General features: G+C 33.7%; 4 protein-coding genes across 7 annotated transcripts; 2 read left to right on the top strand and 2 right to left on the bottom strand.

The window, feature by feature from the left end:
• Nucleotides 1–368: 368 nt before the first annotated feature.
• On the bottom strand, nucleotides 369–27,259 carry spas (spastin). 2 transcript variants are annotated; one of them, XM_088261257.1, is made up of 10 exons: nucleotides 26,662–27,259; nucleotides 22,014–22,184; nucleotides 14,345–14,524; nucleotides 11,678–11,865; nucleotides 6,726–6,914; nucleotides 5,883–5,997; nucleotides 4,959–5,101; nucleotides 4,174–4,364; nucleotides 3,106–3,299; nucleotides 369–2,179 (listed from the first exon to the last, which is right to left on the bottom strand). In XM_088261257.1, exons 1-10 carry the CDS (start codon nucleotides 27,149–27,151, stop codon nucleotides 2,016–2,018), a joined length of 2,025 nt encoding a protein of 674 aa, XP_088117383.1. In that variant the 5' UTR covers nucleotides 27,152–27,259; the 3' UTR covers nucleotides 369–2,015. The 2 variants fall into 2 exon arrangements, with proteins under 2 accessions (XP_088117383.1, XP_088117385.1); XM_088261259.1 differs by lacking the exon at nucleotides 14,345–14,524.
• Nucleotides 27,260–27,914: 655 nt separating this feature from the next.
• On the top strand, nucleotides 27,915–38,200 carry TrpRS (Tryptophanyl-tRNA synthetase). The gene is made up of 8 exons (XM_088261202.1): nucleotides 27,915–28,267; nucleotides 28,547–28,615; nucleotides 29,066–29,225; nucleotides 30,710–30,892; nucleotides 32,738–32,915; nucleotides 34,658–34,864; nucleotides 35,881–36,012; nucleotides 36,454–38,200. Exons 1-8 carry the CDS (start codon nucleotides 28,129–28,131, stop codon nucleotides 36,622–36,624), a joined length of 1,239 nt encoding a protein of 412 aa, XP_088117328.1. The 5' UTR covers nucleotides 27,915–28,128; the 3' UTR covers nucleotides 36,625–38,200.
• Nucleotides 38,201–40,676: 2,476 nt separating this feature from the next.
• Nucleotides 40,677–44,121, top strand: sage (salivary gland-expressed bHLH). 2 transcript variants are annotated; one of them, XM_088261206.1, is made up of 3 exons: nucleotides 40,677–41,904; nucleotides 42,540–42,672; nucleotides 43,710–44,121. In XM_088261206.1, exons 1-3 carry the CDS (start codon nucleotides 41,490–41,492, stop codon nucleotides 43,885–43,887), a joined length of 726 nt encoding a protein of 241 aa, XP_088117332.1. In that variant the 5' UTR covers nucleotides 40,677–41,489; the 3' UTR covers nucleotides 43,888–44,121. The 2 variants fall into 2 exon arrangements, with proteins under 2 accessions (XP_088117332.1, XP_088117331.1); XM_088261205.1 differs by having other exon boundaries at nucleotides 40,677–41,937.
• Nucleotides 44,122–45,021: 900 nt separating this feature from the next.
• Nucleotides 45,022–55,073, bottom strand: LOC148308699 (uncharacterized). Of its 2 annotated transcripts, XM_088261203.1 has the most exons (6): nucleotides 54,841–55,073; nucleotides 52,375–52,573; nucleotides 51,356–51,791; nucleotides 49,836–49,982; nucleotides 48,126–48,201; nucleotides 45,022–45,847 (listed from the first exon to the last, which is right to left on the bottom strand). In XM_088261203.1, exons 1-6 carry the CDS (start codon nucleotides 54,944–54,946, stop codon nucleotides 45,810–45,812), a joined length of 1,002 nt encoding a protein of 333 aa, XP_088117329.1. In that variant the 5' UTR covers nucleotides 54,947–55,073; the 3' UTR covers nucleotides 45,022–45,809. The 2 variants fall into 2 exon arrangements, with proteins under 2 accessions (XP_088117329.1, XP_088117330.1); XM_088261204.1 differs by lacking the exon at nucleotides 54,841–55,073 and having other exon boundaries at nucleotides 49,836–49,978; nucleotides 52,375–52,514.
• Nucleotides 55,074–60,948: the final 5,875 nt, after the last annotated feature.

The following is a 60,948-nucleotide window of genomic DNA, read 5'->3' as shown; positions in this document are numbered from 1 at the left end:
TAATACAAATACCACGTACCACATACATATAAGGTTCCAGGTTTTCTTTGCTTGGATAAAGTTAATTATATTCCTTAGAGAAAATGACAGGAATTGAAGTGAAACAAACATGAACCTTGTTTGTAGCAGTATAATTGAAAGAAGTTATAACATATTGATCCTTTTCTGGTAAAAAATTGTAAATTTTATTTTCGAAATACATATATAGAATTTCGTACATGAAAAATGTACTTATATTATTGTCTTCCTTACAGCATCATTTGAAAAACAAACTTATTGCTCATAATTAGTACAGTTAATCCTTCATCTTATTATTTATTTGGATCCAGAAAGTGTATAGTATAAAAATAAATAAAAACATGAAAAAGTACTTTTGAAATATTTATTTTGTAATGCGGTATATTAGTAAATAAATCTTTATTGATTAGTGCATACTGTGTATCTGGTGTTTTCCACGCACAGGTTTTGCTTATTGGATTTTTGTCTATGTTTGAAATATATTTAAATGACCATTAAATAATGAGATGTAAAGCAAAATTTATAAATAAAAACAAGTCTTTCTATTCTTCCGATTTTTATAATGGTTAAAAATGTTTATCTTTCAATTGACTCTTACAACCTTCTGCCAGAAAGGACTCAATATGACCTTTTTTACTAAGCACAATAGATTCCACAATTTTATACAACACTATTTTGAAAGTTATTTGCCATTAAAAATAACCAAATCAACACATCGGTCATATTAATAAGATATCTATACAATAAAATTATTTAATCATTCTCTGTATTTCTCAAGTCCATTTAAAAGTATTCCCGGTATGATGCAAGTAACACTTGTACCGGGATTATGTACACGGGAGGGAATGTACTAAATAATACAAATTCAGACGTTATTCTCATTTCACAAATTGTTCCCTTCTCGTATATAAACGTGTACGGTAAATACCTCAGCTAACAAACAAACTAGGTAATTCACTGATTTTTGCAACAAATTGGAACATTCAGAAAATCCAACAAAAAGTTGAAAGTTTTGTGAATGTTGTGGCCCGAGTGGTATTTAGCTCCACTTCAGTGTTATTTTAGTATTTGTTATTAAACAAGTAATTAAAACTAAATTAAATCATTAAATAATTGAACTATTCAGCTGAGGTATCACTGTACTTAACCAACCTCATTCCTTTAAAAAAAATTGCAAACATTTCATGTTATTAAAAGATATATGGGCAAATTCATAACCTCCAGTTATATTATATATCGAGGTTGCATGTTATAAAGGTATAAAACATCATTTGTGTGATGAAAAATAGACTAATAAAAACACAAAAAACACCCTTTTGTGAAAATAATAACAACAGTTCAGGCCACACTTACTATTTTACTGTCAAATTATTATACGAGCTAAAAATTAAAGACAGAATTGAAATATTCCCAGTAAAAAGGAACCTTAAAAATATCTCGTGCGCCATGAAAAGTTAATGTGCATAAAATTAATAAAAAAACTTAATATTTGTACGCTATAACCTCGCGGAGCGAGCGCAATATCGCAACTATCAAATCACTCAATAAAAATAACACATTATTATAATGCAAAGTTTTCAATCAAACCGTCCACAGTTTGATTTTGTTATAAATAAAATATAATTTAGGTTTTTTCTTAAAAAATAATGGTAGCTTCATTCGTAAAATGTAAACATCTAAAGGTCATCCACCACCTCTCAAAGAGTTTGGGTAAAAGATTTTTGGACTTGCATCTTCTCTGTCTACCCCTTCAGTGAAAAGACTCGGAAGTATGCTTAGTAAATTTTTCAGTAAATAAGTGTGCGTGAATTTTAAGCGATTATGTTTTTGTCATAGTTCAAATTTTGACAGGAAACTAAAATCATTAAATAAAATCCACGACAATTTTAACATGAAAAAATGTTAAATATGAAGAAATAATAATCAATAATGTTCACGTATAAGTTTAAATTAAAGTGAAAATAAACTCCAATAATCGCACGGAAGCAAATGATCGTTCATACACTGACGTCTCCGTACTCCTGTGACCACTTTTCATACCCCACGAGACTGTGCGGTGAAACTGATCTCCGGATCCTCTTCAGCGATTCGAGGAAATCTTCGAATGTGATGTTCCTGACTGCCGACGGGTCCAAACACTTCACCTGCTCCGCGTTGAGTTCTAGAATTAATCAGGTAAATTATGTCCAATCTGTGTGATGCAATAATTATAATAAATAAACAGTTTGAAACAAGGAGGTAACTGACATTTTAATGTTTTATTGAAACTTCATTCTGCAAGAGATTGGTTTAAAAATTGTAGTTTATTTGCTACATATATAGAAATAATACCTTCAATGGTTTGGAAGACATAATAAAAAATGGTAAAATTTACTATTCAATGGACAACTTGATAATAATTTGCGTGTCCAAAATATTCATTTTTATAATATTTAATAATGAATGCTAGAGTTTTAGCTTATTGAAATCAGATTTTTTACTGTCATATAGCAGTCAACCACAGATAAAATGGTGAATGATCACAGTGTATAAAGTGATCACAGTCAAACTAACCAGTATCGGTCGTAAGCCCTGTAAATACCCAGACTTCCATATTTCCGTCTTAATTGACTTCTTCATCTATATTTAAAATGAATTAAATATGAATATCACACATTATTAAAGTTTGCAATGCTAGTTGGAATGATGGACTTTGAAATTATGAAAATTAAAAAAGGAAAAACTTTGCCAGATCTTAAAATGAGTGTAATTTTTCATTTCTACCCCAGTACTTAGAACTGAAACAGTAATTAGAAACCTCTAGATTTGAGATGATGGAATCGAAGGCGCAATAATACAGCGGTTCCACTTTCCCCCCTTCAGACTCAGCGGATTGAAGACGTTTTTCTTTAATATATCTTATTTTATCATTATCATTTCCATATCATAATGCATTCTGTATAAGCGCCCTTGAGGTAGTATTTTACAAAAATGCTGCTATATAAATCATCCAAAATTATTATTATTATTATTATTAGAGGCATTTGACAAGTCCCCTTGTAGAAAATGAAGGGGTTGTTAAGACCAACAGTTGGTGTTGGACAGTACCTCTGATGGGGCCGAGGGCGGCGTCCTTGGCCAGCGCGGTGAGGTCGCTGCCCGAGTAGCCGTCGGTGAGCAGGGCGAGGCGCAGCAGGTCGGCGGGCGCCAGGGGGGCGCCGTGGCGCTCCAGCAGGCGCCGCAGCAGCGCCGCGCGCGTCTCCGAGTCCGGCAGCGACACGTACACCCGCTTCGGGAAGCGCCTGCGAACACACCAACACTCATATAACACTCGGAAATCTTTACCTACACCAGGGGTCGGCAGTTTGTCAAGTGAGAAGTGCCAAATTGTCATGAAAACAGGATAACAAAGGAACCATAGAGCTGCATATATGTCATATACATATATGTAGAGGTAGATTTTTAACCCTTTACTTGTGCTGTATCACTAATATCACACGACTTGTCAGCTGCAATCAATATTGCGGGAAACTAGATTAATGTCTTCAACTCGCTGCTCCGTTACATTCGAATACATTTTGGAAATTCTGTCTTGCAGTTTTCACAGATAGAGGCAATGGCAGTATGAAGGCTGTCTGAAGATCGGATTTATAGTCAGTGAAGACCAAATGCCGCCTATACAATGCCTGCATTGCTCCTGTTCTCTTATACAGCTGTGAAACATGGCTCCTTACAAGGGCCCAGAGCAGCCGTGTACTGAGCTTTGAGAATGGGTGTCTGTGGAGAATTTTAGGCGTACGGTGGTTTGACTTTGTGAGGAATGAAGAGATAAGGCGCAGGACGCACCAAATCTTGGTCACAACTGTCGTCAAGAAAAGGCGATATAGTAGGCTTGGCCATGTACTTCGCATGCTTCCCCAGAGCCTTAATCAAGCTAGCCTTACAAGGCATCAGGTTCGCGCCGCCCAGGACGACTACTGCTGACAATTCGTCGGCAGTTCTCGCAAGAACTTCGGGTCGCGGATCTGACTCGGGAGGATGCAAAGGATCTGGCAGCCGACAGCAAAGCCTGGAGACAGTTTGTGGACTGCATATACTCCACTTAGGCGGATATGGTTTATTTAAAAATGATTAAATAAAATATGAGAAGTTTAAGTTGGATTGCAAATATTATACCTGAGGGCGGCTTCGTCGAGTTCCTGCGGGCGGTTGGTGGCGGCCATGACGATTACGCGCTCCGAGCCGCCGCTGGGCAGCCCGTCGAACTCCACCAGGAACTCCGTCTTCAGGCGCCGAGAGGCCTCGTGTTCCCCGGCACAGCGCTCGCTCAGCAGGCTGTCCACCTCGTCTATGAAGATTATGGACGGCTGCGAGGGACGGAAAACACATTTAGAATACAACCGTTTAGAAAACAAAAAAAAAAAAACAGAAAAGGGGCAAAGCAATGGTAAAAAAAAATTAATGAATAAAATGGTACAATAAAAGAAATTGTAGAATAAAAATCCTATAATTAATTTTATTCTTCTCTTCTGTTCATGTCATGTCAGGTCCCCCTGACGTCGACCATCACTTGAGAGTAATTGTCGTTATCTTGGGCAGCTAGATGCACGGGATCGCTTGAAAAGGCCTCCCTCAAGAAGCTACTTGCATTCTTCGTCGCAGTCATTTTCATGTCATTGTCTTGAAATTTTGAATGATATTTCATATTGTGAAGATTTAAATAGAAAGAAAACAAATAAATGTTTTGTGAATTGTGTTTTAGTTAAAACTTAAAATAAAAGTCAGTAAAATTACAATTCAATTTTAGAAATAAGTTACCAAGCATTCAAATAAACCTATACTTTTGCTTACTACGACAATGGTTCCCATAATGGTGATCAAAACGTCAAATTTCAAATTTACGAACTTATCTCAAAATTGTGCACATTGATTTGGCCGACTTTGCCAACGCAACTGGTTACCTGTAATTCCCGTGCAATTTGGAACAATGCGCGGACCATCTTCTCGCCGTCCCCCACGTACTTGCTGGTCAGCGAGGCCGCCGAGATGGAGAAGAAGGTGGCGGAACATTCCGCGGCTACGCACCGCGCCAGCAGAGTCTTGCCTGGATAATTCAAACATATTTTTTTTATTAGTTAAAAAAGAGAAATATTTGTGTTTTTTACAAAAATACTTCATATTTCAATACTAAACAAAAATTCATCCTATTTTTGTGACCATTAAAAAATATTAAAAATAGGTATCAAATTGTGGTAAAGTGGGTTCGAACCCAGAAACTTTGAGTCAAGAGTCTACGAAATTAACCTCAGGACCACAACCCGAAACAATTTTTTTTCAATCAGGGGTATATTTGTGGACTTATTGTTTCCAAACTATATCTTTCTTCTCTTCTGTGCGTATGATATTAAATCCCCCTGACGTCGACTATCACTTGAGCATCCTGCGCCTCGACGATCCTGATCCCCTGTCCAACCTCGTATATTTCGGAGCCAGGAGATCTGTCTACTGCCCACACCTTGTCGAACTTCTATTTTGCCTTTTATGAATAGGTGCAATAGCTTGTACTTCTCTCCTATAAGCGCATGCCCCAGATAGGATAAATTCCGGACTTTGATATCAGTCAACAACTATCTACGTACTTTGCTCTTTGGAGCACTTACAGGTTGCTAACTATATCGGTCCATGGAATGCGTAGCATTCTACAATGTAGCCACATTTCAAATGCCTGTAATATATCTTCCAATTAACTGAAATAGTCTAATAAAAATGGTTAAAATTTCTATATTTTGAAATAAAAATTTCTGTTAGAAATAAAAAAAAATTATCGCTTCAAAATCTTCTATGATGGGCAAGGTGTTAATGCGGATAAGTATGTATGGCCTCACCGTTCCCGGGGGGCCCAAACAGGAGCAGTCCTCTGGCGGGGGCGCGCAGTCCAGTGAACAGCTCCGGCCTCAGAGCTGGCAACACCACCATCTCTTGTAGAGCTTGTTTAGCCGCCTGCACACAAAGGTTCAATCAGGAAACACTAGTTCATCTGATTCTGCATTTGGCCATAGAAAGAGAACACCCGCTTGTCGGTTCTGCAGCAGCGGATTCCTTACTCTACAGAACTCTAACTTGAAAGGAAATATGAACTGTAAAGTACTGCCATGGAAAAGGGTTGACAAATCAGTATGAGTGTTACTTTAGATTCATATTTAACTGTACTAATATGATTTTGGTTTGAGGTGATACAAACACAGCAACATTTGCAAACACAGAATTCATTCCGCCAGAGATCACCGGAGAGGTAACATGTCTGTTCATGACCAATTTTTTTGAAGAATGTATATTGGATATATTTTTGTTTTTTAGAATATACATAGAATTTTTATAACTATTTACCTTTCGATAACTCTTTTTTTTAAAAACCATGTAAACATGATTTATCGCAACATTGGCAATTTTTACATAAATCACGTTTTAAACATGTTTTGATATAAATCACGTAATAAATGTTGTGTGTTGGTCGTATATATACGACCATACTCCTGGAAAGGTTAAGTACCTAGAATTGTATAGCTATATAAGGACCCTGAGTCCATTTAATCTTCACGGTAGTTTGAAAATGCTATAACAAGGCAAAACAGTTGTCACAAACTTTATTTTTAAGTTTTTTAATAATAAAATACAATTTAGTAGACTATAAAAATCAGCGTTAATATTAAATATATAAATTAAAATACCTCTTGTCCGGCAATGTCCTCCCAGGCTATCTTGGCCCCCCCGAGGATGATCTCGTCCAGGATGAGCTGCGCCAGCTTGGGCTCCACCCCCCGCAAGGTGCCCGCGGGGCGCGCGCGCGTGGGCGTGCCCCCCCCGCCCGCCCCCTTGCCGCCGGGCCCCTTGCGGACAGGGGACCCGTTGCCGCCAATCTGGAAAGGAATCCACTGTTAAAGCACACCCAATCATCACATACTTATCATACTGCCGAATTTGAACTTAAATATCGTGGGCGTACTGGCATAAAATGTTTACTCGAAAAAATGCAATTTTGACTTAATGATGGAAATTATAATGTTTTCAACGATCTATAAACTGGAAAAATTTAGGAAGTAGTTTGAAATGTCATATTTATGTGGTTTTAAAAGAAAATTAAACTTTAAGTTTAATAGGGGGTATTTTATGCAGACTAAAAGCTTTAAAAAACTTCTTCTTCTTCAAACCCTTATCCGCACCCCGATGGTGCATAGGGCACTGCATCATATAAACGCAGTGTTATCTTCCTTCATGTGTTATAAACACATGAAGGAAGGGTGATCAGCCTTCCGCTTCAGGTACCAGTGCAGGGTAATATTGAATAAATATTACAGTGAAAAAATCACTTATATTTATATGACCCCCCTAGGAATCGAACCCGGGACCTCCAGCACAGTAGCCGAGCGTGCTGACTATTACACTACAGAGGCGGACATAAATAACAGGGATTATTCAAACATCGTTTTTTGCCAATATACCCACGATATGATCGACGATCATGATATGATTGGCATTGAAGTTGAGTTTTTTACCACTGTCTTTATTTTTCTTTTTACCTTTACCGCACCTGATGGTGCATAGGACACTACAATGTATTGACAGTGTTATGGTTACATACATGACAGTAAGGTGATCAACCCAATTTATTTTGTGTTTGAAATTAACTCTAGTTTTGGGAGATCTTCCTCCCATTGTGCAATTATTATTCGCTATCTTACTAATTTTTCTTGACAGAATTCCATTATAACGATATTAACTTGCACACGTTAAGTTAAAAATAATTGGTACATTACACAATTGTTGAAATTTTAAAATTACTCAACATTATGATGTACTGAGATTATGATATAAAATATATGCGCATATTATCATGTATGTAACATTTGAAAATATTTAGACTGAAGAAATAGCATTCTTTGGTAATCTGGACTACGTTTTGGTTTGTTGAAACCATATCTTTATCTCAGTGGTTCTTAACCTGGGTTTGATGGAACCCCAGGGGTTCGGTGAGTCAGTCCCCCGGGTTCGGGGGAGGTCTCAACGTTTTGGTGTAAATAAATGGTAAGGAACCCATTTATTACTAAGAAAGCTCTGGAGATATTCATACCGTTTATTACAACATATCTTTGTTATAAACATATCGCTCACTCCTTTCAACAACGTCATAAATTAAAAAACTTGATTTTTCAGAACATTTTTAAAGTTTAAAAATATAATACAATGTATTAAAAATAAATCAGACAATAAATCAGCAACAGATCTTTTTAGGTAAAACCTGAAGGTTTTTTTTCTCCATTTGAAAAATATTTAGTTTACTTTCAAAAATAATTGAACAATACCTTTTCTTCAAAATGCAAAAACAACACTTTCTGTACTGTAGCGGGTAAATATTAAGTTAAAAATATGCCTCATTTGCTGGGATATAAAGGGTCCGCCAAATAACTTTTTTTTTTCAAAAACAGGGCGCAAAACATCGAGTGTAGCTTCGGCTGTGTGGCACGTAGCGCCGTCCTGTTGAAACCAAATGTTGCCAATATCCTCCTCTTCAATTTTTGTGAACAAAAATCCGTTCAACATGGCCCGATAACGATCGCCATTGACTGTAACGGCCACTCCTTGCTCATTTTCAAAGAAAAATGGCCCAATTATGCCTCTGGACCAAAATCCGCACCAAACAGTGACTCGTTTTGGGTGTACCGGCTTTTCAATGTATGCGTGCGGGTTTTCTGTGCCCCAAATACGACAATTTTGCTTGTTTACATACCCGCCAAGATCAAAATGAGCTTCATCCGAAAAGATGATTTTTTTGGCAAAATCGGCATCTTCTGTAAGTCGATCGCAGGCCCACTCAGCGAAGCGAAAACGCATTGGATGGTCAGTTGGCTTCAACTCCTGAACCAATTGGACTTTGTATGGCGTCATACCAAGGTCTTTATGCAAAATTCGTCTCAATGATGTCTCCGAAATGTTCAATTGTTGAGAACGACGGTGAATTGATGTTGATGGCGCTTCACGCACACTTTCTGCCACAACATCGATATTCTCGGGTGTACGCACTGTTTTTGGCTTTTCACGCTTTGGTTTATCGATGAGGATGCCAGTTTCTTTCACTTTTTTCACAAGATAACGAACATACGGAGCTGACGGTGCTTCTCTTCTTCCAAAAACCGTACGCAATTTTCGCACACATTCTGCAACATTACCATGATTTTCAAAGTAATGTCGCAATATTTCCCAGCGTTGTTCAAGCGTATACACAACCATATTCGCTCAGCGGAAGGATAAAACTAATTATCTGTCAAATCAGACATGAGCTAAGTGTTACCATTCACGAAATAAGCACTAGTTGAAAAAAAAAACTTTAGATGGCGGACCCTATAGTACATTTTCTGGGCATTCCAAAAACATGCACAACTGAAAATTGACGATTTTTGATTTATGACGTTGTTGAAAGGAGTGAGCGATATTTTTTATATACACAAAGAAAAGGAACAGACTTTGTTGAGAGTGGCACTTGCCAAGGTAAAACCGCACATTTCTGAACTGGTCTCTGAAAGGCAACAGCAGAAGTCACGCTGATTTGCACTAAATATTCATTATTTTGTTTTCTTTTTTATGTGAAAATCATGTTATTAATGGTTTTGGTCGTTTTGTGCACCTGTGTATAAATATATACCTTTGTTTTGAATTTGAAAAAAAATCTTATTTTATTTTTTCAATTAAGGATTTGGTGCCTCCAACCACTGCTCTATCGAACAAGAATTGTAGGAAATAATGTACATTTAAAAATAGCATACTGATTCAAACTTGAATTTGCAAGGCTGCAACGGTCGACATAATTATAAATTCAATAATATATAAATAAAAATCAAACTAATTGAACGACTTGTATGTACATATGTCTTCCATATAGTGATACATCTCAGACTTGGCGACCTTCCACAATCCAAACTTGTCATGGTGGCAGGCAAAAAGTTGAAGATGTCCATGTGTGGGATAATCTATTCTTTCCCGGCTAACATTGCTCGACGTTGACCTTGATCGATGTTGATAATGATCAAACTGTTTGTATTACATCTCCATAATATCAGCTGCATCAATAAAAAAACCTTGTGCGAAACTAGGCCTCATCAGGTATTGTGCAAGGTGCAATAGCACTGCAAATGGCACAATGGCAGAAAAATTGTATTGATTCTTAATACGGGTGATCCAGTTGTTGAATTGGCATTAACTTTGAGGAATGCTATGTTGATTATATGTATATATTTTAAAAATATTAAGTGGTATTATATAAGTGTTGTAATTTTTTAAAATCTGCCTCCGTAGTGTAATGGTCAGTACGCTCGGCTACCATTCTGGAGGTCCCGGATTCGATTCCTAGGGGGGGGGTCAAATAACGTGATAATAATAATAAAGTGATTTTTTTACTCTAATATTTATTCAATATTACCCTGGACTGGTACCTGAAGCGGAGGGCTGATCACCTTTCCTTCATGTGTTAACTATCAAGATAACACTGACAAAGTTTATATGATGCAGTGCCCTATGCACCATTGGGGTGCGGATAAGGGTTTGAAGAAGAAGAATTTTTAAAAATAGAGACATTTTTTAATAAAGTGTACAAAACATAATATAAATCAATATATAACTATCTAAGTAACCATCATGCTGCTTCACCGCAGAGGTTGGCAGAGAGAATAGAATGCCACACCAATCTGTACTTGCAAACAATCTTCGCCTCTTCCACATTCTTGTTCATTCATACACTTCCACATTCCACACTCATCTCCTTATACGTACTCGCTGATTGTTCCAACTCCTGACCTGACCACAGCAAGTATTTGAAATACTCGATACCCTTATATCACCATCGAAAATATGTTATTTATTAATTTATTATTACATCAATATTATTGATGCATTAACTTTGGGGAATAATATAATGATTCAAATACGGAAGATCTACCTTTCCGACATTGATTTTTGTTAAAAGATTGCACCACTAAAAAATAGCAATATAAAAAAGTCCCGTTTTCTGTGAGACAAACCTTGTATTTAATTTAATTTTCAAATAAGCAACATCTTATTACATAATATCAGATTTTCATACATTTAGCCTTGTAAGTTAACCTTGCGTACAAAGTAACCGTTTACAAATCTTTTCCTGGTGCCTTTGAATAAATTGGACAAAACAATTAACATCAGGTAATATTTAAGAATATTTTACACATGGAAATTTGTATAAATATATACTTACAACAGTTTGCAAAAAAAAAAATTATTTTGTGCATTTTTCTTCAAAAATGAGAATGATAAAGAAAAGAAGCCAATTGATTTAATTTTTAATTTAAGTTTTACTTGCTAAATACCACTATTTCTAAAAATCTATTGTGACACGTGTTTCGATGCAATAGTCATTATCATCATCATTGGCATCATTTTCAAATACCGTACGAATACGATGTTTAAAAATGATGCGGAATGCATCGAAACACATGTTACGAGAGATTTTAAGAAAAAGTGGTTTTACTGAGTAACACTTAAATTAAAAATGGATAAATTTTACCATTAGCTATTTATAAACCTATTGAAAAACACACAATATTTTAAGTGAAGGACGGGAGCGCAGGAAAAGGGATGAGGTCACTCGTACACTTACGGAGAGCTGTCTCTTGACGGCGGGCGGGGTGCTGGCGGGCTTGGGCTGCGTGCGGCCGGCGCCCCCCACGAGGTAGGGTCCGGTGGGCGGGGTGCGCCCCATGGAGCGCGGCAGCGTGAGCGACTTGGACATGATGCCGCCCGACCCGGGGATGCGCTTCCCGGCCACCGTCAGCTTGCGCCCGGACACTACACAATCACGGCAAATCATTTATTATTATTGCGGAATGGAAATGGCCGAGTTCAAAAGTAGTCAACAAAATTTCACAATCATACTGTTATATCAATCGAACAATATATATTGGAAATTTTGGTTGATATATAATGACAGTTAGCATCAAGAGAGATAAAGCATATGTTTTTTATGTCATGTGAAAATAAAAGTAATTAAATAAATTATTTTATATTTAGCTCCACAGTACGGCTGTCCAAATTTAAAACACAGTAAGGGACATTTTTTTTGTAGTAGGTTTTTTTTGCATTTATGGACTAAGTAGACTCTACTTAGTCCAAAAATGCAAAAAAAACCTGCTACAAAAAAATGTCCCTTGCTGTGTTTTAAATTTGGACAGCCGAGTTGAGATGTGAACAATGTTACTATTATATAATTAACTGGTATTTGTTACATTTTTTCACTTTTGTTTTCGATATTGAATTTTTAAATATATTAGGAGATAGAAAATATCCAATACGCAACCAAATTTGTGGACTAATTGGCGGGATTTGCTTTCTGTCTTTATCAAAAGAGTATTTTTAAACATTAACATTCAGAAGTGTATTCAAATACTGGATTTAATCTCTTAATTAATTTTAAAGAGATTTTACCATCTCCGTCCAAACTTAAACTTTTAAAAAATTACATTTTGCGGAGCTAGATCTCTTTTGATGTAAGGCCTTTTATATCTGAAACAAAATTCTCATTATTGCATAGATATAGTGAAATATTCAAGTCTAGTGAATTTAAACATAAATTCATATCTTCCTATAAACTAGGGTTTATTTTTAATTATAAAATAATCTCGATATCAAAGATAAAATCAGTTACAAAGAAAAATAATTTTCTTGGGGTGAAAAGTGGATGAATTAGAATAATAATGGTTCAAAAAGATGGTTTGTGAGGTAGCATGCAATACAGGGGGTGCATTCTAGGTAGACGGCATGCACGTTACACATGAGCACCAAAATACATGAACCATGAGTCACATGTCATGCAGACTGGCATAATTGCAACCAAAAAAAGAAAAATGTGCGAGGGTGGCTTTACTGTGAATAAGTAATAGCTAATAACAGAACGAACAAAGGGAATACTACAGCCAATTGCACAAGCTTTTTCATTTTACTAAGAATCAGCGATTTAATTGATTCACTAAAACTACTATTTACATTCTATAATAATCTTTTCTTTCTTTATACATAAAAAAAGGAAAAGTTTGTGCATTTAAATTAATATCATCTTCCATTTCTAAAATATTCACCCAACTCATTCTTGTTTACATTGTTTTCGGGTAAAACTAAATATAATTAATTTTTAAATAAAGTTAAAATTTGATTATGATTGTGCTAAAATTAAAATTGTAGGCTAATATCCAAAAATTCAAATATATAAAAAGTCTTGAAACTTGTCTTAGTTATATGGTAATCTATTGATTAAAATTTAATGTATATTAGAGAAAAATCTAATCATAGTGAATGAACTGTATGTAGGTTAGTACTATTTTGTTTTTACATTCCATCTAGGATATGTCATTACTTATATTAGTGATGAAAAGAGCCAAAGATCTAAAATTTGAAACCTAGAATGATTTAAAAAACCAATGGCTTATTGCGATAACATTAAATTAGGCGCATATCATACCCGTTCAGATAAGGCGCTAACTAACAATCACTATGGTGGTCGAATCTTTGCACACAGCAAGCAAATCACGACATTATTCCACAAAATGACTGACGAGTGTACAAAAAAAAAACAGTTTTTTAAAAAGTAAAATAATTGCAGATTAAGCATTTTTGTGCTGAGATTTTTTCTTATGTGTATGATAAAATTGCTGAAGACCTTTTTTGGAAAAATCTTGGTTCATTAGGTGTGCACAAAATCCATAATAACCTTCTCAAATATTTTCCGAACTTTGTGTTATTGGTGGAGAACATACCAAACTACTCAAATAAAAGAGCATTTTGTAACATACATATTTTTACAAATAATGTATTTTTAATTTTTTAATCATAATTACTTGAATCTGTTTATTTGTGAATATTATTGACGGATCCGAACTTCGGAAACGCGTACACTGCGACACAAACATACGCCTTCCAGCTTGACTCCAAAAATACACTGGCGTCATCGTCGGTATTTCGACGGGCCACACCTTAGGCAAAGTACACCAGATTTGATATATCGATTCTCAGCACTCTAACGGTTAATATGTAACACTCTCCTTAGCATTCTTCGTTCACTTTGTGTAATGCCACTTTAAAAAACACTACTTCATGAATACCGATTTCGGAATAATTATTCCACCATGAGCAATGATTTTAACATACAAAATAGGTTCATATGTCATTTGGTGTGATGTTTTTGTTTTTGTAGTTAAGGAGCTCAGAAAGGCCACCATAGAGACAGTTGGTTATTGATTATTACCTAAATGGGATGACACGGGCCTCATATTACCTTCATTATTATTGGATGCGTTATTTTGCGACGGGGGATGGGTATTTTTCTTTCCCGAATCCTCCTCCATGGCGTCCCAGAGGACTTTGTTCCCGCGCGGGGGCGCAGCGTTGCGCTTGGCTCCCTTGAGCGGTTGCTTCTGGTTGGATACTCCGAGCCTCTCCAGAGCTTGCAAGTTGTCTGCGTAAATGGGAAACCCTGCCCGTTACTCACTCGGGAATCTATCGACGGTGTTTTGATGTCGGTACAAGGAATTCACTAACGGTGCCTTTTGCTTGCGTATCACCCCTCCATCGGCTGCAACCTATTAACCCTCGCTATTGCCGATTTTAAAATTAGATTGCAGTCTACAAAAAATACTAGACGGTAATAAGACGGTCCTTAGTGGTGCAATTAAATCTAGCAAATCCAAAGAAATTTAATTATTCAGTAACAAAAAATAAATAAAAAAATATTTGTCGATATTCCTTGATGAAACTATTGTTAATAAATATGTGATATGTGTATCGGCACAAAAATATATCCAGCTATAAATTTTAATGTATTTTTCCAAACGCTTTATAAAGATACACACCGAAATATGGTACTCCTATAGTTCGGCTGTCCAACTCAAAACACAGTAAGGGACATTTTTTTGTATTACGTTTTTTTTGCATTTTTGGAGTAAGTAGAATCTACTTAGTCCAGAAATGCAAAAAAAACCTACTACAAAAAAATGTCCCTTACTGTGTTTTGAGTTTGGACAGCCGAGTTATGTACAATAAAACTTTATAAATCATGCCCAATTTCTCATCAAGAATGACTACAGTCAATGACGTTGAAATACATCTGATCTGATAGTCAAATAAAGAAATTGTGTAGCTGAAAAACTGAGAATGTACCATATTAATACAGTATATCACATATCACTCACTCCTTTCAAGAATGTCATATTTAAAAAAAATCGTAAATTTTCAGTTGTGCATGTTTTCGGAATGCCCCGAAAATGTACTATATCCCATCAAAAGCGGCATATTTTTAACTTAATATTTACCCGCTACAGGGCAGAAAGTGTTGTTTTTGCATTTCGAAGAAAAGGTATTGTTTAATTATTTTTTTAAATATACTAAATATTTTTCAAATGGAGAAAAAACATTCAGGTTTTACCTAAAAAGATCTGTTGCACAGTAAAAAGTTCAATAAGCGGCTTGATATTTAGTTTTAAAACATTGTATTATATTTTTAAACTTTAAAAACGTTTTCCTGAAAAATCAAGTTTATTGATTTATGACGTTGTTGAAAGGAGTGAGCAATATAGGTTACAATAAAAGGAAATAAATGATGTTGATTAAAAAAAAAAGCACCATAAAATAGGACCGATTTAAAATAGATATTATTGAAATTCATTATATTTAACAAGTACCTACAGTTTAGCTAAATATACATCTAAAAGTGGAGTCAGTAGATAAACAAGCAAGCTACAAGACAATTATACAGGTGAGGTCAGCCAAGAAAGGCACTTTGGCTAGTATAACAGTGCTGCCCACATATTGTTTTTTATTATTATCTACCTACGGAGCGTGCGAGATGGTAATCTAAAAATAATAATCAAGTTTGGACTTGAGTCCGATTAGGATTATTTCACAACAAAAATGTCTAAATTAACGTCTTATGTTGCGCATCAAGAAATAAACGAGCAATACTATTTAGAAAATTAATAAAACCAACAATATTTTGAGTGTGTCTAAATCTCTGATCACAAATCTGGGCTTGTCCACTTAGGGGTTATTTATATAAATATCTCAACATAGATGAAGAAGAATATGAAAATCTGGGTATTTACAGTATATTCAAAATAAATTTTATTATAAAAAAAATCATGTTTTCAAAGCATCTCTTAGTATGTAAAATTATTCGGGAAGAATTTTACATACATTTCATAAGGGTCTTTGCTAAAACTTACTCAACTCAACCATAGACGGTGCTGAGAACTTGCATGTGCACTTGCAGGTTAAGGACAATACAACTTCCGAAATTTGAATAGTGTGGTGGTCAAACGTGGATAGATTGGTGAATTTTACATGTTTATAAAGTAATCACTTGAACCAGCCTATGACAGGTCGAAAGCCCTGTTAATACTCAGACTTAATACTACATTCTTTTTCATCTATGTTGACATCAATATGAATAAAACCAACACTATTTTATGTTGTTTTCATAATTACAAAAGATATAGGAAATCTTTCTAAACCCTCATCTGCACCCAAAGGGCACTGCATTACGATGCAGTGCTATCATGATTGTTCATTACAATAATAATAATAATAAAACCCTTATCCGCACCCCAATGGTGCATAGGGCACTGCGTCATATAAATGCAGTGTTATCTTGATCGTTTACACATGAAGGAAAGGTGATCAGCCCTCCGCTTCAGGTACCAGTCTAGGGTAATATTGAATAAAATATGACAGTGAAAATATCACTTATATTTATTTTACCCCCCTTGGGAATCGAACCCGGGACCTCCAGAACGGTAGCCGAGCGTGCTGACCATTACACTACGGAGGTGGACATTACAAAGGCAAGGTAATCAGTCCTGCGCTTTAAGTTGAAAGTGATATGAAACCAATTGACTTCCCTGGGAATCGAACCCGGCCTTCGAACCTTCACCAAGGACGACAATATAGGAACTAATTATGGAAATAAATTATTTATTAGAAAAGACTGTTGATGAAAATTTTGAATTTAAGTTTAATACATATTTTGCAAGTGCATATTATCGTTATTTTTTGGTGATGATGCAAGAGCTACTGTATTTCTTAACCATATTCTAGAAATCCAAACTGAATTCATTAAGTGTGACCAGTTTACACAATCACATCCACTTTGCCCAAATTTCAAAAATAGTATTTGAAAGACTATTGCCTGATTTCGGTTGAATTGCATTTTTGGACTAAGTAGGTTCTAATTAGTCCAAAAATGCAAAAAAAAAAACATACTACAAAAAAAATGTCCCTTACTGTGTTTTAAGTTTGGACAGCCGATCTATGTTGAGAAGTCAAAAATAAATAAAAATACATGTTAACTAAAGTACTCCTTATATTTAGTAATAGCCAGCATATTATGTCATCGCTTGCCATATACTACTTTTAGCAACCAACGGGTTGCCTTATGCACCACTAAGTGCGGATAGGGGTCAGATATCATTGGTCCGCTAGATAATTTTACAGAGATACATATTATTTTCTTATTTTGGGATATTAAGATAATTTTGTTACAATTGAAAAAAAAACTACTAAACCGCCAATCTTACTTAAGAATTATAAAATTTAAAAACAAAATGCAAAGCAGTGTTTAATTAGAAAAATACAGTGCTTAAACAACATAAAATTGTACTTTGTAACACTCTCCTTATCATTTATTGTTCACTTTGTATAATACCACTTAAAAAGTCTACTTTATGACTACTGGTTTTGGAATAATCATACCATCAAGTCAACTATAGCAGTCTATAGTTGACCCAATGGTGGAATAGTCATTCTAAAACCGTTAGCTGTGAAGTAGTTTTTAAGTGGCATTATACAAAGTGGACGATAAATGATAAGGAGAGTGTTATATTACCATACCACAAAGTTAACAATGCTTTTTTTAATAAAATAATATATTTTGTATTTTAAAAACATTGTTAACTTTGTGGTATGGTAATATAACACTCTCCTATCATTCATCGTCCACTTTGCGTAATACCACTTGAAAACTTCACGAAGTTTTTACATTTTACTCATAGTAGACAGTGAATGATAAGGAATGTGTTAATATAAAATCGATTCACATTTTAGAAATAAAAACGTTAATTATGCATAAACTAAATGTTTATTTATACGGGGGTATTGAGAATACATCGGGACCATCAATCTACAACTAAGCAAGCACCTAGCCAACATCAAAACACCGGGATATAAAAGTGCACAAAGAAAGAAAAACAACACAGGTATGCAGAGGGTACATATAACAAAATAATATTTAAAAATTAAACAACGGCCATTCAAACCAAGCGGCTAAATAAATAACGGCGCAAGTTTAAAAATGCCACAAGATAAAAAGATAGCCAGGTAAATGAGGACATGGAAATAAATCAACACGTAAATGCCGATTATGTCAATTTCAAAGACAATATAACATTTTATTTGTTTGAACAATAATAATATGGAATTGACTTTCACGGTTTGTTTGGTAAGAACACACCTTTATAGTTGTAGTGCCAGTCAAAATACGGTCATGACTCATGACAATAGTTTTGGGAGTGAAATTAAATAATCAACTCACCAACTTAAGTTTTCATGCAAATTTATAAATCAATACGGTTAAAAAAATATATAAGAGTGTCAATTCGACACAGGTGTAAAAGTAAAATTTTTATATTTCATGATATTTTAAGAAATATAAAATTGATATTTCATGGAGCAGAAACTCTTGTCAAGTTTCATAACTATCATTGCACTGACAGCAGTAATAATAATAATCTGCTACGATGGTTTCAATACATCAATAATTCTTCAACAAAAATTTATATATTTTATTCTTTAGGTGATTCCGTAAACATATTTGTAACTTTATATATCGTGGGTGTACTGGCAAAAAACGTTAACTCGAAAATATTCAGTTACTATACAGTTGACTTAATGATGCGTATTATAAAGTTTTTAACGTTTTATAAACTGCCAAAATACACTTAATAGTTTGAAATTGATGTGGTTTAAAAGTAAATTAAAGCTTGAGTTTAATAGCGGGTATTTTATTCAGTTTTGTCCGCCTCCGTAGTGTAATGGTCAGCACGCTCGGCTACCGTTCTGGAGGTCCTGGGTTCGATTCCCAAGGGGGGTAAAATAAATACTAGTGATTTTTCACTGTTTTATTTATTCAATATTACCCTGGACTGGTACCTGAAGCGGAGAGCTGATCACCTTTCCTTCATGTGTAAAACGATCAAGATAACACTGCGTTTATATGACGCAGTGCCCTATGCACCATTGGGGTGCGGATAAGGGTTTTATTATTGTTATTTTATTCAGGCTAACAGTTTTAAATAACAGGGATTATGAAAACAGTAATTTTAGAGTTAAAGTTTTTTGCCAGTATACCCATGATATCATATCATTTAATAATATTAAACAAAATCTTGACATGTACATGACAAAAAAATGTCAGCATTAACTTTTCCCAGTATTAATGGAGACCTTTAAATGGCTTTGTATGAGAGCATTTAACAAAAGATAAATTAGATTGCGTGCTGAACGATGGCACTCCTCTTCCTGTCATTCTGGATTGGACAGTTTATTGACATTTCATCCACCATTAAACTGTCTCCTTTCAACTCTCGGAGCGAAACATTCCAACACGAAATCCAGAAATACTAATCCACTCCAGTCGGGAAGATTTATTACGGAAAAAGGAGAAGCGCTAAAGGGAAGCGAGTCATCCGAATGAATCATTTGATGTCTGGTTGAGAACAATCAAAATAGACTACGGTTTGTCTTTTGTTTTTCAAATGAATACTACTTGACTCTTAAAATAATAAGAAGACTGAAATGGGATAAAAATAGCTTTTAAATGTTCGCTCTTAAGTTGCTCACTTTAAATACCGTGAGCAAAGAAAGAAGAGTGCAAAATTTAAGACAAAGATAAATTTTACAACGTTTTGAGTGTGTCCAAATACTTGTTCATAAAATCTGGATTATCTCCAATTACAAGAGTCATTTTCATATTATTTTTTGACATCTCATCAAAGATTAAGAAGAATATGGAAGTCTGGGCATTTACGGGGCTGACGACCGTCATAGGCTGGTTTAAGTGATCACTGTGTAAAGTGATCCCTTAAACCAGCCTATGACTGCCCAGACTTCCATATTCTTCGTCATCCTTGATGAGATGTCAAAAAATAATATGATAAAGATAAATATCAACCCTTTCCTGGATATATATTGTAAGTTAGGTGAAGATTGTAAATGATCTTTTTTACTAGGAAAAAAATATATATACACTTTACAGCGATCCAAGGACAGTGATCATGTGTATAATATTTTGAGTAGATTTACTAAAACAAAATATCTTTTTCTAACATTTGCAGAATTTTGTAGGGAAAAAGTTGATATTTTAAGATGATTTTACAATTTCTCATTTAATATTCTTCGAATGGACATTTTTTTCTTTGAGAATATTATAAATACCTCTGTTTTTAAGTGGTATAATATTAATTGCTTAGAAAGAGAGCAAAAATTGAATTCTTCATGGTAATTGACCTCTCAATAATCAGACATTTTTCCAATTGCGTAACATGATTCGCAGAAGCGCAAATTGTGCGCAGTACTCGATCTTCAAATTAAAGTAAAAATGACGAGTAAAATACTGTTAGATTTTCGGATACATCCTGTATAAACTGGGGAATCACTTCTGGATATACAACAAGCTTACTAGTAACTGGATATGCTATAAACTATTTTCATCTTCAGTTTAATGGTCAGGATGATACATGTGGTCTATGGGTTAAATTATATAATTAAACTGGACATTAACTTTGTTATTGGGGCCTGTTACCATTTTACTGTTGATCTTGTTATTATTTAAGATAACATAGTTAAACCAGCATGCTTGAAATGATATATCGCTCACTCCTTTCAAGAACGTCATAAATCAAAAATCGTCAATATTGAGTTGTGCATGTTTTCGTAATGCCCAGAAAATGTACTATATCCCAGCAAAAGCGGCATATTTTAAACTTAATATTTACCCGCTACAGGGCAGAAAGTGTTATTTTTGCATTTTGAAGAAAAGGTATTGTTTAATTATTTTTTTAAGTATGCTAAATATTTTTCCAATGGAGAAAAAATATTCAGGTTTTACCTCAAAAGATCTGTTGCACAGTAAAAAGTTAAATAAGTGGCTTGATATTTATTTTTAATAAATTGTATTTTATGTTTGAACTTTAAAAACGTTCTCCTGAAAAATCAAGTTTTTTGATTTATGACGTTCTTGAAAGGAGTGAGCGATATGTTTGTATAATTTAAGCCATTTTAATGAAAATTATCCACATGGATACAACTGGTTCTCCAGTTAAATAGCTGTTCTACATTTTTACTATAACCATCAAGTATTATTTAAAGGCTTCCACGATCAGCCGGTGTAAATCCACAAAAAACTAATCAGAGTTAATTAGATTTTTGATAAATGTCTTTTCGGTGTATCTTCAAATGCAACAGCTAATTTGAATACTAGCATATTCAATTTTTAAATAATGATAAAAAAGAGAATTAACACTAATGTGTTTTTATAAAATATTTGATCAGATTTTTAAAAAATTGCATTTTATTATCTTATCGATAAGATTTTTTTTTACTTTTAATTTTTAGATCCAATCTAAAAATGTTTGTAAGTCAACGATTTTTTATTATATGTATTAAATGTTAAATCAAACACTGATTTTTCGAAGTGGTATTTTAAAGTTGAAAAAACACAATCACTAGGCAGCATTCATAGCCACCCCGTGTGGCCGACATTACACCTTTCGGCCACTAGAAGATTGTATATATTTGTGTGTATTACACAAGTGCGATTTGGGACGACACCGCTTGACCCCGAAGCCTGCGCTTGTACTGCGCAAGATGTGTGCAAGAATGCGGGTGGGGGTACTCACCGAGGAAGTGTAGGCGGTCCCGGGCCATGCCGAGGTTGGTCTGCATCTTGTCGTGCAGGCGCTGCGCGCGCTGCCACGCCTCGCCGCGCCCGCCCCAGCACTCCACCGCTATGCCCTGCTCCAGCTCCCCGATGCCCTTCTTGTACAGCTCGATGGCCAGCTCTTTTTGCCCTGGGAATAATTGAAATAGCACATGATACACAAATAAAATCAAAATTGCCTTTTTTGCAACTTAGTCCTCAAATATCACTATCAAGTGAATGTAACATTTTCGTAAATACTTTTTTATTTGAAACATTTTCGTAAATGAAACAGTTCATCCATACCCAGGAACTTATTGGAAAGGGACGGGAATATACAGGTTTATACATTTATAGGAACGTAATATTCTTCTCTCCCTTGTAAACTTATAATAAATTAACTTAAATAAACTTTGTGATGATATTATATGTTTTCGCATTATATTGTGATAATAAATAAATATGAAATCATTTAAAAAAAAATACACACTTTTAGACAAGTTAATATTGAATGTTTAAATACATGAATTTAAAAAAAGCTGGTTATCAAGTGTATTACATGTGTATTAAGTTTTATTAAACTTTTTCAAAGAATAAATGTATATTGACAGGCTTATTGTTAAGGAGCAATATCTTACAACCAATCAAAAACCAACTAGTGAAAGTTTAGAAAACAAAAAAACTAGTAGATTGGTCAAAGTAACATTGACATTGACTTTAAAAAAAAACTACTATAAAATAATTTCCAGTGATTCAAAATCACAGCCAATGTGGTGTTTCAGGGGGGGTAATTTTCATTTGGCTATTTCGTTCACTCATCATTTTTTCGTACCAGTTTCGAGACATACTTATATGTTTCTTTGTCAATATAATTAGTACTTACGGTGTCTGGTAAAAAAGAAGGGGAGGGGAGGTCAAGGATCTATGGGTTGGAGAGAGTTGAAAGGGGTGGGGAACTAAAATGGGTGGTGATAAGTTTTGATAACTGTTTATTAAAAAAAAAAAACATTATCTTCTTGTTCTGTAGTTTCTATCACTGTAAAATTCAATGTAATCCCATTACTAATGGGATTAACCTTGAACAGTGAATTTTACAGTGATAGAAACTACAAAACATGAAGAATATATAACTAACTAACTAACCATCACGCCGCTTCCCCACAGGGGTAAGCAGAGAGAATCAAACGCCACACCACTCTGTTTTTGCAAACATTCTTCGCCTCTTCTACATTCATGCATCTCCTCTTACATACGCGACGATTATTACGACTCCTGTCCCGGCTGCTTTCAAGTATTTGACATACCTGATTGTGCCAAGTTTTCTTCGGTCTTCCTCTGCTTCTTATTCCAACTACATTCGTCTCATAAATTTGTGTAACCGTTCTTTCCTCACTCATACGTTCCACATGTCCAAACCATCTCAACACACCTTTCAAGAAGCAGAGGAAGACCGAGGAAAACTTGGCACAATCAGGTATGTCAAATACTTGAATGCAGCCGGGTCAGGAGTCGTAATAATCGTCGGGTATGTATGAGGAGATGCATGAATGTAGAAGAGTGGTGTGGCGTTCGATTCTCTCTGCCTACCCCTGTGGGGAAGCGGCGTGATGGTTAGTTAGTTAGTTAATTAAATATTGTTCTTGTTTTGAAGTTTCTATCACTGTAAAATTCACTGTTCAAGGTTAATCCCATTAGTGATGGGATAACATTGAATTTTACAGTGATAGAAACTACAAAACAAGAAAAAATATATTTTTTAACAAACAATTATCAAAACTTGTCACCCACAGATCCTTGACTTCCCCTCCCCTTCCTTTTTAGCAGACACCATAAGTGCTAATTATATTGACAAAGAAACATATAAGTATGTCTCGAAACTGGTAGGAAAAAATAGTAGATGAGTCAAGGAATAGCCGAATGAAAATTACCCCCCCTGAAACACCATATTGCCTGTGATTTTCAATCACTAGAAATTATTTTATAGTAGATTTTTTAAAAGCCCAAACAGCATTATTATTCACAAAGAAATACTACAAGTTCAAACCTTACTCGCTAATTACACATTCAGTATAATACACTCCCACACTATAAGCAGGTTATTATACCTTCCTACATTCTTAACACAACCAAAGTGAGGAAAGTAAATATATTGATATGGACATTAAACATATGAAATCAAAGAGTAAATCTGAAGAGAAAAAATATCCATATCGGGTGTCACATAGGTTGAGTAATAAAAACAATAATAAATAAAGGCTAACAAGTTTTATTAACAACATTTTAAGTGTGTCCAAATACTTGTTCACAAATCTGGATTATCTATGTCGAAAAATAATAGGTTGTATTAACTTTAAAATTTACATGCAGAATTTTAATGAACCATTTATAAATAAATTAAGAATATAATATGTATAAAATAAACAATAATAATAATAAAAACTTCAACAGATTACGAAATCTTTAGTTGGTTTTTTAGAGTCTAAAATATGTTGACTACATTTTAGACTCTTAAATATGTTACATTGAAATAAGTCAACTTTAAACACTGAAATTTTTTAAGTCACTTGAGAATTGAGGTCTAAATGAGTCTCTTTTCCTTTAATCATATACGGCGGTACATAGGGAACTGGAATTAATACATGCAGTGTTACCTTTTTTGAGAAATATTTGTGTTTTTATTATTTATAAAAATACTTCAATTTCATACTATTTCTGTGACCCTAAGCGGCTCATTATTAAAAATAGGTATCAAGTTATGGTAGAGTGGGTTCGAGAGTTTGGGACCGCAACCCGACACCTAAATTCTAATTCTATGGAGGCAAGGCAAGTCTCGTCAACAGAACCCTGGTAAATTAACCAACCATTGTACTGGTAGCTATTTTCAATTTATAACCGAGAAAGCTGTGTAAATCCATGCAGTTTATGCTTATAACAGATGATCAATGACCCGAGATCGGATATTGTTCTTACTTGATTAATAGACCAGGAAATAAAACCGTGAAGATAATATTGTGATGTGTAATTTAACAGGAAATTATAAGCTGATAACATAACACCACCGGGAAGTTTTTAATATAACATCCTTATAACACTGGTCAACTTGAATGATGACTTTGTTGTTATTTGTTTATTAGCTCCCCAGAAGGTGAAATAATTTGAAAATGATTATCACCTATATCAGGGATGGCGAACCTATGGCACACGTGCACGCGAAACGATTTTGCATGGCACACGAATGAAGAGAAAAAATAAAAGTGATAATAAAAAGATTTAATTTTATTTTTGAAATACTTGGTATAAAAAAAATCCATGTGTTTTTTCTTATATCAATAGTTTCGCAAACGACAGAAATGAAATATATAACGACATTCATGGATAAATAGATTGCATTGTTTAATACATCTCAGAAACGTTTTCTTGTCTCAAAAAAATAGCAATGGACATACATTTTAACAATTTTTTCGTCGACTTATTCCTGTGAATTATTATTTTCTTCAATGAACTTTATGAAATCAGACATAAGAAGTAGACTTACAGACGACAGTACTACTGCTTGTATTTTATCAAAAGCTACCAGCTATGAACCCAATATAAAAAAAAATAATTGGCATCTAGCACCCAACAACAAAAATGTCCTCACTAATAATGAAATTTTAAGGGTTCTAATTTTTTTGATCAAGTCTTTTTCTATTTATTTATTTTATTTTGCCATTCAGAAGTAATTAATTATTTTTTAGATGTAATAATGCTATATTAAAAATCTGAAATTACACAAACATTTGATCCATTTTTATTTTCATGGCATGTGGCACGCAACATATTATTATATTGAATTTTTTTTTGGCACTCAGTCTCAAAAAGGTTAGCCATCCCTGGCTTATTTATATTGATGATAAAGGCTTTAAAACTATAAATTCATGAGATTTTCGACAGATGGAGCGAAAATAATTTTTATACTTATCAGCCATAGTCATTCTGATACATTCTACAAATTACAACACAAGAAAATATAATAAATTTATAAATCATCAAACAAAACCCAATGAAAAAATTCTCTATGTAATATGATCAATTAGACTTTGAATAAAAATTTTGCAATAAAATTTGCACAATTTGATTTTCTAAATAATGAGAGATGCATGATTCATTATTGCGATTTTCATAAGTATATATATTTTTGCAAATCATTTTTAAAATGACCTTGTATTTATGGCACCCGCCTCCGTAGTGTAATAATTAGCGCGATTGGCTACCGTGATAAAGACCCTAGATTCGAATTCTAGTAAGGATTTTATTATCAGCGGTTTTTCACTCCAGTATTTATTTAATATAACTTGGACTGGACTAATTATCTTGCCAAAATGTAATTAACGATCAAGATAACATTGCTCCGATACGATGCAGTATCCTATGCACCATCAGGTGCGGATAAGGGTTAGAAGTATTTACGAGTAAACAAAGATTTGAAATTTAGGCTGATGATATGAAACCAGAGCTGATTCTTTTACGCAACTTGTGCAAATATAAACAATAATAGATAATAAACAAAGCGATAAAATAAGACAAAGAAAGTGCTTTAATAATTGCGTATAATAGTAAGATAAGAAAGATGGTAAACAAATGAATACCTTCATTTTCCTCGTCTATTTTGAGAGCTTTTGAGATGTATTCGAAAGCTCTTCTGTGGTGGTGTTTCTGCTTGGCTAGCAGAGGGTCCCCCGGGCCAGGGGGCCCGGGGCCGCTCGTGTTCCTGCCCCCCGAAGCCATTCCTTCCGGACTCAGCAACTGCTCACCAGTCTCACCTTCCTTTACAACACTATCTAAATTGCACTCGCCATTGCGCCTTGGCCTATTTACTAACCTATACGAAGTGGTGTAAATATACCGAAAAATCACAAACAACTGATATAGGATCGAACGTAAAATGTTGAACAAAATTATGACGGGGAAAGAAACGACGTACAAATTCCTTTTGTGAACCGAGGGCTGTGGATCATTATTGCCCAAGGTCACAAACTTCACTACGTCTGGTTCAGTTTTTCTGGATTTACTACTTGACGACTTGCTTTGAGCCTTGCGAACGTTACGAGCAACATGACAATCGTCTCCAGAAACCATGTATCACGATTAAACAACCGAAACGCTATTCCGCCACCGACAGCTGATTTAAAATTACTGAAACAATCGCGGCGCGAACACCGTCGCCATTTTAAAATAAATGCCAATAAACAACGTCTAGAATCGCTACAGAGCTTCAAAAAGTTTTTCAAAAAGGTAAAATCATTTAGCGTATCAAAAAGATGCACACTTGTAATGGTTTAACTTTTTCTATATTAGACTCGGTAACTTTTGCATAGAAAAATCAACATGATTTCATGTTGCAACCTGAATTTAAAGACCATTTTTGTATTCAAAAATTGATTTTGCGCAACAGCAATTTCATTTTACGAAACAATTTTTTTCTTCATTAATTTATCATCCTAATTGTATATTAGTATCCCTGGTAAAAAAAGGGGTAACAATCTGATGACTATGCAAGAGGAAACATCACCAATCTAATAAAAAATACTTAATACAAACACACATATTGGATCATACGGAGTCCACCACCTGGCTCCAGGGTCTTCTATCGGCCGCCAGCTTCCTTTCATCCTCCTACGTCAGGTCTGGGTTCCAAATCTCAGACGAATACTATCGACGGATTATCAGCAGAGGAAAAAATATTAAATTACCATCTGAAAAGGGGAAAGGATGGGAAAAAAAATATTTAGAATTTTTTATCTTCGGTGTATAACTATCTAAGTAGATACTATATTACATTATGTAAATGGTTGTAAACATAATTTGCACAATATCCGTAGGAATTTGACGTAACCTTCTGGAGAGAGAAGACGGCAGCGGTTTTCTCTGTGGTTGGTTGCTGACATCGGTATTTTTGTGGTTATGGACGGACGCGCGATTATTTTTAAAATACCTCGTGAAATGTCAGTTTACCCTGTGACACGTGTGTAATAAGCAAGTTAAAAAATATCTTCATTCAAAAATTTAAATATTGATCGTTGTTTCATTTATAAGTTTATTGTTTTTCCTGGAAAATGGTTGACGACGCTTCTCCAACGGGTAATTTAGAAAAAATGAGTATTAACTCAAATTCTCAAGAAGATGATGACATAGTGGATCCGTGGAACGTAGCCAGCAAATCCGGTTCAGGAGTTGATTACAATAAACTTATTAGTGAGTACACGTGTTAACTATGTATTGTATTTGTGGCAATCGCAAATAATGCCAACTGTGAATGGCTGACAGATTTGTAATTAGTAATCAGTCAACATATGTGCAAAGAATCTCATATCTCTTGATGTTTTTTTTTTCGAATAACCTTTTCAGGTGTTTAAACTTTTATTTAGGAGATAAAATATGAATTTTTTTAAATATATATTTTATTAAATTTTGACTGATAAATTTCAATACTTATTTCATTTTCATTAAACAAGTCTTTTGATTGTTTTACAGAGAAGTTTGGCAGTACGAAAGTTGACGATGAGTTGATTGCCAGATTCGAAAAGGTGACTGGGAAACCAGGTAATTATAAATGAAAATATGGGTATTTTATATTTTAACGCTTATATTATTGGAACACAAAATGCAAATTTACAGGAGAATGATTTAAATTTACTTTGTTTGTTTGATGTTGTATACAAAACAAGGCAGGGGTTGAGAAGCATGATTTTATATAAATTTTATTATGAAACAAATTTAAATTGAATGAATTTAAGTAGTGTATTAAAATAATAATTGATAACACATACAATATTTGGTTGATAGAGGCTACTATATTTGTTGGGCAAGTAAAATAAAAGTGGAAAGAGATATTTTGTTGTTGTTTTATTCTTACATAAAATGCAGTTTCACCAAAAAACATTAGTATAAACCTTAAATACAATATATAAATAGTTTTTAAAATTTAAAAAATATGTATAAATTTGATAGTGCAAAATTTTTGATCGAGATCGTTTATTTGATATTTTCTAGCGCATCACTTGCTGAAGCGTGGAGTCTTTTTCTCTCACCGAGATATGCATTCTATCCTCACACTCCATGAAGCTGGAAAACCATTCTATCTGTACACGGGCAGAGGACCATCTTCTGATTCTATGCATCTCGGACATCTCATTCCATTTCTTTTCACCAAGTATGTTTTGGGTATTTTCTATTAGTTGTAACATATACATTTGACCTGTTTGGGAGTATAAAAGTACAGACGAAACCTCTTGTACAAAATTATACAATCTCAATGCACCTAAATATCTTGTTGAAAATTTCATGTAACTTTCTGATTGAGGCCCATCCACTTCTCACGAGAGAATACTTTCCATTCCTCGACATAGCACATTATTCTCAACTAATTCTAGCTCTGCCTAAGCGGCCAGAATATGGAATGAATTACCTCTTCATATTAAAATGTATCATCTCCTATAACCTTCAACAAACGCCTGAAACATTAACATGTATCCTTGGAACACTGACAGTTAATCATATCATCCCTTACTTGTTTCACTTTACCTGTCCCTCTCAACTCCTTACCTGATCCTCTGCCTTGTTTTACATATTTTCATCGATTTTACAGTAACATTTATTCTGTAAAAAAAGTTTAGTAAAATATAAATAAAATATCGGAAAGTACCGTGGACAAGATTTTGCATTTGTGCGTGTAATTTAGAAACTCTAAATTTATTTAATTTTTTAAATATTTATTATCCCTCAAATACATAATTACAAATTACAATAATGTGCCCTCACTGGGTTTTTCCATGCCGAGGGGACATTTTACAGTACTTATTTATAAAACTATATGAAAAGGATATTTGATTATGACGAACAATTAAATGACATGGCTGAATGATGCTATGTGTTTCAGATCTACTCGAATCCATTATCTATTTATGAATAACTCAATTATATTTAGTTTTGTTATTTAATTACTTCTTTTGATTATGTTTTGTATATTAAAAGCATTTTTAACTTTGTGGTATGGTAATATAACACTCTCCTTATCATTCACTCTGTAATTTTATGTGGTATTATGCAAAGTGAACAATGAATGATAAGGAGAGTGTTACTTATTTTGTTGTTTATATATAACTCAATGTGTGATATATCTGGATTAACTTATTTATTTTAGAAAAACTAGTGGTTGAAAAACCACTAAAATCCTTGTCAGTATTACCACATAAAATTTTATTCACAATATTTGTATTTTTTTTTGTCAATGTTCGTAATAGTGAAACAAAATTTAAAATATTCCTATTCTTTATAAACGGTCTAGTTCTAAAGAACTCACTCACAAAAGAGTTTTATTCACTTCATTTCTGATATATTATTTTTGGTATAAAGAAATAAATTATAGCGTTTAATCCGTATTTATTCATTTGATACTCACTTAAATACTAGCCAAAAATAATTGCTCATTCTATTTGGACCCAGCACTTCTATTTTCAAATCCTGTTTGCCTGTCATTGGTAGGTACCTACCTACTAGGTTTCTTTTGTTGTGTCAATTAATTATGGAACTATTATCATGTTGGTAGCCATGTTCTCGGACAATGTTAGTCTGCCTGGTTTTGTCTGTGGTTAAACAATTTTTTATCATGCGTAAATACCTCGATTTTTCTTTAAGGTGGCTCCAGGATGTTTTCGACGTTCCATTAGTTATCCAGTTGACTGATGATGAAAAGGCTCTATGGAAAGACATGACTGTCGAGAAATCAATGCAGATGGGCTTAGATAATGCTAAGGATATTATTGCTGTAGGATTCGATATAGAAAAGACATTCCTATTTAGTGATTTAACATACATTGGGTGAGTTTTAATATTAATATTGTTAAATCTGTAATAAAATACCAGTGTGTAATACACCAGAAATGAAACATTTTTGCTGTCGGTTTAAATATAAAAATGTTTAACAAATTCAATGGACTTTTTGGAATGATTCATGTTTATGTAAAATTCAAAATAATCAATGTATTCATTTATTTTTCCGTAGCCTAATCGTTATATAATGGTGGTAATTTAAAAAAAATATATAAGTGCACTTAAATTCCGGTTTATTATTTTTGGTATCCAGAAATAAATTATTTAACATTCATTCCATATTCATTCATTTGGAACACTTAAATATTAGCCAAAAATTATTACTCATTCTATTTGGACTCAGTACTTATTATATTATAATATAATTTTATTTTCAAATCGAATTTGCCTGTCGTTGGTAGGTACCTACCTACTCAGTTTCTTTTGCTGTGTCAATTAATTATGGAATGACTGTCATGTTGGTAGCCATTTTCTTGGACAATGTTGCCAACTAAATAAATTGTTGTTTTATATTTAGGGCAAATTTTTAAATTTTTGTGCAAGTTTTTTAACGCTATAACTTCAAAGCCAAATTGCAGAAGACTATAAGATGACCTGTTCTATGAGGGACTCATGGATGATTTATGTGGATAAAGTTTGAAAGTTCTGCAAAAATGTCACTTGCATTGAAAATTTACTTTACTAAAATGTTAAAAATATTATTGGTAATCTAGACACTACATCTTGCCCAAGAAAATATATATATATATATTTTTAAAGCTGCTTGTTACCTGTTCCTTTGTTTCATTAAAATTGACAAAAGTGCGGCTGTCGAAATAAGACAAAATACATCTGCATATAGATGCACACTATAGAATAAGAAAATAAATAGACACACAGTAGAAATGTTTGTTTAGAAGTCATTGTATTAAATAAAATATGTCATTTTTAACATATTTAATGAAATTCGCAACATTTTGGCTGTGTCCAAAATTTTATTCACAAATATGGAAGTCTGGATATTAAAAAAAATGAAAATTGCGCTGCCTGGTCTTATTGTCGCAACGGATGTTAAATTATATCATTTATTGATTTGTCAATAATGTAATAGCTGCTTTGTGGTAACGTAATTAACTATGACTAATATTTTTAGCAATGAATCTACCAAAAAGACAATTTAGATGACAATTATATTTATTGAAAAGGGGAAAAAACTTCCAGTAATTGTGGTAAAAAATGTAGATATCAATTTAAAATATGGCCTTGATCACTAATGAGATATTCCAATACTTGAAAATACAGTGAACTTTCTCAGTTGTATTTCACAAATAAACTTGAGAATCAGATGAATCATATTACAAGAAAATCATTATCGGTTTACTGTGTGTTGTTATTAACTGTTTTGGTGTTGAAATTTGAAATTTTGAGTGAAGATTTTTTTTTTGCAAAATATTCCATTTTTAATTTAGTGGACATTGTAAAGGTGAAAACAAAAGTTTTTAAAAATAAAACTATTTTATTTTTGACAATTTTTTTGTTTTTTTTTTTTGTGAATATTATTGACGAATCTGAACATAAAAAATGCGCACACTGAGCACCAAAATACACTGGCGACATCGTCGGTATATCGACGGCCTCGCTTTTGGCAAAGCATACCAGAGTCGATACATCGATTCTCATCACTCTTACGGTTAAAATATAGTTGCATTTAATTAATATTTGAAGCACTAACTTTGTGATTTTCCATTTTATAATCAAATGTAACTTTGTTTTAAAATCACTATATAAAATCACAATATTTATAGTGATTTTAAAACATAGTTACATTTAATTATATAATTGCATTTGTTGTAGGCAGTGTCCCGAGTTCTACCGAAACATGGTGAGAATACAGAAATGTGTGACCTTCAACCAGGTGAAGGGGATATTTGGATTCGGGGACTCTGACATCATTGGAAAGATCACATTCCCTTCCATTCAGGCTGCGCCCGCATTCTCAACCAGTTTTCCACTCATATTCAATGATAAGAAGGTAATGATTTGATATAAATAGAAAACATGTACTGCTTGCTCTCTGAAGCGCCCTTGAGGTAGTAATTTGCAGAATGCTGATGTGTAAATAGTCCATTATAACATATTATTATTGAATACTTACATACATATTTGGATACCATCACTTAGTATTAGCACTATGTTTATTTAAAAATTTATAAATTTCTTTACGGCTCAATTTAACACATGTTTTTTGGATAGTTTGTCAAGTTTTTACATAATTTTGGATTGCAAATATGTATACTGTTGCCAAAAAAATGAAACACAAAAATACAGCAAGACCTCTATAATCCGAACCCCCACTCTCCTGCACTTCTTAAAAATGGAAATCTGTGCTACTACCAACATTGCGCCAGTTGCTTACCGAGTGTCAAGTACATATCAAGAACTTCATAGATCTTTTTTAAAGTTTAAAAATATAATACAACGCATTAAAAATAAATATCAAGCCACTTATTGAACTTTTTATTGTGCAACAGATCTTTTTAGATAAAACCTGAAGGTTTTTTCTCCATTTGAAAAATATTTAGTATATTTTAAAAAATAATAAAACAAAACCTTTTCTTCAAAATGCAAAAACAACACTTTCTGCCCTGTAGCGGGTAAATATTAAGTTAAAAATATGCCGCTTTTGCTGGGATATAATACATTTTCTGGGCATTCCGAAAATATGCACAGCTGAAATTGACGATTTTAGATTTATGACGTTCTTGAAAGGAGTGAGCGATATCGATAATTTGTTTTTCGTTTTTCCTTCCGGCATTTTTTTTTTGCCAATGCCTTGCTCACACTTCGACAGTAACATGCTTGTGGTTTTAAATCATGGCTTCAACATCAAAAAAGAGGAAACATGCGACCCTGACTGAAGTCCCCTAACTGACCCCTGCATTAAAAAAATCTCGACCAACTAAAACATAAATTTCTTTAAAAAAGTTGAATAAATACATTTAAAATTTCACAATAAATATTTGTTTTATTTGATAAAAAAAAATTTCAAACCCTTATCCGCACCCCAATGGTGTATAGGGCACTGCATTATATAAACGCAGTGTTATCTTGATCGTTAACACACGAAGGAAAGGTGATCAGCCCTCCGCTTCAGATACCAGTCAAGGGTTATATTGAATAAATATTAGAGTGAAAAAATCACTTATATTTATTTGACACCCCCTGGGAATCGAACCCGGGACCTCCAGAACGGTAGCCGAGCATGCTGACCATTACACTACAGAGGCGGACAAAACGAATTTCTTGTTTTGTAAACCAAGGGTAAATTTGTAATACCCTTTTTTTTTAAATCTCTAAGTGTTTTTAAATATTTTTATAACATAAATGTGGTATTGTTTAATTGTTTTTTTTTTTTAACATAACTATTTTTTGTTAATGTAATGTAATGTTGATTATTGTTAATGTAACTATTATTTGTTTTATAATTTTTTTATAAGTAAGCTGTACAATTCCCGAATAAAGAAAATAAAATAAAATAAAAAATTAGTAAAATTTTTGGCACTCAGATTATAGAGGTCCTGCTCTACTTATGGTGTAGTACTGTATTTACTCTAAAGAAGTGTCACTTACCCATGATACTGAAGTTGCATATAAGTGACCGGCAATTCAAATTTCAGTGCTGAAATTTATTGTTGAAAATTGTACGATTATGATTTTAAAAAAAACCTTTAAGAAATATGTTTTGAGCAATAGATTTTGTTTGTGTGTTTCCAGTTACCAGTATTAATACCCTGCGCCATCGACCAGGATCCGTACTTCCGGATGACGCGAGACGTGTCGGCCCGCCTCAAGTTCCCCAAGCCGGCGCTGCTGCACTCCACCTTCCTGCCCGCCCTGCAGGGGGCGCAGACCAAGATGTCCGCCAGCGACGTCAACGCCGCCATCTTCCTCAACGACACGCCCAAACAGATCAAGAACAAGGTAACCTAACCTAACCAAATTAATAATACATTTTGACATCTTAATATGAAGAATATGGAAGTCTGGGTATTTAGGGGGGTTACGACCTGTCATAGGCTGGTTCAAGGGATCAATCAGAATCTTAAATTTAATTGTTTAAAACGGTAGTGTAAAGGCAAAGGGGTATATCTGTCTCAGACCAAATTTTACAGGAGAGCAAAAACAAACTTGTGGAGTTAAATAACTCATTTGTTTTTATGTATTTTTATATGTACATATCTTAATAAAACTAAATAAGTATTGCAACTACAGCTTTATCCTTTTGCCAGATTATGGAATACACTATTTTAGACATTTTGTGGAACAAACTTAGAAAATGAAAAATTTGACAGATATACCCCTTTGCCATTACACTACCGAAAAAGTCTACGTAACCGGAGGGCATGTATTAATAGATGTATGGATGTGAAGGAAGCTAGTAGTGTATGTCGGGACAGATGAGTGTGGCATTTCATCCTCTCTGCCTACCCTTGCAAGGAAAAGGGATAAAAGTAATAGTAGTAGTAGTAGTGGTAGCAGTAACGAACAAGTCATTATAAATGAAAAAAATCTTAGAATGAAATTTCACCATAATTTCTTAATGAATCAAATCAATATGCATTTTTTAAACGAAATATTGTTTTGGATTAGCAGTAGCATTTGTTTTTATTTTTAGTGATTTATGTGGGTTTTAGAAGCCCAAACATTAATAGTAACGCAGTAAAGTTTATTGATCCGAAATTCAAGGGGCCAAATTTTGTAAGAAAAATAGAATTATGTATTACGCATTTGCAATTTTTTTTTGCCGCGTTCACAACTGCAAGTAATATGGCGGCCATTTTTTCTTATTTAATAAATATATTTTACTGTCTTCCTTGAGGGAATTATGAATTACGCAATTGCAAAATAATATTTTAATTTTTGCTGTTGCGCAATTGCTTTCACAACTGCAAGTAACATGGCGGCCATTTTTTCTTATTTTTTTTTTAAATTTACAGATCAACAAATACGCATTTTCGGGTGGACAAGCTACAGTAGAAGAACACCGATTGAAAGGCGGCAATCCAGACGTGGACATTTCATTCCAATACTTGTCTTTCTTCCTCGAGGATGACGCTCAACTAGCCGAAGTAAGAAATATTCAGTTATATATATTGAAATTGTAAATGAAAACACTTGTTTTTCACCACTTGAGCTATATTTATTTTAACGACTAGTTTCGGAAGCTACAGATGCTTCCATCTTCGGGTCTGAATATAAACTATATCAGTTTGTATCAGACCCGAAGATGAAAGCATCTGTAGCATCCGAAACTAGTCGTTGAAATAAATATAACCCAAGTGGTAAAAAAACTATTGTTTTTATTTACAATTTATTCATGTCTTACCACAAAGTGAATGCCGAAACAATTAATATTTTTTTTAATAAATAATATATACATTGAATGTGAAATTTGATAAATATTTTATAAAAATACGTTAGTAGTTGTAGGGCACCACAAAAAAATGTCTCTGTATTTGAAGTTACACCTGCCGTTGCTGTGTTGTACTAATAATATAATTTCTTTTCAGATACGATCAAAGTATGTTTCTGGTGAAATGCTGACTGGCGAGCTGAAGAAAGCTGCCATCGATATCATCACTCCAATTATCACGGATTACCAGGCGAGAAGAGTCCAAGTTACCGATCAGGTCTTACAGGACTTCATGAAGCCCCGGAAATTAAAATTTGACTATAAATAAGAAATGTTTCTTTAATATTATCAATATTACGTATGGACTGCTTTTCTATGCGGAGAATATGTATTTGGTAAAATAATATTTCTCTGTGGTTTTTCTCTCTTGTTTTATTGTCTCTGCTTTATTGGAACTTGCATCTGTCGTCAGTATTGCTTTACAAAGTAAACCGCTTAATGCGCTTAATTTTTTATTTTTATTTTATTCAAAAATTTTAATACCTATATATAAAAGAATCTTAGTTCAAAATAATAAAAATATATTTACACATTGTTTGCGGGAAACTCTTAAAAGCGTCTTTTTACATATTGTTGGTAGAGAGTGGGAGACGCTTAAAAGCGTTTTACTTGATTACTTTTGATAGCGCGAGAGACGCCAGAAAACATTGTACAGATGGGAATTGGGATAGCGGTTACTTGTGATTAGTATACTGAGGGTCGAGCGGCAGAACATCTTTGTGTAATATTAGGGTAGATGAAAAAACCACCCAACAACAATGTGTTAATGTAAATATATATTTTTGATGGTACCGGTACCTACCATACCTCATAAGATAAAATCCTGCACAATTTTTAGCAAGTGCCGTTGGTCCTAAAGCACAGGTTCCCAAGCTTTTTTTAGTCTAGCACTCCCCATCAGCGCTAAAATGTCCCGTAATAGGAGGGAAGGAATACAAATATTTTGCTTACTTCTCTGTACTTCTATCTGTCTCTTCGGGCCTTTTGTGGCCTCTAAAAGACTTTTAGAGTGCCCACAAGGGAGCGTTAACGCCCATTTTGAGAAAGATTTCTAAAGCATGAAGTGCTGCACATTTCACACACAATGTTCTGATGCATGCTACGGTTCATCTTTGATTATACACGCATTGTCGAAATAATCTGATTTTTTAAATTATAAATTTTAAATATTTGTACCACATAATGTTAAGTGTATAATCCGAAAGAAGAAATTTTAATGATAATTAAAATTTAATGGCAAAAGTATTTTTTGATCACATTGTCTTCATATAATTAACAATCAACTTAACACTGACCCGATCTGATGCGGTGGCCTATGCACCATAGAGTGCAGATAATGGTCAGAAGAAGGTTGTTTAAATATATTGATTTATTTAAAGTTTAAAGTTAATTGTGTGAGAAGGATAAATTGGGTGGAAGAGTAATTGCATTAGTTCAGTGTTTCTCAATTAGTGGTTTGCATAATCCCAGGCGTTGCCGCAAGGGGTACGCGTGGAAATTGATACACTAAGATAATTCAATCAGTAATATGTTTTTGATGGTAATAAATGTAAAAAAAAGTATTTTATTCATGATTGCCATAATAAGCGGTACACAAGTTTGAGGTCATTCGTAAAGTGGGGCGCAGGAAAAACTAATTGGGAACCACTGGGTTGGTTCAATGAATAAAAGTATGATTGAAATAAAAACGAAAGTTGATGACATATTTAAACTTATTTATTTATTGAATATTATTTATTGTTGATATTGATAAGTGTACCTCAATTTTTTGCGGTATCGCTGTTAGATAAATGATATTATGTAAGAATTTTAATGACTGCTTAATAAAAAATTATAAAAATGAATTTGGTTTTTTTTTAATTACCTAAAAACAAACAAACCCTTATATATTATATATGTACAGTGAATATATGAACATTTACACAGTAGATATGTTCCACGCGATACCGTGATAAAAAAAAAAATATGGTGGATGGGTTTCCTTGTTTAGAGTGTTTTTTAAGAGTTTTTAAACTGGCAACATTTTTTCTACAGACTGTAAATTTGACAGTTAACAGTTGATTTGTAGTCAATACATTTTGCCATTTAACCATGAATAGGCTGATTGACCATTAAGCGCGTTGTAGGTTAGGTGAATGGGCCGAAAACAATATTCAGCTTGATCCTCTTTTCAACGCACATTTTTTTCACCAATGATGTATATTTTTGGTTAAATGGCTTTGTCAATAAGAAGAATTGCCGAATTTGGAGTGGAGAAAACTCGGAAGCCTTTGTCGAGACGCCCTTACATCTGACGCGGATCTATTGAAAGTCACTGTTTGGTGTGCTTTATGGGCAGGTGGAATCATTAGCCCATATTTTTTTAAAAGACGATGCCGGTTAGAATTTTACGGTCAATAGAGAGCTCTTTCATGATTACTGACCTCTTCATACCTTAGTTGAATAGCATTGATGTGATAGAGCTGTGGTTTCAACAAGATGGCGGAATTTTTAATTTGTATACCTCTAAAAAAAACACCCATATAAAATCGATTCTCTCTAACCCTTATCCGCACCCCAATGGTGCATAGGGCACTGCATCATATAAACGCAGTGTTATATTGATCGTAAACACATTAAGGAAAGGTGATCAGCCCTTCGCTTCAGGTACCAGTCCAGGGTAATATTCAATAAATATTAGAGTGAAAAAATCACTTATATTTATTTGGCCCCCCTGGGAATCGGACCCGGGACCTCCAGAATGGTAGCCAAGCGTGCTGACCTTTATGCTACGGAGGTGCGGAGGTTTAAAATCAATTCAGGACAAAAAAATATTTAAACAATATATGTATGTATATTGATCATTATATCTGAATTTTATGAAATAAAATAACAACTGTATAGTTTTTTCCACCTATATTTTATTTGACCATTGACCGGGTCTGTGTCAGACTGGTGGAAGGCTAGACAAAATTCCACATTATATGTATGTACACAACAAGGCAGGGGTTCAAAACCATGGTTTTATGTTACATATTTTTTTCCGGCAAAATGAATTTAAATTATATGAATTTAAGTAGTGTTATAATAATCTAATAATAATACACTACTTCTTAATAATAATTACATATAAGTTTGTATACAAATGGTAGAGGTTTTAAGTATGACTTTATTTAATTTTATTATAGAAATGGATTTTTGTATGTAAATTTAAATAATATATGGGTTAATAAAAACTATATAGTTGTTATTTTATTTTATGAAATGCAATTCTACCAAGAAATGTGAGTACAAAACTTTAATAACAAATATTAGGTAGGTAACAGAAATTATTGCCAATCACTGTAAGATAATAGTTGAACCTGTTTCCGCACATTAGGCATGATATCGCTTTCATCATTTGAGATATTCAGAGATCACTGTGACAATTTTTTCTTGTATGATTATTGGCACCTTGTTATAATGAAATTGTGTAAAATGTGTGCTTATAAAATTATGCTGCTTTCTTGCTTGCTTATTAATTATTCTGGAGGAATATCATAGGAGATGCATGCATATGGAAGAGGCGAAAATTATTTGCAAAGACAGGTTGCTGTGGTTTTCTATTCTCTCTGTCTACCCCTGTGGAGAGGCAGTGTGATGGTTAGTTAGTTAATTATATCATATTTGACATAATACTTTACATATATATTTTTTTTGATTTTCAATAATTTCAATGGTAATTTTTATTTGCAAATTTTACTCACCGAAAATAAAATTTTACTTTATCGGTGACATATTGCTTCTATGTAATTCGGTTACCAATGACATAATTTTTTTTGTATAAAGATTCCATTTTCCGCCAGTTCCCCGCTCCCAGCACGAAATATTAAGAACCGGCTCAGCAAACTCCGCGATAATAGTGCAGTACAGAGACTACATAGTTTGCAAGCATTCTTCTTCTTTTTATGGCTTTTCACCCTTCAACTTGTCTCTTGTCTAGCCAGTGTCGGTTATTAATTAATTATTAGTTTGCAAGTCTTTTAGTTAGACGCGTATTTAAATGTTGCCAGTAACTGAAAGTGGCGATTATTAAATATTTACCCTACCTTTCGTAAAGAATGTTATTATTTACATAATATATGAACGTCGTTCATAAGGATTTTGGAAATATAATATAAACATACTCCATTTCATGCATAAAAAACATGAATTAGATTATTTTAAAGAAATTAGTAATTACCTATTCACTTTCATAATATCTGGTATGAAAATGAATAGTAAAAATACTTTAAAATAACGTTTTAATTATGATTTACTTAGTACAAAAAAACAATACTTCTTAGGAAATATGTATTATTGTAGGTAGGTGCATATAAATTCCTAACAAATATGCAAATAAATAAATAGGTTTTACATCACTTTGGGTATGTCCAAATCCTTGTTCACAACTCTTGGTTTCTCCACCCAGGAGTCATTTAAACAAGTAAAATGTAAAGAACGCTGAACCGTCTTCTAGTGGAGTCCGGCTTCTGAGGAATTCTACTTGGTTTGCTCCCAGCAACGAGCAAATGCTGACAAGTTCCTGATTGGCCCACATTAGTTTATTTCTCCTTTTCCACATAGGAGAAATAAAAATCCACATAATTATCTATGAACCTTGTACATAATAAACAAGGTAAATAATAATAAATGCACTCAATCTAAAAAACACGATCAAGTAAATAGATATGAGACCTATGCACCGTTTGGGAAAGAAGTATTATGAATTGAAACTGTATTATGGAGTAGGCACAAGCGAAATGATTGAAACGGAACAATAAACCGAATGAATGACACGCTCCTTCGTAACAAAGAAAGGATCGGACATTATGTTAAACGCGAGTTTGTATAAATCCTGGAACGGTGGAGACATTTAGATGAAATAATAACAACGGGAACAAAGGCTTCGAGGAAAAGGTGTCGGCTGAGCCTGACAATATCAACGGATGTTTGGTTCGTGTCACTCCGGCTTACAATACCTACCCGTGACACGACTATCATCTTTCTTCAAACACTTGTGTCCACAAACGGTGATCAAACAAACAGCTACCGTTCCGAATCCTCATTAATTAAATCGGTTCAGTCCGTGACTAAATATCGTACGTGTCGCACAGTGGAAGAGGGTCGGCCGCCATGAGCAAGACTCCCCCGTATAGCGAGCTGTACGCCGAGTACACGGCGCCGCTGGTGCCCGTGTGCGTGGCCTCCTACCCCGCCAGAGGGGCCGACAGCGACCCCAACAGCCGCGACGGCGACGACAAGGTCATCCTCGAGATCGGCGGGCCGGACTCCAAGCTGGACGCCGACGCGGCCGCGCAGACGTTCTACCACAAGAAGTACGACCGGACCTCCCCGCACCAGCGCGTCACGTACCGCGGCGAGGGCCTGTGCGAGCCGCGCAGGGTGGCGGACGACCCGGAGTACCCGCCCTTCGAGATGGCCGAGAGCCCCCGCAAGCGGCCCGGGGAGGAGTACCGCGCGGAGCCGCTGCTGAGGGCCGAGGTCGCGGGCCTGTCCTGGCGGGAGAGGGCGCTGCAACTGGAGAGAGGTTGCTCTCAGCCACTTTTTACGACGCCATATGGTGATATTAAAGTAGAAATAGCCGAGATTTTTTTTCATATTTTTAGTGTTAGTCACTCGCGGTTCGCGGAACACATGTACAGCGTATTCATTTAAGATTTTCAGTTGTTTCTTTCTCCCCCTGAAAACTGGAATTGAAAGCGTGACGCGTTATTGCGTACTTTTATTAATTTTGTTATTAGTACTTTTAAATTTTTAATTGTCTCCGCAGTGTAGGCTGCTGGTATGAAGGCTCCAGGTTTGATTATCAGAGGAGTAAAAATAAAGAGAGGAACCGATCTTCTACCCTTCTTCTAGAAAATACTGGTTCGATATGATGCTGCATTCTATGTACCATTGGGTGTATATATATATATTTACTCTTTAGTTCTAGATAGTGTTTAGTTAAATAATCGTTTAACATTATATTACAGATATATTATACTATGCATACATCTGTATGCAAATTCATATTATCAAACGCACGTTATGCAAATAATAACCAACAAATACATAAGTTTATTTAATTAATTAATGTGTTTTTGTAAAGCTGGTAAGGTTGTAATTTACCTGTACCGAAAATTGACAGAAGTATTATAAATATAATTTGTTCTTTGTTTCCAGAATACAAGAAGTCGGCTTGCGACCGAGAGAGAACTCGGATGAGAGATATGAACAAAGCGTTTGATTTACTCCGCTCTAAGCTTCCAGTCACCAAACCTTCTAAGAAGAAATACTCCAAAATTGAATGCCTAAGGTACTATAAGTGTTCTTATAACGTAATATTAATTATAACATATGCATATGGCATCTTAGCTGAGACGAAGCATCTATCATTTTTATACGAAAGGCGATAAAAGTCTGAGCATTCCAAAGCTTACAATCTGACATTTGTCTGGCTTAAGGGATCACTTTATGCACTCGTGTAACGTTCAAACAAGAAAAATATATACACAGTCGATCTCGGTTATAACGAGGAAGATTGGACCGACTGAATTTGCTCGTAATATCCGAGACCCATCGCATGAAGACATGAAATATCTGGAACGATCATACTATATAACGCAAAAAGTAGGAATTCAAACAAAAGTGTGTATTTTTGTTGTAATGTGGTTGGTTAAATCGTTTTAAAAATCAACACAGTATTCTTTATGGAAAAAAATACTCAGGAATATTTTGATGGGTTGAGTGCTTTTAAGTGAAATTTATGAACAATGAGAGTTAAAACCAAGTTAATCATGGGTAGAATGGTGAATGTTACATGTGTATAAAATGATCACTTAAATCAGCCTCTGATACGCCGTAAGCCCTGTACATTCACAGACTTCCTTATTCTTCTCTATGTTGAGATGAGATGTTAATATGCCATAAGTGACAAATCGCTCACTTCTTTCAAGAACGTCATAAATCAAAAATCGTTAATTTTCAGTTGTGCATGTTTTCGGAATGCCCAGAAAATGTACTATATCCCAGCAAAAGAGCCATATTTTTAACTTAATATTTACCCGCTACAGGGCAGAAAGTGTTGTTTTTGCATTTTGAAGAAAAGCTATTGTTTAATTATTTTTTTAAATTTACTTACTTAATATTTTTCAAAAGGAGAAAAAACATTCAGGTTTTACCTAAAAAGATCTGTTGTACAGTAAAAAGTTCAATAGGTGTCTTGATATTTATTTTTAATACATTGTATTATATTTTTTTAGCTTTAAAAACGATCTCCTGAATAATTTTTTGATTTATGACGTTGTTGAAAGGAGTGAGCGAAATGTTCAAATTGCGCGTGTACTATTCCAGGATAGCGATATGCTACATCCGGCACCTGCAGTACATGGTGTCCTCGCCCCCGGAGCAGCTGGCCCCCGGCTGGGCGCCGGCCCCGGGCCCCCCGGCGCCGGGCGCGCGCCCCCGGCGGGGCTCCCGCCACCAGCCGCCGCCCTACCCGCAGCAGTACGCCACCTACGGCTACATGTGAAGTGAAAAGTGCGAGTTGTTGTAATGAAATCGCTGCTCAGTGCTCGTTGTCCCTTGAGTATAAGTTTAAGTGAACTCTTAGGAACTCGAAATAAATAACTAAGTCCGCAAGAATCTCCACATAAGTCATTCTTAACTACTATATTAGATTTAAGTTTAGAACAGACATTTTTTTGTGGAACTGCCTTATTATATTAAAATTATACGCACAACATTTTAAATGTACTCTCCTTATCATCCATTGTTCACTTTGTGTAATACCACTTTTATATTACACGAATCGAAGAATGGACGATAAGGAGAGTGTTTTATTACCGTACCACAAAGTTATCAATGCTTTTAATAAACAAAATATTTTCAATGTGTTCAAATGCTTGATTACATATCTGGGTTTCTCTATTAAGGAGTTATATATATATATATATATATATATATATATATATATATATATATATATATATATATATATATATATATATATATATATATATATATATATATATATATATATATATATATATATATATATATATATATATATATATATATATATATATATATATATATATATATATATATATATATATATATATATATACATTTAGTACAATTTACACGTTCTCTCATATGTGGGCTTTCGCCAGCATCTATGGTCGAGTTGAATAAGCTTTTTATTCAGCGGATGCCATTATCTTAAACAACTTACAAATTTTAAGTAGTGTGGTTGAAATCATGGGTAGGATGGTGAATGTCACACGTGCATAAAGTGATCACTTAACCCAATAGACGAGAGGTCGAAATCTGAGCATTTATAGGAGAAGTCCTGTAAATGCTCAGACTTCCATGTTTTCTTCTTTTAAAAGTTGTTTCGTTGCTGTTGAGAGATGTGTACTATATCTTGATACCGATCGCTCAGCGGTTGGGTCCCAATATTTGTGTACTTTAAACTATTTGGACAAATTTAAATAAGATGTTAATGAGAATATTTGAATTCGTAAGTGCCGCGTTTTATGAACTGTAGTGGATTATGTGCAATTTAAACATTTATGAAAATCATAAATTATATATTACGTTTTTCTCTAATCAATGTGATAAATAAAATATTTTTTTACTAATCTTTTATTTTATTTATTACATGGTATGTTCCCGAAATATCTTTTTAAATACACTTTATCAATATACGAGTGTAAATGCTATACAGAGGACATACTAGCATAAACTAAGTCATATAAATAATTATGTTATAGCTTGAAACTTTATTATTTTTCTATTAATTTTGATTTTTTGGATTTTTTTTTTGTAAATTAATAATAATAATAAAGTGAATTCAACTGATTTTTTATTTAAATTATATTTCATAATATAAATTTCAATTTCATTAGTTTCTTCATTTTTTTGTGAAGATTTCATATTTAAAAATCATAATTTTTAACATGAGATATCCGTATTTAAATAATTTCTAGACATTTATAAGACTAGTAATGTTGTGTTTTATAAAAATAAGTAAATGCTCCCTACCTAAGAACAAGTTTTTACTATATCTATTGAGGATATATAGTGTCTAATAGGTTTGCTTTTATTTTAATTAAATTTTTACTTAATTTTATTAGTTTTCATTTTCCACTGGTGCAAACAGAACTTAATGGTTTTTTTACTATATTGAACCCCGATTTTTGGCACTGAATCCACAGTGATATTTAATATAACTCATAATGAAAATTGTTATAAATTTTGTAAAAAGACAGCCATTATTTTTCATTCATTTATTAAGTTCAAAATATACAAAGTAATAATATATTGGGTAGGTATATAAATATAAACAAACGATGCTGAAAATATACTTGTTCAATTTTGTAAATTACACAAACATAATAAATAATTTTATTTTAAAAATTGTAGTATGTGCACGTTTTAAAAATTCCATTACGAATCTTTTCCACTTCCAGTTAGGGCCACCAGACCTGGAAACAATTAAGAATAGTGAAATGGAATTCGAACAGGATAATAGGGTTGAATAAAGATGATTTATTAATGTATGAGAAGAATCAATAAAAAGATACAAAAAAAATAAAATATTGTCAGCAAAATTGTCGATTTTTTAAATTTATGTTTTATTTGGTAAATACGACTATTTTAATATTTATAAATACTGTGACACGTGTTCGATGCGTTCAACAGCATTACCAAATACCTAATTAAGTTGCTGATAGATATTTACTGCATTGAGTTAGGTATTAATTACATACAATGGATTTTTCCTTATAATAATGGTGTTTACAGTATATTTGAAGTTGATGGATAAAATGTTTACTACCAAATGACTGCAAAATCAATTAACATATAAATTGACAATGTGACGTCACTTGGCTATTATTTATGCGATCAGCTGACCGTTTAGTGACAGTTGAAGATATTGTCATTTGAGATTTCTCATCGACAGCGAATGAAATTCATGGCGGGTTCTAAGCCCTGTCAATACCTAGATTTCAAACAAACTCACTTCAACAACTTAACATATATGTTAAGATAAGAGTGATATCCAGCATTTGTTGACAAATAATGTTCATTTTAAAATACTTTATATTTTTAATCTTCATCGTGAAAATACACACACATATATTTATATATATATATATATATATATATATATATATATATATATATATATATATATATATATATATATATATTTAAATATATATATATATATATATATATATATATATATATATATATATATATATATATATATATATATATATATATATATATATATATATATATATATATATATATATATATATATATATATATATATATATATATATATATATATATATATATATATATATATATATATATATATATATATATATATATATATATATATATATATATATACACATTACTAACATTTTTTGGCATAAAAAGACTAACCACAGAATAAATGCTATAAACATAAAAAATATAAGTGATTTTTTTCAGCAACCATAAAGTGAAATTCCTGAAAATATGACCACAATCGTAAGACACTACATTATCCCCAATTTATTTACATTACTATAGTAGATAAAATGCAGATATTCTGCGAACGGGAACACCGGGAATATCCCAGAAACACGCACATGTATGCATACATACGTGTACTTGAGGTTTTGGGAGTAACCCAGTATGCATATGCAATAGGATATTATATCGTAGTGATTTCAGAATATTATTTTATATGAAATGATGTAATAGAATAGAGGTAATGACGCAATTAAAATGAGTTTTATTTAACCATTTTGGATTTTTTTCTTACACATGTGAGAAAAAATAGCATACATATGCTAAAATTGCTGAAGAACTGAAGGTAAAATGGACTATTTCAAGTTTAGTGGAGATTATATGGCCGAAAACTTTTGTTTTTTTATTTTTTACAAAAATTATATTCCTATTTTTTGCTAAAAATTAGTTAAATTTTATATCATTGACGAATAGGAGCTTTAGAAGCGCGCACGCTGCGACACAAGCTCCCGGTTTGACCGTTAAAATATCCTGGCGTCATCGTCGGAATTTCGACGGTCGCACTGTTGGCAAAGTATACGTGAGTCGATATATCGATTCTCAGCAATCTCATTAGATTGCTCATTATTAACCATTGTTAAAGCATAATACGACTATTATAAACAAATATAAGAAAGTTTGTAATGGAACCGACTAATATTAATATTTATTGATATTTCAATATAATAATAAAATATTAATAAAAACCCTTATCCGCACCCCGATGGTGCATAGGGCACTGCTTCATATAAGCGCAGTGTTATCTTAATCATTTACACATGAAGAAAAGGTGATCAGCCCTCCGCTTCAGGTACTAGTCCAGGATAATATTGAATAAATATTACAGTGAAAAAAATCACTTATATTTATTTGACCCTCCCTGGGAATCGAACCCGGGACCTCCAGAACGGTAGCCGAGCGTGCTGACCATTACACTACGGAGGCGGAACTAAATATATGTATATGATATCAATATATGTATATGAATAATAATAAAAGATAATAGAATAATAGAAAGGATATGAAAGTTTGGGGGCTTACAGAGCTTGCGACCTGTCATTGTCAGATTTGCGTGATCACTTAAGTGACACCGTATAAATTTCTTAATTCTTCATATGCATGACAACTCTAATACATGATATTTATTATTTGATGATGATAATAAGTAATTAAAAAAAAAAACATTAGACCTACCGCTGAACATCAGAACAAGTACTTTGTTGTAGTAATTCGCCACTTTGCTATGGATTTCATAAAGAGATGGAGCATACTGAAATGAAACAAAATAATTGGAAATTTTTAATAAGTCAGCAACTGTCTGGAAGGTCACTCTCTGACTGTCGAGGTCCGGTAGGTGTCCTATCTGGGACATGTGCTGAGAGGAGAGAAGTTGGAGCTATTGCTCCTAATCTCTAATCATTAGAGTCAAAATAGAGGGTCCACGAGGTGTGGGCAGAAGGCAGATCTCCTGGCTCCGGAACATACGAGATCGGACGGGGATCAGGACCGCCGAGGCGCTGTTAGGGCTACCCAATACAAGGACAAATGCTCTCAAGTGATAGTCGACATCAGAGGGACCTGCCATGATACTCACAGAAGAATCATGATTTGAATTTTCAGTTGTCCGCACCGAATGGTGCATTAGGCACCGCATCGCAAAGACGGTGTCTCAATTACATCAAGGCTAGGAGGTAATGCATAAGTCATAAGCTATGATGATTGCTAACCTTCAGCGTGGAGTGGCACAATGAGATGAATCGTAAAATAGAAGATAAGTTATTTTTTTTATTTATTTGTTCGGGAATTGTACAGCTCATTTAAAAAGTACATAATAAACAAGTTTAAAAAAGTATATAGTTACATTAACAATAATAAACATTACATTACATTAGCAAAAATAGTTACTTTAATAAAAATAAAGCCAATTAAACAATTCCACAATTATTTATAGGTTTGACGTTTAATTTATAGAATTTAATTTATAATGTTTATTAAATGTTAAAATCAAACACTAATTTATCGAGTCCACTAAATTGTATTGTATTGTTAAAAAAACACAAAAATAAATTTGTGACAATTGTTTCACCTTGTTATGGATTATTATTATTTATTATTTTCAAACGAATGTGAAGATTACGTAGTCATACAGAAGAAAGTGACCAAGTGCATTTTTTACAAAAACGTGATCATTGACTATTTGGTGTCTTACTATAATAGCTTAATATTGCCCTGAAAAAAATCTCAAAGGATTTTAAACTTATTATTTTTTGACATCTCATCAAAGATGAAGAAGAATATGGAAGTCTGGGCATTTACGGGGCTTACGACCGTCATAGGCTGGTTTAAGTGATCACTTTACACACGTGTAACATTCACCAATTCTACCCATTATTGACAACCACACTACTCAAATTCTTGGAAGTTCTATATATATGAACCAATTTAGAAACCTTGTTCATGAATCACTAGAACTTCACTAGAGACATCTATTGGTGAGATGTAAAGAAGCTTTTTACTAAGCAGAAACTCTTATATTAGTATGTCTCTCTTATATTAGTAAACTCTTATATTTGAGATGTCAAAAAATAATATGAAAATAACTCCTGTAATTGGAGATAATCCAGATTTTGTGAACAAGTATTTGGACACACTCAAAATGTTGTAAAGATTTTAAACTTGTTTAAAATACGTGTATTGACTTTTTAAAAATAACTAACTGCATTGATGTTTACTTTCTAGCCAAGCAAAAGTGACTTAAATGACCCTCCTGAACATTTTACGTTTTGTCAGTTAGTCACTTTCTCTTTTGCCACTACGATTAAAAGGACTTGATGGTTCTTATTTAGCCACACAAATCTAGGTGCTTAGGTAAAAACTTTTAAAAGATAATATGTGTTCACTAACCGGCACGTTGGGCGGCAGGCAGACGCAGGGGGAAGGGGGCCCCTGGACCAGCCCCCACCAGCGCCGGAAGGTGAACTCCGTCTTCTGGCCCTCGCACCACACGCCCTCCTGCCGGGTCCAGATCACAGCGCCGCCCACCACGGCTGTCTAGGGCATCACGCGCATCACTCAAGGCAACATGGGCACATCTCAAGATGAACAAGAATATGGTAGTCTGGGTATTAACAGGGCTTATAACACATTCAAAATTAACTGCGTTAGTTTCGTTAGTCCGCCTCCGTAGTGTAATGGTCAGCATGCTCGGCTACCGTTCTAGAGGTCCCGGGCTCGATTCCCAGAGACGGGTCCAATAACTATAAGTGATTTTTTCCACTCTTATATTTATTCAATATTACCCTGGACTGGTACCTAAAACGGAGGGCTGATCATCCTTTCCTTCGTGTGTTAACTAACTATCAAGATAACACTGCGTTTATATGATGAAGTGCCCTATGTACCATTGGGATGCGAATAAGGGTTCGAAGTGTCGTTTAATTTTTTAAAATCTTTTTTAAATTTCTTATTTGTGTTTCAATCCTGTTTCCTTAAATGAGGAATGGAAATTACTCATCGGAAATATTTCATAAGTAGCACTAATGTATGTAATATGTTTTAAAATAAATAATAACAAAATGTTGTGAACACAATTTATGTTTTGTACTGACATAACTACATTGTACATAGTTTTTTCCACATTTATTTTATTAGACTAGCGACATTGTTTTTATTACCCTCTACCTACATAGATATGTGTAGGTCCTCACCATAAAGTTACATTTCCAATATTGCACAAAAAACCTTTAAATGCAAATCTGTTCTGTTTACTGTATTCTATCGAAATTGTGATTAAAATTGCGACAAAATGTGAACAATCCGATGTTAAACCAATATGAAGTCATTAAATCGCACCAAAACGTAACAATTTTACAAGCTAGAATTCCTGATTACTTAAAATAATAAAAATGTAACGTTTTGGCGAGGATTTTCACATATCGCTCACTCCTTTCAAGAATGTCATATTTAAAAAATCGTCAACTTACAGTTGTCCAAGTTTTCGGAATGCTCAGAAAATGTACTATATCCCAGCAAGAGAGGCATATTTTAAACATAATTTTTACCCGCTACAGGGCAGAAAGTGTTGTTTTTGCATTTTTAAGAAAAGGTATTGTATAATAATTTTTTGAATATACTACATATTTTTCAAATAGAGAAAAAAACCTTCAGCTTTTACCGAAAAAGATCTGTTACACAGTAAAAAGTTCAATAAGTAGCTTGATATTTATTTTTAATACATTGTATTATATTTTTAAACTTAAAAATGATCTCCTGAAAAATCAAGTTTTTTGATTTATGACGTTCTTGAAAGGAGTGAGCGATATGTGCGACAAGTTATTATTATTATTTTTTTAATTACTTACGAAAAAGATTAGCTATCCCTGGTTTAGGGAATACAATTTTAGGGATTCAAATGATATCCTTACCTTGACAGATAGCGTCAGTATTCTGAAGAGGAAAGCCAGACCGGAGAAGGGCGGTAGGGGGGGCTGGCACGGGGTGGGCGGGCACGGGCTGCAGCAGGGGTTGGGCGCGCACGGCGGGCACGGCGGCGGGCACGGCGGGCAGCACGGCTCCGGGCACGGCGGAGGGCACGGTGGCGCGATGAAGGAGGGTCGCGGGCACGGCGAGGGCGGCGCGCTGCGTGGCGGGCATGGCGGCGGGCAGGGCGGTGGACACGGCGGGCACGGGCACGGCGGAGGGGGGCACGGAGAGCACTTGGGCGGACAGGGAGGCGGGCAAGGGGGCGGGCACTTGGGCGGGCACGGCGGAGGGCACGGGGGCGGACAGGGCGGAGGGCATCGGGGAGGGCACGGTGGCGGGCAAGGGGGCGGGCAAGGCGGTGGACAAGGGGGTGGGCACCTGGAAATAAATAAAATGTAAATTTTAAAAGTCCACTGTTCAATTAAAAAATATTTATATAAGCGTTTATATTTTAATTTATAATAAATTAATAATAATAATAATAATAATAAACCCTTATCCGCACCCCAATGGTGCATAGGGCACTGTGTCATAAACGCAGTGTTATCATGATCGTTTTACACATGAAGGAAAGGTGATCAGCCCTCCGCTTCAGGTACCAGTCCAGGGTAATATTGAATAAATATGACAGTGAAAAATCACTAATATTTATTTTACCCCCCTTGGGAATCGAACCCGGAACCTCCAGAACGGTAGCCGAGCGTGCTGACCATTACACTACGGAGGCGGACAAAATAAATTATAATAAATAATAAATTATGTGAACATTTATCTATATATTCTTGGAAGTTCTATATATATATATGATCCAATTTCGAAACATTGTGCTTGAATCACTAGAATTTCACTAGAGACATCTATTGGTGAGATGAAAGAAGCTATAATTAGAGATAATCCAGATTTGTGAACAAGCATTTGGACACACTCAAAATGTCGCATTTAAAAATTATAACTTTATTACCTCGGGGGGCACGGTGGTGGGCAGGGGCACGGCGACGGGGGGCACGGCGGGGTGCAGGGGGGCGGGCACGAGGGCCCCTTCACCATCTTGAGCTTGTCACAGTGAGACACGTGCACCGTCTCGCTCTGGCACACCGGAGGCGGCGTTCCGGGGGGCGAGGTGGCACAAGGGGACCCGCCGCAAGGGGATTTACAATCATCTACAAACGTACAATTTTTGTAAAAAATAAACAAACAACCTCTGCTGCCCCCTTTGTGAGAAAATACCACATTTTTTTAAGATGGGAAAAGCATTTTTAATTTCAAATTTATTTAAAGGAATAACCCGCAAAGCCTCTATTAGAGGCTTGTCTGCAAGTAGGATAGTAATGATAGGGAAAGTAAAAGTGAAAAATACATCACAAACACCCAGACCAATTGAAAATAAATCTTTCTTGAATTATTTGGCACTCCGCGGAACCAGCGCATTAATTTCATCAATTGAGTCGGCAGTCACTTTGTGGTAAAATCTATCCATTTTTAATTTAAGTTTTACTTAGTAAATGCCACTTTTTCTTTAAATCCTTTTTTATTAAGTAAATCTCAATAAAAAAGTAGCATTTATTATTTACCTTGCTTTTTATGCAAAGGGTTTATACATCATTCAGTGGATTTTATCCACCACCTCCGTGGTGTAATGCTTGCGTGTTTAGCTACCGTGCTGGAGGTCCCGGGTTCGATTACCAGGGGGGGGGGTGAAAATAAATATTTGTGATTTTACAATCTCATATTTATTAATTATTTTGACAATATTATATCTATGGTGAGTTCTAAAATTTAAATGGTATAGTTGTGAATCATGGTTAAAATTACCCTATATAAAGTGATTGCTTAAACTCAGACTTGCGCTTCAAGTGCCTGTCCAGGGTTCAAATGAAATAATTAAGTGTGAACTTATATCGGGCATACTGTTAAAAAAATGAGAAAGCACGCATTTGTAATATGTTAAATTTCACAATTTGTAGGTATACAGTATTTTAGCAGCTCTCAAGAACCACGCAGTCTGCCATGACGTGCCAAAAGATGGCGCCGCCATTGTGTTAAAAAATTGTTTAAATAACGCATGTTTTTTACCTGTTTAGGGTAAAATCACATGTTTTAAAACCAAAACTAAAACACGCACATATTTATTTGCATGCAACGTTGTGCCAAAAATTTAAAGCAATCAGTGAATAACGTTAGAGGAAAAAAGTTTTTTAACAAACTGACATTTACATTTTTATTCAAATACATTTTTTTAGTTAATGCAGATTATTATTTTTATCTTAAACAAACACAATTCCTGATGTAATGTGTATTATGTTATATATAATACATCCATGCTTAAATGGTGATATAATTAATAGATGATAAAATTTATAAATGTAATTGCACAATACATTTGTGTTGAATGAAACTTTTATTTACATTTCCACATCTCAATATAGAGAAAGAAGATGAAGGACTTACAACCCGTCATAGGCTGGTTTAAGTGATCACTTTATAAACGTGTAACATTCACCATTCAAACCATGATCAACAACCGCACTACTAAATTTTTGGTTTCGAATAAAACATTTGGATAAGACTGGTGAGCACGCTCGGCTACCGTTCTGGAGGTCCCGGGTTCGATTCCCAGGGGGGGTCAAATAAATATAAGTGATTTTTTCACTCTAATATTTATTCAATATTATCCTGGACTGGTACCTGAAGCGGAGGGCTCATCACCTTTCCTTCCTGTGTTAAGGATCAAGATAACACTGCGTTTATATAATGCAGTGGCATATGCACCATTGGGGTGCGTATAAGGGTTTGAATGAATAAGACGACTTTTTTGTGTTTCTTAAAGCCGCGATCTCAAGTACTTTGAAAAAAATGCATTGAAAAAATATTTTTAATATCTTTTTTAACCTTTCAATAACTCTTTTCTTTTCAAAAGCATATTTTTATTTCGCGGAAAAACTTATTTTTTATATAAAAACGGTGTTTAAAGAAAAAAATCAATTACGTCAAATGTTACCTGGATTTAGAGAAAATTAGTTGCTATTTAACGTATGTAGGACCTTGATAAACTCAAAAAGTGAAGAAAAATATTAAAGTCTTGGCATTTACGATTGTTACTTGACGATCGCCATAGGCTGGTTTAAGTGATCACTTTACACACGTGTGTATTATGACGGTCGTCAGCCCCATAAATGCCCAGACTTCCATATTCTTCTTCATAATGGATGAAATGTCCAAAAATAATATGAAAATAACTCCCGTAATTGGAGATAATCCAGATTTTGTGAACAAGTATTTGGACACACTAAAAATGTTGTCAAAAAGGTGATCTTAAGTGTTTTATTTTTATATTTAAATCATCATATTATTCCACAATAATGCCAATTCAAAAAAATAATATGGTTCTACTAGAAGTTATTGTAAAATAATTATAAAATTGACTTACTCGCAAAAAGGGCTTTATCAGTTCGAATCTTTCGGATTGCTTGGTGCGATTTCGATAAATGGTTGATTAAAATTAAGACCACCTCCTTGCCTTTGTTCATCGCCATTGTAACTATAATTTAAACTTTTTATTCAATAATTAATTCAGTTGAATCCAATAAAATATTAATCCATGAAACAAAAACTTTTAATTTACATCAGTCGAATTAAATATAATGAAAATTGGAAAAATAACACTTGAACGCGTTCAACTGTCAAAGATGGTATTCTACTTTTAAATAAATTTACTAAAGTAAATTTAGTTAGGTACTTAATTATTATTATTTTTTCTTTCAACATGTTACAAACATAAGTCGTATATACATATAATATTCCCGATGAGTAATTTCTATTTCTCATTTTGGGACATAGGATTAAGCTTAACAAGGCTAGAACACAAATAATAAAGTAACAAATTTTTTTCATAACTTAAACTAATACTAATACATGGCAAAATATAAAAACAATAAACAGGTACATATAATAAACAGGCGTAAGAAGCATATTTAAAAGAAATAAATGAGAAAAACATAAGGTAAGAAGCATATTCAAAATAAACAAATGAGAAAATATAAAAAAATAATATTAGTCCGCCTCCGTGGTTTAATAGTTAGCGTGTTTAGCTACCGTGCTGTAGGTTCCTTGTTCGATTCCCAGGAGGGGATGAAAATAATTATTGGTGATTTTTATATTTATTTAATACTACCCTGAACTGGTCCCTGAAGCTCAGGATTGATCCCTTGCCTTCATGTAAGTAACGATCAAGAACTGCGTCAATAAGATGCAGTGCCCTATGCACCATTGGGGTTAATTATTACTCAAGTAAAATTTAATCGCCGAGAAAAAAAAGAATGACGCAATGAAATCAGTTACTGCAAATAAAAGCCTAACAGTGAAAGCTAAACTGGCATAGCGAGTGTTTTTGCTTAGAATTTTCACTCATGAATTATATGAAATTACAATAACTTTAAACATAAGGAGTAAATTCACTCACGAGTAGGCATAGGCTAATAGCTTATAAAGTTGAAGGCTAAGTAGGGCCATGATAAGCGGTGTTGCATAAGCATGATTCTTTGCAGCTTAAAATTTGATAATTTATTTTACGAGACTGCCACATTCTTCTCCATCCATGTTGAGATTTCAATATGTAAAAAAAATTCTCCAGTGGAGAAACCCAGGTTTGTGAGCAAGAATTTGAACACTTAAAATGTTGTAAAAATGATCATTTTCCAATAAGTGTAATAAAGGACTCTCGACTAACCGGCGCGAGTAGGATCTGTCAACTTCCGTTTGTGCGTGGGGGCCATCTTGTTTATCTTATCTCCTTCCGGTAGCCATGACGCCCTCGCCTGTCCCCGTTCTAATTGGACTATTTTACAAGCTCCGATGTTTCGGCTTTATCACATTTGAAACGGCGTTTATTGTTATTTTGATCTGCGTGTTTCGGAGGAAACGTTTCCGCGTTCGAGCAAACTAGCAGGCCACTCGCGCTGAAGACAGATTCCAAATTCGCGCCAACGAACGCCATTATAGTGATTATTTTTTTACGGCCATTTTCGCGAAAATAGCACTCAAGGCTACTTTAAATTGGGGATTAGCTATGTGCGTGCGAACACGTTTTCAGAATACTTAAGTACGTGAGGATGCTTTCAGATAAACGTTAGATTTCAGTAATTCAGAAAAAAAGACTGTCGATTTTGAGGTATTTCAGATTTGTATACTTTGCATAGAAGGGGGCTAAAATGAATCCAAATGAATACGAATGAAATAAATACAAAACTTTCATATAAAAGTATAAGACTGAAGATTTAGGAATATTTCATACTTTGCATTTAAGGGGGTTAAAATCAATACAAATATATAAAAAAAACTTGCAAATTAACGTATAAGACTGGTGATTTTGGGGTATTTCAGACGTGTATACTTCACATTAAAGGGGGCTAAAATGAATACAAATGAATACGAATAAAATAAATACAAAACTTTCAGATAAAAGACTGATGATTTTGGGGTATTTTTGACCTGTATACTTTGCATTGAAGGGGGTTAAAATGAATACAAATGAAATAAATACAAAACTTTCAGACAAACATATTTCAGACTGACGATTTTAAGGTGTTTCAGTTCTACATATTTTATATTGAAGGGGGTTAAAATGAATATGCATATAAAACATTCAGATAAACGTAAAAAACTGACGATTTTCAGGTATTTTTGACCTGTATACTTTGCATTGAAGGGGGTTAAAAGGAATACACATAAATACAAAACTTTCAGATAAACGTAAAAGTCTGACGAAATTGGAGTATTTCAGATATGTATTAATTGCTTTGAAGGGGGCTAAAATGAATGCAAATAAATGCAAAGAAATAAATACAAAACTTTCAGATAAACGTAATAGACTGACAATTTTGGGGTTTTTCAGACCTGTATACTTTACATTGAAGGGGGTTAAAATTAATACAAATAAAATGAATACAAAACTATCAAATAAACGTAAAAAACTGAAGATTTCGAGGTATTTCATGATAAACACCAAGATTCAGCCTCGTTTATTGATGTGGTGAATTGTGAATCTTCAACAAGTTTTTTTAAGGACCATCAAATATACCGGCTTTTAGTTTTTTCGTTGTAATGTAAGGAAATTTACTCAAACAATTTCCATTTTGATTTAAAGCAATCACATATTGCTTCATCAGCCTCAACTATTGATATATTAAGATATGCAAATGCGAAAGTAATATTTTTTTCTCGTAACCAAAGCTTCCTTAATTACGTTTTGTTTTCCTTGAATCATGACATCTCTCGATAGCCAATTTCTGTTAATCCAGTGGTTATTGTTCATAATTTATTATTAGATTAAAACCAATATTTTTAGCTTTTCCACTTTTTTATTTGACCAGCGACCGGGTTTCGTCGTTACCGACATCATCAGACCAGTCTGATGATGTCGGTAACGACGAAACCCGGTCGCTGGTCAAATAAAAAAGTGGAAAAGCTAAAAATATTGGTTTTAATCTAATAATAAATTAAAAATGCAATTCCATCACGAAGTGTCAGTGGATAATATAAAAAAGTTATTGTTCATGTTGATTCAGGTATATATTTGGGTACTTAGATTCTAATTATGAGTAGGAAATTTATATTTTCGTCAAAGATATTTATTTTTATTTTTGGCTAGTATCAGAACAAACATCAATTATCTTTTTATATCAACATATTAAAAACAATAAAAATTAGTTGTTAAATTTCCGGCACCAATTTGTTTTTGGTTAGTTTTGAGTAAATTATTTTATTTCTTATCAAGAAATAGGGGGGGGGGATAAAACAATAAAGGGGAGGCTTTAGTTATTGTCACATTGTTGAATGATGCGGAACGTATCGAAACACGAATCATAATAGATTTTTTTAAAATGGTGGTATTCACAAGCGAAACTTTGAATAATAATATAATTTTTTTTTATATATATATATATATATATATATATATATATATATATATATATATATATATATATATATATATATATATATATATATATATATATATATATATATATATATATATATATATATATATATATATATATATATATATATATATATATATATATATAAGTATATAATATTAAATAATAACATAAGAAATTAATGATTTGTAATGATTTTTAAATAGGATTTTTTAAGTAATGCTAATAATAATTTGTTTTTCTATGCCCACACGTCAAAAACTAGTTTTTGCTACTAGGCGGATATCATAGTGTGTAAAAATAGTGATAACACTTATAAGGTTTTTTTGGTTATTATATACAAGGGTCGTTTGATAAGTTTGGAAAGAAACTACGAATTCATATTTGTAAAGTTTGTTAAAGGCCCGACGATATACTAACATACGATAAATCACAACTTCATTTTCTTTAAACCCAGGTAACATTTGACGTAATTGAATTTTTTCCTTATTTTGAGAACATAAGATTTTATTTGAAATAAATATATGGTTTTGAAAAGAAAAGAGTTATTAAAAAGCAAGCTGTTAAAAAAATGATAAAAATCTTTATCAATACATATTATAAAAAAAGTAAAATTCCAATATACATTCCTTTAAAAAAATGTTGCGCGGCCACACATTCGCCCCTAGCGTGCCCGTTCGCGTTCTGAATTTTTAACGTTCCAGATCTCAGGCTTAAGGCAGTATTCGGGATCAATTGTGAAGGTGTTTGTCTGATAAAAATATACGCTCGATGGTCGATTTTTTTTAAATCGGATAGTAACATTACTCGATATTACTTTAAAAAAGTGTACAACCAATTTTTTCATCTTTATCAAACGATCCCCTTATTGTACGTACCGTTTGTCCTAATGACATAATAATTATTATCTCGTTTTAATTATCTTCCAGCACAATTAGTTATTTAATTAAAATTGGTCGAAAAGTATCGCAGTTTTGGCGAACAATGGGGCGAGAGATAACGGCTGGGATAGGAAGTTATTAAATTTGGGACATTGACTTATCGCGAAATGCGCGCGTGGGTCGGAACCTACATTCTCAGATTCACGTATCGCACGTGGACCACGTTGGCCACGTGGGATTCTACTGCAAGACCTGCTTAGTAATTATACCATAGAACAACGATTTAGGGTCGAGGAAAACTTGGTAGAATCAGGTATGTCGAATACTTGAAATCGGCCGGGTCAGGAGTCGAAATAATAGGCGAAATAAACGGAAATGAGAAATCGGATCATACGCTCCTTTCAACAACGACATATATCAAAAAACGTCAATTTTCAGTTGTGCATGTTTTCGGAATGCCCAGCAAATGTACTATATCCTAGTAAAAGCGGCATATTTTTAACATAATATTTACCCGCTACAGGGCAGAAAGCGTTGTTTTTGCATTTTGAAGAAAATGTATTGTTTAATTATTTTTTAATAATAAACTAGTTATTTTGCAAATGGAGAAAAAACCTTCAGGTTTAACCTAAAAAGTACTGTTGCACAGTAGAAAAATCAATAAGTGGCTTGATATTTATTTTTAATAAATTGTACTACATTTTTAAACTTTAAAAACGTTCTCCTAAAAAATCAAGTTTTTTTGATTTATGACGTTGATTGACGTATGTTGATCGTCTGAAATGAATTTATCCATATTTTAGATTTCCTCTAGTCTATTGCATCGTCTGCATTATTGAATATGTATTAAAGATGGGTAGGTACTAAATGACAATAATTAGGTACTTGTACAGGTTGGTGCAAAATTAATCACCCCATCGGAAGATGTTATAGTTTTTGCAAATGACGTCGTACGTCAATCATATCTGACGTTTGTGAACAAGACAGCTGACGTATGACGCCATTTGCATAAAATTATAACTTCCGATTGGCTGAATTTTGTGGCAACCTGTATATGGTTTTTAAAAGAAACATCTTTCTAAAAGGTGATTACTTTTGTGCCATTCTGTATTTACGGAAAAAATATTTATTTCGGTAGAGGGTGCACATGGCAACAAGCCTGAGGTCGAAAGTGCGTGAGGTGTACGTGATATTAGTTTTATTTTCTAAGTAAAAGGAATATTTTTGTTTAGTCTGTCAAGGGGTAAATATTGAGATGATTCTAAGAAAATGGCGAATCTTAAGACAGTTCGACACTCAACTTTTAATTAGAGAGACATGTTTGCCGTTCGTCAATGGTATTTTCGGTTTGGCTTCAAATTATATGGACGAATAAGCATTATTTAAAAAAAATCTCTTTAAGGCCCTGTATTCGTTTAGTTGCAACTTAATTTTCTCTAAATCCAGGTAACATTTTACGTTATTGTTTTCATTCTTATAACACCGTTTTCACTTTGGAAAAATAAGTTTTTCTTCGAAATACTTATACGGTTTTGAAAATAAAAGAGTTATTGAAAGGAAAGGAGTTTAAAAAAAAAAACAATTTTTTTTCTTCTGTAATTCTGTGTTTGCGTTGTATTGCATTAAGATGTTACAGGTTTGAAGGATTGAAGTAGATACTATGAACATTACAGTTTTTGAAAGATCAAACTTTATTTATTTCAGATAAAATGATTTTTT

The sequence above is a fragment of the Brachycentrus maculatus genome, unplaced genomic scaffold (assembly GCF_059751285.1).
Source record: "Brachycentrus maculatus isolate JH-2025_06_01 unplaced genomic scaffold, ASM5975128v1 h1tg000152l, whole genome shotgun sequence".
NCBI classification, from domain to species: Eukaryota; Metazoa; Arthropoda; class Insecta; order Trichoptera; family Brachycentridae; genus Brachycentrus; species Brachycentrus maculatus.
Note: the sequence above shows the minus strand (reverse complement) of the source record. Positions and strands in the feature narration are given on the sequence as shown.

What these genes read in the sequence shown, in the direction of transcription:
- TrpRS (XM_088261202.1), top strand. Translation starts at nt 28,129, where the DNA reads ATGGTTGACGACGCTTCTCCAACGGGTAATTTAGAAAAAATGAGTATT. An exon ending in ATTCCATTTCTTTTCACCAA is followed by an intron (nt 29,226 to 30,709) that starts GTATGTTTTGGG and finishes TTTTTCTTTAAG; the next exon opens with GTGGCTCCAGGATGTTTTCG. An exon ending in CCAAACAGATCAAGAACAAG is followed by an intron (nt 34,865 to 35,880) that starts GTAACCTAACCT and finishes TTAAATTTACAG; the next exon opens with ATCAACAAATACGCATTTTC.
- LOC148308699 (XM_088261203.1), bottom strand. Translation starts at nt 54,946, where the DNA reads ATGGCGATGAACAAAGGCAAGGAGGTGGTCTTAATTTTAATCAACCAT. An exon ending in GCCTGCCGCCCAACGTGCCG is followed by an intron (nt 48,202 to 49,835) that starts GTTAGTGAACAC and finishes GTTTCATTTCAG; the next exon opens with TATGCTCCATCTCTTTATGA. An exon ending in ACTTGTTCTGATGTTCAGCG is followed by an intron (nt 45,848 to 48,125) that starts GTAGGTCTAATG and finishes AATTGTTTCCAG; the next exon opens with GTCTGGTGGCCCTAACTGGA.
- spas (XM_088261257.1), bottom strand. Translation starts at nt 27,151, where the DNA reads ATGGTTTCTGGAGACGATTGTCATGTTGCTCGTAACGTTCGCAAGGCT. An exon ending in GGACCGCCTACACTTCCTCG is followed by an intron (nt 14,525 to 22,013) that starts GTGAGTACCCCC and finishes CCATTTACGCAG; the next exon opens with ACAACTTGCAAGCTCTGGAG. An exon ending in AAATTGCACGGGAATTACAG is followed by an intron (nt 4,365 to 4,958) that starts GTAACCAGTTGC and finishes CGTCCCTCGCAG; the next exon opens with CCGTCCATAATCTTCATAGA.
- sage (XM_088261205.1), top strand. Translation starts at nt 41,490, where the DNA reads ATGAGCAAGACTCCCCCGTATAGCGAGCTGTACGCCGAGTACACGGCG. An exon ending in ACTTTTTACGACGCCATATG is followed by an intron (nt 41,938 to 42,539) that starts GTGATATTAAAG and finishes CTTTGTTTCCAG; the next exon opens with AATACAAGAAGTCGGCTTGC. An exon ending in TCCAAAATTGAATGCCTAAG is followed by an intron (nt 42,673 to 43,709) that starts GTACTATAAGTG and finishes GTACTATTCCAG; the next exon opens with GATAGCGATATGCTACATCC.